At 41.1% G+C, this 69246-nt stretch overlaps 1 protein-coding gene across 2 annotated transcripts; it reads right to left on the bottom strand.

The window, feature by feature from the left end:
• Nucleotides 1-25183: 25183 nt before the first annotated feature.
• Nucleotides 25184-68830, bottom strand: LOC306704811 (SPRY domain-containing protein 3-like). 2 transcript variants are annotated; one of them, XR_013767321.1, is made up of 12 exons: nt 68738-68830; nt 66877-67004; nt 65560-65635; nt 61596-61720; nt 60353-60488; nt 60060-60248; nt 47961-48110; nt 37368-37425; nt 31052-31171; nt 30499-30650; nt 26480-28119; nt 25184-25517 (listed from the first exon to the last, which is right to left on the bottom strand). XR_013767321.1 is itself a non-coding variant. In XM_079171335.1 (11 exons), the coding sequence occupies exons 2-11, from the start codon at nt 67002-67004 to the stop codon at nt 27985-27987; spliced, it is 1269 nt and encodes a 422-aa protein (XP_079027461.1). In that variant the 5' UTR covers nt 68738-68830; the 3' UTR covers nt 26111-27984. The 2 variants fall into 2 exon arrangements, 1 of the variants encoding a protein (XP_079027461.1); XM_079171335.1 differs by lacking the exon at nt 25184-25517 and having other exon boundaries at nt 26111-28119.
• Between the last annotated feature and the right edge of the window lie 416 nt (nt 68831-69246).

Below are 69246 nucleotides of genomic sequence, written 5' to 3'. Positions count from 1 at the left end.
ATCTAATAACTTCTACTGTGATGTAGGCAACATCTAATAACTTCTACTGTGATGTAGGCAACATCTGATAACTTCTACTGTGATGTAGGCAACATCTAATAACTTCTACTGTGATGTAGGCAACATCTGATAACTTCTACTGTGATGTAGGCAACATCTAATAACTTCTACTGTGTTGTAGGCAACATCTAATAACTTCTACTGTGTTGTAGGCAACATCTGATAACTTCTACTGTGATGTAGGCAACATCTAATAACTTCTACTGTGTTGTAGGCAACATCTAATAACTTCTACTGTGTTGTAGGCAACATCTGATAACTTCTACTGTGATGTAGGCAACATCTAATAACTTCTACTGTGATGTAGGCAACATCTGATAACTTCTACTGTGATGTAGGCAACATCTAATAACTTCTACTGTGATGTAGGCAACATCTGATAACTTCTACTGTGATGTAGGCAACATCTGATAACTTCTACTGTGTTGTAGGCAACATCTGATAACTTCTACTGTGATGTAGGCAACATCTAATAACTTCTACTGTGATGTAGGCAACATCTAATAACTTCTACTGTGATGTTAGGCAACATCTGATAACTTCTACTGTGATAGTATAAATTATCAGATGTTCTAATAACTTCTACTGTGATGTTAGGCAACATCTAATAACTTCTACTGTGATGGTATAAATTATCAGATGTTCTAATACTTTTGAGTATTTTGTAATTTGTATTTGATAGGGCCGATTAAAAGTCGAACGTAATTTGTAACAAAATACTTCAGAGTGGAGTAATTTTGTATTTAAAATACTCAAAATACTTTCTCCACAAATCAAAAAACAGTTCACGAGTTCAGTCTTCAGATCTTCAAGTTCAACGGATTGTCTGCCGAGGTAAATATTTTATCTGAGTGTGACAGATGTCAACTAGCTTGATGTATAATTTATGTCTGGGTCTGGCTACATAGCCTATTGTATATACATGGTGATGGTTATAATATCAAGCTAGCCATCGATGCCAACATGCTAATGACGCTAGCATGCGGTCTAGGCTAGTGTATAGCCAGTGTTTAGCAAGTTAACTTATCAGTTGAGTAGCTAGCTATAGGAAGAGGGAGATTGGGAGCTTGTATGTCATATGTGATGAATATTTTCTTGTTGATACAAAGCCAAAGTTTATGGGCTGTTAAGTCCCATTAATAAAAAAATATATATATATACATAATCAAGTTGTTGTCTTTTAATAGCTTTGCTTAGTTACACTGACATTCTGTGACTGTTCTTCCTGTTTGTGGGGTTCACCAGAGCTTTGTGTACATTATATAAACCTGAATGCTCTGCTATACCACATTGTGAGAAAACAGAAAATCCAGAAAAAAGTATTTCCTATATTTTAAATACAAAATACATGTATTTTGTTACATTTCCTTGCACCAGTATTTTGTATTTTTTATTTTGTTGTAATACATTTATTTGGGGGTATTTTGTATTTTGTATCAAAATACATTTTGATGTATTTTTGCCCATCTCTGCTCCTGTTGAAGGTTTTCCAAGCATATTGGACTTGTCAGACTAGGGGATGTCTCCGGATCCCCTGGAAGAACTGGACAACATGGCTGAGGAATAACATTATTATATTATATTGACTGATGCATTGAGTCATAATTAATGTTATGGCATCCTCCTGTGCTTTTCCTGCAGTGAGGATGCAAAATGTCTTCTATGAAGAAACAAGAGCGCTCTGATGTCATCAAGGCTATCAACATGTTGGATAAACACTCGGTTCATGTTCAATGTGATATTTCACATGTTCAGCCTTTGAATAGAGACAAAACGATTGAGAATCATAATTTGTATACAAAAATATGGGCAAACTGAAACGTATTTCCTTAGTTTATATCCTCTCAGACTATTGTGAATTCCCGGGTTACATTAATGACTATTCTGTTTTGGTCTCCCCAGCGGTTTTGTTCGAGGTTTTGGCTTCTTGTCGTGAATCTTCAGATACTTTCGATAACCTTGAGAGTAATAGAAGCACTTGCCACACTTCTCACAAGTATACGGTTTCTCTCCGGTGTGAACTCGCAGGTGAACTTTCAGAACGGATGCTTTGGAGTAGCTCTTACCGCAGATTGAGCAGAGGTGAGGCCGCTCTCCGGTGTGAGTCTTGAGGTGCACGTTGAGGTGGGAGGATTGTGAAAACGCACTCCCGCACTGATCGCAGCGGAAGTTCTTTTCTCCAGTGTGCGTCAACTCGTGTTTTTTAAGCGAGTCTGCCGCGACACAACTCTTCCCGCACTCCGACCAGAAGAAAGGTGACTCTCCAGAGTGAATGCGCTTATGTATTTTTAAATAATATTCGTTTTTGAAGGTCTTGCCACAGTCGGGACACGCGTGAGGCTTTTTGTGACTCTGGTGGTGTTTCTCCAGCTGTTGTTTCTGAGGGAAGTCCATGCCACACTCTCCACACACATGAACCGTTGCAGGAGACTCTTTAGGCGGACTCTTCTCTTGAACTAATGTCCAATTTGGTAACTCTCCTGTGAGACAAACAAAGACAATTATAGTCACTTATAGTTTGCATTTATAAAGTTAGGTCATGGATTTGCTTGAGTCAAAGCACGTATATTCGTTTGCCTTTAGGCCGTGTTGCACCATCACTTTCATTAAACAACTGGCAGACAGTTATGAGAAAGGAATAAATGGTATATATATTCATTATTATTATTAATAAATATTTCTCAAACACATGGGGATTCATTTTGCTTTGTCACTTTTTTGGTGTGAGCAGGCCTTCAGGACAAAGCCTACACTAGTTCCACAATAATAACCACTTATTGTTTTTACACACAAATGTAAAACACTTTGCAGCATAAGAAGACCTGGAGGCACAGGATCAGAACTACATGACTTATCCGTCATTTAATTCAAGAAATAACAATTTAACCAGTTAAGATTAGTAAATTAAAAGGTTTTCTACACAACAATCAGAGTATTGAAATAGCAGCAAACAACTACTATTAATGTAGAGATATGGTGGAGTGAAGTCTACCTGAGCAGAGAATGAAGTCGCCCTCCCTCTGCGTGTGGTGTAATCCGAGCTTCTTTGTGCTTTGTTTACATAGCCGGGGCTTTTAGTGCCTGTTAGCGTGCATGTTAGCGTGCCCCACTAGCTAGCTCATGGCCGCTGCTATGCACTGCGCTCTGAATAACCGAATTTAGCGCCTTTAAGATTTCAATGAAGGAGGACCTTTGACCAACAAAAGCAAATAAGTTCATCTCCAGGCGTTCACGAGACATCACGTTCACTAGAGTCGTACGGACAACCTAAAAAACGTAATGCGGCGCGGAGGCATAAAAACAACATTGAAGTAAAGACAAAGGAGCTTGTTGTTGCCTCTGACCTTTGTGAACTTTCATGTGCGTTTTGAGGTTTCCATGCTGCGTGAATCCTCTCCCACATATGAAGCACTTAAACGGTGTTGTTAGAGAAAACTCTCCCGCAGGTTGGACAGTCGTAGTTCTTCTTGAGTCTGCGAGGCCCCTGGCATTGTTTCGACGGCTTCTTCCGAGGCTGTTCATGGGAGCTGCTGTGTTTCGGTTCTGGCCGTCTTAAAGTTTCTTCTAAAAAGAGAGAAAACACACACACAAGGTAGTGAACATGTGATATTTATTATCTAAGGAACAATTATAAAGCTTCTCAAATAGTAGCAGTCTGATTTGTCACATTGGGGCAACGAAAAACTCTGCACTGTCACCAATTACTTCCTGGTGAGGAAACCTGTTTCGACCCCATCTAAGAGGTCTTATCATGACATACGAACTTGTGGTTTGAGGAAGACTACGAGCAGATATGCTGATTTTAATGTGTGACCATTATTGTGTGTTTTAATGTTTTTAGTGTATAGCTTTTATATATGATGATTTTAATGTAAAGTGTCTGAGTACTCTGAAAAGAGCTGTATAAATAAAATGTATGTTTCTTTTATTTTGTGTTTATGCCAAGGAACTATGATTTCCCCATCATGCTTAATCCATCATGCAACTGTCAGGGGCCCAAATATGAGCGCAAAGATGGTGCTAAGTGTGCGTAAAGTAGTGGCGGAAAACCGCGGACAGTGGCTAAATCCCATCCATCGGAGGAATAATCCAAGAGATCAGAGATTAGAGAGTGAAGAGGCGTCATCAACAGATGCCATACGTCCCCTGCAGCGCACACCTGACGGAGCCGCGCAGCCGCGATGCGCTGGCAGAAAGTGACGATTCAGTTACGAGTTACTGGAAAGAAAGTATTTGTTTAGAGATTATATGAGTCAAGATGCTTTTTTAACAGCGGACAAAGACATTTGCTCTTGTTAGAGTCTACAGAGGCTTTCCCCGTGGTGGTGGAGGTAAACCTGTGACCGTAAAACGGAAATCGCCCTTATCCGTCCTCTATTTCTGTCTCCACTGGATATCAATAAAAGGACGGTCGCGTAAAAGGGGATTTAACGGTTCATGAAATATGAGCTCAGGCTTATTTGCATTTATCTATTAAAAAAGAAGATTCTAAACGTAAACAAGTCCTCTATTATCGTCGGGACATCGCATGAAGTGTTTTTGGCGTTATTGAGTGTTTTGGCGGCACCCAGCGGTGAAAAGCGGGAACGACCACCGTCATTATAAAATGGAAATAAAGATAAAGGCAAAATGAAACAATCATGTTTACGTTTTTATTTATTAATATTTGAATGTCTGGGGATTACTTTTGAATAACCACGTTTATCCATTTATTCATTGTTCAGTTAGTTATATGCTATCTATCTTTGTTATACCTTAAACCTTTTGTTTACCTTTACAAAGCTCCTTAAAAACGTCCTTTTTCACCAGAAAGTCACATATATACACACAGGGGTGGAATGTAACTAAGTAAATAACTCAAGTACAGATTTGAGGTACTTGTACTTTGTTTGAGTGTAGATTATACTGTCCAGCAGTATAATAGGCTAACTACATCAATACAACTACACTTACACATCAGTGATGATAATCTAGTAATACAGTATATCATTGTGTACTACTTACAGGGTGCATTTTCCTGCATTGTGTACTTTTATTTGAGATATTGTAAAAACGTTTCACTAATAACTGTACTGCATGTTTCTTTGTAATTCATATTTATAATTTCCAACTCATGCAGTGCACTTTTTTCTTATTTAAGCTGCACACCACGTATTCTTTGCACAACATGTTTGGCTTCCTCACTCATTGTCCTTCGCTGAAATATCATAAAGTATTTTTACCACACAAAAGCGTAGCTCGAGCGTACATAATTGAACATTTCATGTGACGCGTTTGTTTTGTTCTGAACCGGCTGGAGATTTATGTCAAAACATGTCTGCTTTTCTATCTCACAGAGACCCAGATCCAGTGCTGCTGTTCAATCAACAGGCTCGTGATTGACATATTCTGCGTTATCTTTTTATATATAGAGAGAGAGGGATGGAGGGAAGCGTGGAAGAGGGTGTGGTTTCACCCCGGCACATGTGCTCCTCCTGCTTCTTGCCCAGCTCCCCCTTCAGAATAGGGAAAAATTCCCAACACAGGTTACAAGGTGATGCCTTAAATTGTCTGAAGAGGTCTTTGAGTCCAAGGAGGAGTGCACGCACTGTGGCTGATTCTCCCTCAGAGTGCTGCGCTCTCTTAAAAGCCAGAAATGACATTAAAAAAAGTAAAGAGGAAGAGGTCGTGTATTGACCACTGAGCCTCTGACTGGAGGCCAACAGCTATTAAACAGATCTTTTTTTACATTTTGTTGTTTGGTTTATTGTCAGCATATTGTTGGTTTAAGTGAGACCAATGTACTGAAGTATAATACTGACAAGAAGACAATATCAAGAAGAGTGCTGCTGCGTCTTTAACAGCCGAATAGACAAACTAAGCATAGAACTAAGAGGTCCAAATGTGAGGATTTTATGCTTTTGTTTATCAGATATGATTGAAAATGTAATTTCTCCAAGTGTTGGACCGCTTGTCGGACCAAACCAGGGATCTAAAGATTGTTCACATCTGATACATTATGATGGATATAATAATAGTGATTTTTCCCCATTAATAAAACATTAGATTAATCAATGTTAGAAATGATTGTCAACTGCAGCTCTATAGCCAGCTAGCTGCTTAAGTAAAGTACCAAACGTTGAAATAACAACTTGCAAATGAACACAAATCTAGCTGGCTAAAATGACAAGCTAATTCCTTCGTTTTGTGGGGATTTTTGTTGACGGTTACATTTCTGCGGGAGGTGAAAACATGTAAATACTGTATAATCTACTTGTCAAGACAGTACAGTAGACAACAAACAACTGCATATTTTTTATTTTTTTATTTTGTATACGTCTAAGGTTTATTATTAGTTTATTCAGCGGTGGGTTTTTTATTCAAACTTTGTGTAATCAATAACATATCATATATTAAGACTGGCCTAAAAACCTTTTTATTCAGGAAGGCGTTTCTGACCTTGTGATAAATCAGGGTCAGCTATTTCTTTTGTGTTTCTGTTCTTTCACTGTTCTCTATTGTGCTTATTAGTTTTTTTTATTACAATATGTTTCTACTATGTTTTAACTATGTACTGGCTCTGTGGCACTCTGAGATTCTCTGAATGAAAAGTGCGCTACAAATAAAATGCATTATTATTATTTATTTATTATTATTATTTATGTGTTTATCGCTGGTTAAAACATGTCAACAGTACACAAATCAGCAATTAGCCTGATTAGCATCAGCATTGATTATGAACGGTTTCGTTAGCCACCAGCTAAAACAGTAAAGTGGCCGCACTAGCGGGCTAAATAATAAGCAAACGGTTCATGTTTCAAATATAGTGAAATGTAATTTACCAGTCCGTGACAGTGGGCTGCAAATTCCCGCTTCACGAGACTTGACAGGATTCTTCTTTGTGAGTCTTTTGAAGACTGAAGTTTCTTTTTAATTTTTACAACATTTGATTGCGCCAGTGGGGATGCAGTAATCAACACTGAACTATAGGGGGCAGTATAGCGTCTCACGGCAACCAATCTACCGGGATATCAAAAGAAGAAGAAGAAGAAGACGCAAAAAACTAACGAAGAAGAATTGCGTTCGGCTTCGAGCCTTTGTGACGTCACGTCTTGTGGTGTCTTTTAATTTTTACATTTGATTGCACCAGTGGGGATGCAGTAATCAACACTGAACTATAGGGGGCAGTATAGCGTCTCACGGCAACCAATCTACCGGGATATCAAAAGAAGAAGAAGAAGACGCAAAAAACTAACGAAGAAGAATTGCGTTCGGCTTCGAGCCTTTGTGACGTCACGTCTTGTGGTGTCTTTGATCCTTTCATGTCTTTCATAGACAGTGACGCGTTATTGTACCTATCCTAACACGAGTAGACATCGAAGATCAGAATAAAACCATGGATAGACTAGAAAGATCACAGATGGAGATGCTGACTATAGAGGAAATGCTGATGGGCAAATCACATATGGAGGAGACTGCCTCAGTATTTGAGGACACACTTGCTGAACCTTTGCCAAGCTTTGCAAGCTTTTTAGAGCCAAACCAAACTCTGTCTCTAGACAGATCCCCACTGGGCCACGTCAAACAGCCTGATCTCACAGACTATGATGATTTGAGAGGCAAATGTCGTACTTTTAGGGACATGATGAAGTACTGGCTGAAAAATCCGGATAAGCCAAGTAAATTCAAAGGCATAAGAGATAAATACGCCGGAGGTCTTTTCGATAGATATTCGACTTCACCACGCATGGTGTGGGAGGTTGAACATCTTGAAATTATCGTTGAGGAGATTAGAGATTCAATAATCAAGATCATTGAGGCATTGACAGGCATTAAGCGTGATCTGTCAAAAAAGGAAATCTCTCCGGAGGTTGAAGGTCTTGCTAAATACTTTCTTTGGCTAATTCTGAAAGACCAGAAGAGATATAAAAAGATATTTCCAACAGGAATGTTTTCCTTTGATCGCTACGGTATTGAAATCATGTCATACATCGATCAAGATGAGAGTGATTATTGCCCGAACATCGTCAGATGTACAATCACAAGTTCAGTTAGGGATTACCTCCTCAGTTACTTAGGAAATGGGGGGATGAAGCCTGTGATCATCTCAGACAGAATCAGATACAGGGAATTGTGCAGTCAGTCACGCTGTGACACGTACGCTGGGATACTGAACAGAATGTGGTCTTTCATGAGAGAGATGAATGATAAGATCGTCTCACACAAAATTTACCCTAAGTATCATCCGTTCTACTGGTTCAATGACGAACGTTCAACAACTGGCTCATCATATGAGGACGCAGTCAATGAACCTGCGCCAGATGCAACAGCACAGCAAGAACCAAAGGCAAGGTCAGTTCAGGTATTCGTGGAGGCACTGGTTTCGCGGATATTCAAAAAAACAGATCTGACCTGGACGACTGCGGACATCGAGGACATCACTATGCGTCTGTTTAAAAGAACGTGGATCGAAGTTCAGGATGTCGATTTGGATCCCAAAACATTAAAAAAACTTGACAAGGCCATTTTCGAAGACCTGTATGTGATATGGGGCGGTTTAAAAAAGGTGCGGTTGGCCATGAAATTAGAGCAACGAGAATTTGGAAACTGTTTGGCCACCATTGTCGAATGGAGACTGACACGACTACCCAAAAAGCCCAGCACCATCAGCAAGTTCTTCTCGTCTGTGGGCAAAGGCATCTCCAACATTTTCATATGTGGAAAGGAGGATCAGGAAATCTCCATGGAGAGTTCAGAAACCTCACAGACAGAGAAGAGTTCTGTCAGCCCTCTCAAAGGAAGCAATGAGAACCAGGTGAAGTCCAGTCCTCACAGGAGTCCAACTTCCCCCCAAGAACCACTACAGACAGAGGGGGAGTGTTCAACTGATGAAGGCTCATCCGCTCATCCGTTCTTCTGTTTCGATGACGAACATTCAATTTCTGCCACAGTATATGAGGAAGCACTTGATGAACCTTGGCCAGGTGCAAAAGCACAGAAAGAATTCTTTATTGCTCCAAGTGAAGAGCCTGTAATTAATCCGGACATCACTCCCGATGAAGGCTCTGAGTCACATTTAAAACTTCATCCTGTGAATGAAGAACTTGAAATGCTGAGTGAGTACTTCAAATCTCAGGGTCAACTATGTAAGTTTGAGTATGAACTCAAACATTACCAGACCTATCGCGAGCTGGAAGCAAGGACTGAAATCCTTTTTAAACCAATGTTATATCATGAAAGCCTTGTAGAGCCAAAACAAACTCTGTCTCTAGACAGATCCCCACTGGACCGCGAACTGGAGATAATTTCCCAACGGCCTAATCTCCCAGAAATTGAGATGTATTATGATTTGAAAGGCAAATGTCGTACTTTTAGGGACATGATGAAGTACTGGCTGAAAAAACCGGGTAAGCCAAGTAAATTCAAAGGCATGAAAGATATACACGCTGGACATCTTTACGATAGATATTCGGCCTCACCACGCATGGTGTGGGAGGTTGAACATCTTGAAATTATCATTGAGGAGATTAAAGATTCAATAATCGAGATCATTGAGGCATTGACAGGCATTGAGCGTGATCTGTCAAAAAAGGAAATCTCTCCGGAGGTTGAAGGACTTGCTAAATACTTTCTTTGGCTAATTCTGAAAGACCAAAAGAGATATAAAAAGATATTTCCAACAGGAATGGATATCTCAGATCGCCACTGTGTTGAAATCATGTCATACATCGATCAAGAGGAGAGTGATTATTGCTCAAACATCGTCAGATGTACAATCAAAAATTCAGTTAGGGATTACCTCCTCAGTTACTTAACATATGGGATGAAGCCCGTGATCATTCCAGAAGAAATCAGAAACAGGACATTTTGCAGTCAGTCACGCTGTGACACGTACGCTGAGATAATGAACAAAATGTGGTCTTTCATGAGAGAGATGAATGATAAGATCGACTCACACAAAATGTACCCTAAGTATCATCCGTTCTACTGGTTCAATAATGAACTTCCAACAACTGACTCAGCATATGAGGACGCAGCTGAACTTGCGCCAAGTGCAACAGCACAGCAAGAACTAAAGGAAAGGTCAGTTCAGGTATTCGTGGAGGCGCTGGTTTCGCAGATATTCAAAAAAACAGATCTGACCTGGACGACTGCAGAAATCAAGCTCATCACTATGCGTCTGTTTGAAAGAACGTGGATCGACGTCAAGGATGTCGATTTTGATCCGAAAACATTAGAAAAAGTTGACAAGGCCATTTTCAATGACCTGTGTGTGATGTGGGGCGGTTTAAAAAAGGTGGTGTTGGCCATGAAATTAGAGGAACGAGAACTTGGGAACTGCATTGCCTCCCGTGTCGAATGGAAACTGACACGACGACCAAAAAAGCCCAGCAGCATCAGCAAGTCCCTCTCGTCTGTAGGCGAAGGCATCTCCAACATCTGCATGTGTGGAAAGGAGGTTCAGGAAATCTCCATGGAGAGTTCAGAAACATCACAGTCAGAGGAGAGTTCTGTCAGCCCTCTCAGGAGAAGCAATGAGAACCAGGTGAAGTCCAGTCCTCACAGGAGTCCAACTTCCCCCCAAGAACCACTACAGACAGAGGGGGAGTGTTCAACTGATGAAGGCTCATCCGCTCTCCTGTTTCGATGACGAACATTCAATTCCTGCCACAGTATATGAGGACGCACTTGCTGAACCTTGGCCAGGTGCAACAGCACAGGAATAACTTCTACTGTGATGTTAGGCAACATCTGATAACTTCTACTGTGATAGTATAAATTATCAGATGTTCTAATAATCTAATAACTTCTACTGTGACGAAGGCAACATCTGATAACTTCTACTGTGATGTAGGCAACATCTAATAACTTCTACTGTGATGTAGGCAACATCTAATAACTTCTACTGTGATGTAGGCAACATCTAATAACTTCTACTGTGATGTAGGCAACATCTGATAACTTCTACTGTGATGTAGGCAACATCTAATAACTTCTACTGTGATGTAGGCAACATCTGATAACTTCTACTGTGATGTAGGCAACATCTAATAACTTCTACTGTGTTGTAGGCAACATCTAATAACTTCTACTGTGTTGTAGGCAACATCTGATAACTTCTACTGTGATGTAGGCAACATCTAATAACTTCTACTGTGTTGTAGGCAACATCTAATAACTTCTACTGTGTTGTAGGCAACATCTGATAACTTCTACTGTGATGTAGGCAACATCTAATAACTTCTACTGTGATGTAGGCAACATCTGATAACTTCTACTGTGATGTAGGCAACATCTAATAACTTCTACTGTGATGTAGGCAACATCTGATAACTTCTACTGTGATGTAGGCAACATCTGATAACTTCTACTGTGTTGTAGGCAACATCTGATAACTTCTACTGTGATGTAGGCAACATCTAATAACTTCTACTGTGATGTAGGCAACATCTAATAACTTCTACTGTGATGTTAGGCAACATCTGATAACTTCTACTGTGATAGTATAAATTATCAGATGTTCTAATAACTTCTACTGTGATGTTAGGCAACATCTAATAACTTCTACTGTGATGGTATAAATTATCAGATGTTCTAATACTTTTGAGTATTTTGTAATTTGTATTTGATAGGGCCGATTAAAAGTCGAACGTAATTTGTAACAAAATACTTCAGAGTGGAGTAATTTTGTATTTAAAATACTCAAAATACTTTCTCCACAAATCAAAAAACAGTTCACGAGTTCAGTCTTCAGATCTTCAAGTTCAACGGATTGTCTGCCGAGGTAAATATTTTATCTGAGTGTGACAGATGTCAACTAGCTTGATGTATAATTTATGTCTGGGTCTGGCTACATAGCCTATTGTATATACATGGTGATGGTTATAATATCAAGCTAGCCATCGATGCCAACATGCTAATGACGCTAGCATGCGGTCTAGGCTAGTGTATAGCCAGTGTTTAGCAAGTTAACTTATCAGTTGAGTAGCTAGCTATAGGAAGAGGGAGATTGGGAGCTTGTATGTCATATGTGATGAATATTTTCTTGTTGATACAAAGCCAAAGTTTATGGGCTGTTAAGTCCCATTAATAAAAAAATATATATATATACATAATCAAGTTGTTGTCTTTTAATAGCTTTGCTTAGTTACACTGACATTCTGTGACTGTTCTTCCTGTTTGTGGGGTTCACCAGAGCTTTGTGTACATTATATAAACCTGAATGCTCTGCTATACCACATTGTGAGAAAACAGAAAATCCAGAAAAAAGTATTTCCTATATTTTAAATACAAAATACATGTATTTTGTTACATTTCCTTGCACCAGTATTTTGTATTTTTTATTTTGTTGTAATACATTTATTTGGGGGTATTTTGTATTTTGTATCAAAATACATTTTGATGTATTTTTGCCCATCTCTGCTCCTGTTGAAGGTTTTCCAAGCATATTGGACTTGTCAGACTAGGGGATGTCTCCGGATCCCCTGGAAGAACTGGACAACATGGCTGAGGAATAACATTATTATATTATATTGACTGATGCATTGAGTCATAATTAATGTTATGGCATCCTCCTGTGCTTTTCCTGCAGTGAGGATGCAAAATGTCTTCTATGAAGAAACAAGAGCGCTCTGATGTCATCAAGGCTATCAACATGTTGGATAAACACTCGGTTCATGTTCAATGTGATATTTCACATGTTCAGCCTTTGAATAGAGACAAAACGATTGAGAATCATAATTTGTATACAAAAATATGGGCAAACTGAAACGTATTTCCTTAGTTTATATCCTCTCAGACTATTGTGAATTCCCGGGTTACATTAATGACTATTCTGTTTTGGTCTCCCCAGCGGTTTTGTTCGAGGTTTTGGCTTCTTGTCGTGAATCTTCAGATACTTTCGATAACCTTGAGAGTAATAGAAGCACTTGCCACACTTCTCACAAGTATACGGTTTCTCTCCGGTGTGAACTCGCAGGTGAACTTTCAGAACGGATGCTTTGGAGTAGCTCTTACCGCAGATTGAGCAGAGGTGAGGCCGCTCTCCGGTGTGAGTCTTGAGGTGCACGTTGAGGTGGGAGGATTGTGAAAACGCACTCCCGCACTGATCGCAGCGGAAGTTCTTTTCTCCAGTGTGCGTCAACTCGTGTTTTTTAAGCGAGTCTGCCGCGACACAACTCTTCCCGCACTCCGACCAGAAGAAAGGTGACTCTCCAGAGTGAATGCGCTTATGTATTTTTAAATAATATTCGTTTTTGAAGGTCTTGCCACAGTCGGGACACGCGTGAGGCTTTTTGTGACTCTGGTGGTGTTTCTCCAGCTGTTGTTTCTGAGGGAAGTCCATGCCACACTCTCCACACACATGAACCGTTGCAGGAGACTCTTTAGGCGGACTCTTCTCTTGAACTAATGTCCAATTTGGTAACTCTCCTGTGAGACAAACAAAGACAATTATAGTCACTTATAGTTTGCATTTATAAAGTTAGGTCATGGATTTGCTTGAGTCAAAGCACGTATATTCGTTTGCCTTTAGGCCGTGTTGCACCATCACTTTCATTAAACAACTGGCAGACAGTTATGAGAAAGGAATAAATGGTATATATATTCATTATTATTATTAATAAATATTTCTCAAACACATGGGGATTCATTTTGCTTTGTCACTTTTTTGGTGTGAGCAGGCCTTCAGGACAAAGCCTACACTAGTTCCACAATAATAACCACTTATTGTTTTTACACACAAATGTAAAACACTTTGCAGCATAAGAAGACCTGGAGGCACAGGATCAGAACTACATGACTTATCCGTCATTTAATTCAAGAAATAACAATTTAACCAGTTAAGATTAGTAAATTAAAAGGTTTTCTACACAACAATCAGAGTATTGAAATAGCAGCAAACAACTACTATTAATGTAGAGATATGGTGGAGTGAAGTCTACCTGAGCAGAGAATGAAGTCGCCCTCCCTCTGCGTGTGGTGTAATCCGAGCTTCTTTGTGCTTTGTTTACATAGCCGGGGCTTTTAGTGCCTGTTAGCGTGCATGTTAGCGTGCCCCACTAGCTAGCTCATGGCCGCTGCTATGCACTGCGCTCTGAATAACCGAATTTAGCGCCTTTAAGATTTCAATGAAGGAGGACCTTTGACCAACAAAAGCAAATAAGTTCATCTCCAGGCGTTCACGAGACATCACGTTCACTAGAGTCGTACGGACAACCTAAAAAACGTAATGCGGCGCGGAGGCATAAAAACAACATTGAAGTAAAGACAAAGGAGCTTGTTGTTGCCTCTGACCTTTGTGAACTTTCATGTGCGTTTTGAGGTTTCCATGCTGCGTGAATCCTCTCCCACATATGAAGCACTTAAACGGTGTTGTTAGAGAAAACTCTCCCGCAGGTTGGACAGTCGTAGTTCTTCTTGAGTCTGCGAGGCCCCTGGCATTGTTTCGACGGCTTCTTCCGAGGCTGTTCATGGGAGCTGCTGTGTTTCGGTTCTGGCCGTCTTAAAGTTTCTTCTAAAAAGAGAGAAAACACACACACAAGGTAGTGAACATGTGATATTTATTATCTAAGGAACAATTATAAAGCTTCTCAAATAGTAGCAGTCTGATTTGTCACATTGGGGCAACGAAAAACTCTGCACTGTCACCAATTACTTCCTGGTGAGGAAACCTGTTTCGACCCCATCTAAGAGGTCTTATCATGACATACGAACTTGTGGTTTGAGGAAGACTACGAGCAGATATGCTGATTTTAATGTGTGACCATTATTGTGTGTTTTAATGTTTTTAGTGTATAGCTTTTATATATGATGATTTTAATGTAAAGTGTCTGAGTACTCTGAAAAGAGCTGTATAAATAAAATGTATGTTTCTTTTATTTTGTGTTTATGCCAAGGAACTATGATTTCCCCATCATGCTTAATCCATCATGCAACTGTCAGGGGCCCAAATATGAGCGCAAAGATGGTGCTAAGTGTTCGTAAAGTAGTGGCGGAAAACCGCGGACAGTGGCTAAATCCCATCCATCGGAGGAATAATCCAAGAGATCAGAGATTAGAGAGTGAAGAGGCGTCATCAACAGATGCCATACGTCCCCTGCAGCGCACACCTGACGGAGCCGCGCAGCCGCGATGCGCTGGCAGAAAGTGACGATTCAGTTACGAGTTACTGGAAAGAAAGTATTTGTTTAGAGATTATATGAGTCAAGATGCTTTTTTAACAGCGGACAAAGACATTTGCTCTTGTTAGAGTCTACAGAGGCTTTCCCCGTGGTGGTGGAGGTAAACCTGTGACCGTAAAACGGAAATCGCCCTTATCCGTCCTCTATTTCTGTCTCCACTGGATATCAATAAAAGGACGGTCGCGTAAAAGGGGATTTAACGGTTCATGAAATATGAGCTCAGGCTTATTTGCATTTATCTATTAAAAAAGAAGATTCTAAACGTAAACAAGTCCTCTATTATCGTCGGGACATCGCATGAAGTGTTTTTGGCGTTATTGAGTGTTTTGGCGGCACCCAGCGGTGAAAAGCGGGAACGACCACCGTCATTATAAAATGGAAATAAAGATAAAGGCAAAATGAAACAATCATGTTTACGTTTTTATTTATTAATATTTGAATGTCTGGGGATTACTTTTGAATAACCACGTTTATCCATTTATTCATTGTTCAGTTAGTTATATGCTATCTATCTTTGTTATACCTTAAACCTTTTGTTTACCTTTACAAAGCTCCTTAAAAACGTCCTTTTTCACCAGAAAGTCACATATATACACACAGGGGTGGAATGTAACTAAGTAAATAACTCAAGTACAGATTTGAGGTACTTGTACTTTGTTTGAGTGTAGATTATGCTGTCCAGCAGTATAATAGGCTAACTACATCAATACAACTACACTTACACATCAGTGATGATAATCTAGTAATACAGTATATCATTGTGTACTACTTACAGGGTGCATTTTCCTGCATTGTGTACTTTTATTTGAGATATTGTAAAAACGTTTCACTAATAACTGTACTGCATGTTTCTTTGTAATTCATATTTATAATTTCCAACTCATGCAGTGCACTTTTTTCTTATTTAAGCTGCACACCACGTATTCTTTGCACAACATGTTTGGCTTCCTCACTCATTGTCCTTCGCTGAAATATCATAAAGTATTTTTACCACACAAAAGCGTAGCTCGAGCGTACATAATTGAACATTTCATGTGACGTGTTTGTTTTGTTCTGAACCGGCTGGAGATTTATGTCAAAACATGTCTGCTTTTCTATCTCACAGAGACCCAGATCCAGTGCTGCTGTTCAATCAACAGGCTCGTGATTGACATATTCTGCGTTATCTTTTTATATATAGAGAGAGAGGGATGGAGGGAAGCGTGGAAGAGGGTGTGGTTTCACCCCGGCACATGTGCTCCTCCTGCTTCTTGCCCAGCTCCCCCTTCAGAATAGGGAAAAATTCCCAACACAGGTTACAAGGTGATGCCTTAAATTGTCTGAAGAGGTCTTTGAGTCCAAGGAGGAGTGCACGCACTGTGGCTGATTCTCCCTCAGAGTGCTGCGCTCTCTTAAAAGCCAGAAATGACATTAAAAAAAGTAAAGAGGAAGAGGTCGTGTATTGACCACTGAGCCTCTGACTGGAGGCCAACAGCTATTAAACAGATCTTTTTTTACATTTTGTTGTTTGGTTTATTGTCAGCATATTGTTGGTTTAAGTGAGACCAATGTACTGAAGTATAATACTGACAAGAAGACAATATCAAGAAGAGTGCTGCTGCGTCTTTAACAGCCGAATAGACAAACTAAGCATAGAACTAAGAGGTCCAAATGTGAGGATTTTATGCTTTTGTTTATCAGATATGATTGAAAATGTAATTTCTCCAAGTGTTGGACCGCTTGTCGGACCAAACCAGGGATCTAAAGATTGTTCACATCTGATACATTATGATGGATATAATAATAGTGATTTTTCCCCATTAATAAAACATTAGATTAATCAATGTTAGAAATGATTGTCAACTGCAGCTCTATAGCCAGCTAGCTGCTTAAGTAAAGTACCAAACGTTGAAATAACAACTTGCAAATGAACACAAATCTAGCTGGCTAAAATGACAAGCTAATTCCTTCGTTTTGTGGGGATTTTTGTTGACGGTTACATTTCTGCGGGAGGTGAAAACATGTAAATACTGTATAATCTACTTGTCAAGACAGTACAGTAGACAACAAACAACTGCATATTTTTTATTTTTTTATTTTGTATACGTCTAAGGTTTATTATTAGTTTATTCAGCGGTGGGTTTTTTATTCAAACTTTGTGTAATCAATAACATATCATATATTAAGACTGTTTCTGACCTTGTGATAAATCAGGGTCAGCTATTTCTTTTGTGTTTCTGTTCTTTCACTGTTCTCTATTGTGCTTATTAGTTTTTTTTATTACAATATGTTTCTACTATGTTTTAACTATGTACTGGCTCTGTGGCACTCTGAGATTCTCTGAATGAAAAGTGCGCTACAAATAAAATGCATTATTATTATTTATTTATTATTATTATTTATGTGTTTATCGCTGGTTAAAACATGTCAACAGTACACAAATCAGCAATTAGCCTGATTAGCATCAGCATTGATTATGAACGGTTTCGTTAGCCACCAGCTAAAACAGTAAAGTGGCCGCACTAGCGGGCTAAATAATAAGCAAACGGTTCATGTTTCAAATATAGTGAAATGTAATTTACCAGTCCGTGACAGTGGGCTGCAAATTCCCGCTTCACGAGACTTGACAGGATTCTTCTTTGTGAGTCTTTTGAAGACTGAAGTTTCTTTTTAATTTTTACAACATTTGATTGCACCAGTGGGGATGCAGTAATCAACACTGAACTATAGGGGGCAGTATAGCGTCTCACGGCAACCAATCTACCGGGATATCAAAAGAAGAAGAAGAAGAAGACGCAAAAAACTAACGAAGAAGAATTGCGTTCGGCTTCGAGCCTTTGTGACGTCACGTCTTGTGGTGTCTTTTAATTTTTACATTTGATTGCACCAGTGGGGATGCAGTAATCAACACTGAACTATAGGGGGCAGTATAGCGTCTCACGGCAACCAATCTACCGGGATATCAAAAGAAGAAGAAGAAGACGCAAAAAACTAACGAAGAAGAATTGCGTTCGGCTTCGAGCCTTTGTGACGTCACGTCTTGTGGTGTCTTTGATCCTTTCATGTCTTTCATAGACAGTGACGCGTTATTGTACCTATCCTAACACGAGTAGACATCGAAGATCAGAATAAAACCATGGATAGACTAGAAAGATCACAGATGGAGATGCTGACTATAGAGGAAATGCTGATGGGCAAATCACATATGGAGGAGACTGCCTCAGTATTTGAGGACACACTTGCTGAACCTTTGCCAAGCTTTGCAAGCTTTTTAGAGCCAAACCAAACTCTGTCTCTAGACAGATCCCCACTGGGCCACGTCAAACAGCCTGATCTCACAGACTATGATGATTTGAGAGGCAAATGTCGTACTTTTAGGGACATGATGAAGTACTGGCTGAAAAATCCGGATAAGCCAAGTAAATTCAAAGGCATAAGAGATAAATACGCCGGAGGTCTTTTCGATAGATATTCGACTTCACCACGCATGGTGTGGGAGGTTGAACATCTTGAAATTATCGTTGAGGAGATTAGAGATTCAATAATCAAGATCATTGAGGCATTGACAGGCATTAAGCGTGATCTGTCAAAAAAGGAAATCTCTCCGGAGGTTGAAGGTCTTGCTAAATACTTTCTTTGGCTAATTCTGAAAGACCAGAAGAGATATAAAAAGATATTTCCAACAGGAATGTTTTCCTTTGATCGCTACGGTATTGAAATCATGTCATACATCGATCAAGATGAGAGTGATTATTGCCCGAACATCGTCAGATGTACAATCACAAGTTCAGTTAGGGATTACCTCCTCAGTTACTTAGGAAATGGGGGGATGAAGCCTGTGATCATCTCAGACAGAATCAGATACAGGGAATTGTGCAGTCAGTCACGCTGTGACACGTACGCTGGGATACTGAACAGAATGTGGTCTTTCATGAGAGAGATGAATGATAAGATCGTCTCACACAAAATTTACCCTAAGTATCATCCGTTCTACTGGTTCAATGACGAACGTTCAACAACTGGCTCATCATATGAGGACGCAGTCAATGAACCTGCGCCAGATGCAACAGCACAGCAAGAACCAAAGGCAAGGTCAGTTCAGGTATTCGTGGAGGCACTGGTTTCGCGGATATTCAAAAAAACAGATCTGACCTGGACGACTGCGGACATCGAGGACATCACTATGCGTCTGTTTAAAAGAACGTGGATCGAAGTTCAGGATGTCGATTTGGATCCCAAAACATTAAAAAAACTTGACAAGGCCATTTTCGAAGACCTGTATGTGATATGGGGCGGTTTAAAAAAGGTGCGGTTGGCCATGAAATTAGAGCAACGAGAATTTGGAAACTGTTTGGCCACCATTGTCGAATGGAGACTGACACGACTACCCAAAAAGCCCAGCACCATCAGCAAGTTCTTCTCGTCTGTGGGCAAAGGCATCTCCAACATTTTCATATGTGGAAAGGAGGATCAGGAAATCTCCATGGAGAGTTCAGAAACCTCACAGACAGAGAAGAGTTCTGTCAGCCCTCTCAAAGGAAGCAATGAGAACCAGGTGAAGTCCAGTCCTCACAGGAGTCCAACTTCCCCCCAAGAACCACTACAGACAGAGGGGGAGTGTTCAACTGATGAAGGCTCATCCGCTCATCCGTTCTTCTGTTTCGATGACGAACATTCAATTTCTGCCACAGTATATGAGGAAGCACTTGATGAACCTTGGCCAGGTGCAAAAGCACAGAAAGAATTCTTTATTGCTCCAAGTGAAGAGCCTGTAATTAATCCGGACATCACTCCCGATGAAGGCTCTGAGTCACATTTAAAACTTCATCCTGTGAATGAAGAACTTGAAATGCTGAGTGAGTACTTCAAATCTCAGGGTCAACTATGTAAGTTTGAGTATGAACTCAAACATTACCAGACCTATCGCGAGCTGGAAGCAAGGACTGAAATCCTTTTTAAACCAATGTTATATCATGAAAGCCTTGTAGAGCCAAAACAAACTCTGTCTCTAGACAGATCCCCACTGGACCGCGAACTGGAGATAATTTCCCAACGGCCTAATCTCCCAGAAATTGAGATGTATTATGATTTGAAAGGCAAATGTCGTACTTTTAGGGACATGATGAAGTACTGGCTGAAAAAACCGGGTAAGCCAAGTAAATTCAAAGGCATGAAAGATATACACGCTGGACATCTTTACGATAGATATTCGGCCTCACCACGCATGGTGTGGGAGGTTGAACATCTTGAAATTATCATTGAGGAGATTAAAGATTCAATAATCGAGATCATTGAGGCATTGACAGGCATTGAGCGTGATCTGTCAAAAAAGGAAATCTCTCCGGAGGTTGAAGGACTTGCTAAATACTTTCTTTGGCTAATTCTGAAAGACCAAAAGAGATATAAAAAGATATTTCCAACAGGAATGGATATCTCAGATCGCCACTGTGTTGAAATCATGTCATACATCGATCAAGAGGAGAGTGATTATTGCTCAAACATCGTCAGATGTACAATCAAAAATTCAGTTAGGGATTACCTCCTCAGTTACATAACATATGGGATGAAGCCCGTGATCATTCCAGAAGAAATCAGAAACAGGACATTTTGCAGTCAGTCACGCTGTGACACGTACGCTGAGATAATGAACAAAATGTGGTCTTTCATGAGAGAGATGAATGATAAGATCGACTCACACAAAATGTACCCTAAGTATCATCCGTTCTACTGGTTCAATAATGAACTTCCAACAACTGACTCAGCATATGAGGACGCAGCTGAACTTGCGCCAAGTGCAACAGCACAGCAAGAACTAAAGGAAAGGTCAGTTCAGGTATTCGTGGAGGCGCTGGTTTCGCAGATATTCAAAAAAACAGATCTGACCTGGACGACTGCAGAAATCAAGCTCATCACTATGCGTCTGTTTGAAAGAACGTGGATCGACGTCAAGGATGTCGATTTTGATCCGAAAACATTAGAAAAAGTTGACAAGGCCATTTTCAATGACCTGTGTGTGATGTGGGGCGGTTTAAAAAAGGTGGTGTTGGCCATGAAATTAGAGGAACGAGAACTTGGGAACTGCATTGCCTCCCGTGTCGAATGGAAACTGACACGACGACCAAAAAAGCCCAGCAGCATCAGCAAGTCCCTCTCGTCTGTGGGCGAAGGCATCTCCAACGTCTGCATGTGTGGAAAGGAGGTTCAGGAAATCTCCATGGAGAGTTCAGAAACATCACAGTCAGAGGAGAGTTCTGTCAGCCCTCTCAGGAGAAGCAATGAGAACCAGGTGAAGTCCAGTCCTCACAGGAGTCCAACTTCCCCCCAAGAACCACTACAGACAGAGGGGGAGTGTTCAACTGATGAAGGCTCATCCGCTCTCCTGTTTCGATGACGAACATTCAATTCCTGCCACAGTATATGAGGACGCACTTGCTGAACCTTGGCCAGGTGCAACAGCACAGGAATAACTTCTACTGTGATGTAGGCAACATCTGATAACTTCTACTGTGTTGTAGGCAACATCTAATAACGTCTACTGTGATGTAGGCAACATCTGATAACTTCTACTGTGTTGTAGGCAACATCTGATAACTTCTACTGTGATGTAGGCAACATCTGATAACTTCTACTGTGATGTAGGCAACATCTGATAACTTCTACTGTGATGTAGGCAACATCTAATAACTTCTACTGTGATGTAGGCAACATCTGATAACTTCTACTGTGATGTAGGCAACGTCTAATAACTTCTACTGTGATGTAGGCAACATCTGATAACTTCTACTGTGATGTAGGCAACATCTAATAACTTCTACTGTGATGTAGGCAACATCTGATAACTTCTACTGTGTTGTAGGCAACATCTGATAACTTCTACTGTGATGTAGGCAACATCTGATAACTTCTACTGTGTTGTAGGCAACATCTGATAACTTCTACTGTGATGTAGGCAACATCTAATAACTTCTACTGTGTTGTAGGCAACATCTGATAACTTCTACTGTGATGTAGGCAACATCTAATAACTTCTACTGTGATGTAGGCAACATCTGATAACTTCTACTGTGATGTAGGCAACATCTGATAACTTCTACTGTGATGTAGGCAACATCTAATAACTTCTACTGTGATGTAGGCAACATCTGATAACTTCTACTGTGATGTAGGCAACATCTGATAACTTCTACTGTGATGTAGGCAACATCTAATAACTTCTACTGTGTTGTAGGCAACATCTGATAACTTCTACTGTGATGTAGGCAACATCTGATAACTTCTACTGTGATGTAGGCAACATCTAATAACTTCTACTGTGATGTAGGCAACATCTGATAACTTCTACTGTGATGTAGGCAACATCTAATAACTTCTACTGTGATGTAGGCAACATCTGATAACTTCTACTGTGATGTAGGCAACATCTAATAACTTCTACTGTGATGTAGGCAACATCTGATAACTTCTACTGTGTTGTAGGCAACATCTGATAACTTCTACTGTGTTGTAGGCAACATCTGATAACTTCTACTGTGATGGTATAAATTATCAGATGTTCTAATACTTTTGAGTATTTTGTAATTTGTATTTGATAGGGCCGATTAAAAGTCGAACGTAATTTGTAACAAAATACTTCAGAGTGGAGTAATTTTGTATTTAAAATACTCAAAATACTTTCTGCACAAATCAAAAAACAGTTCACGAGTTCAGTCTTCAGATCTTCAAGTTCAACGGATTGTCTGCCGAGGTAAATATTTTATCTGAGTGTGACAGATGTCAACTAGCTTGATGTATAATTTATGTCTGGGTCTGGCTACATAGCCTATTGTATATACATGGTGATGGTTATAATATCAAGCTAGCCATCGATGCCAACATGCTAATGACGCTAGCATGCGGTCTAGGCTAGTGTATAGCCAGTGTTTAGCAAGTTAACTTATCAGTTGAGTAGCTAGCTATAGGAAGAGGGAGATTGGGAGCTTGTATGTCATATGTGATGAATATTTTCTTGTTGATACAAAGCCAAAGTTTATGGGCTGTTAAGTCCCATTAATAAAAAAATATATATATATACATAATCAAGTTGTTGTCTTTTAATAGCTTTGCTTAGTTACACTGACATTCTGTGACTGTTCTTCCTGTTTGTGGGGTTCACCAGAGCTTTGTGTACATTATATAAACCTGAATGCTCTGCTATACCACATTGTGAGAAAACAGAAAATCCAGAAAAAAGTATTTCCTATATTTTAGATACAAAATACATGTATTTTGTTACATTTTCTGGCACCAGTATTTTGTATTTTGTATTTTGTTGTAATACATTTATTTGGGGGTATTTTGTATTTTGTATCAAAATACATTTTGATGTATTTTTGCCCATCTCTGGGTTCAATCAATGTCTATAAATAGTCGGCTAAAAAACGTTCACTTTTGAACCATTTAACGGTGGGCATAGACGTCTTTTCAACGGAAAAATGCTCACTGGGAAAGGACAAACCTGTTGAACAAACGTTTCATATCATCATGAAGCTGAAGCACTATAACCACTGAATTAGTATCAGTAAGTAAATGTTTAATAGTGTGACGTGACTGTAAGTTAACACTTGATAATAAACATGAAAAAGTATCTCGCAGTGCAGCCATTTAAAAACAGCCGCAGAAACACACGCACACACACACACACGACCCAAGTAGGGCCAAAGTGAGATTACACACACCGCCCAGCCCTTCCTGTGCCAGTGACACTGCAAAAAAGAAAGAACTCATTCCCCAACCGAGCAAACAGTGCAAGAGAAAGAAGGACAGAGCAAATGCAATATGCAGGCATGACTAGATGTTGTAGTTTGAGCATTGAGAAGCATTAATATAACATGTGACAACGGTTTATGTCGCCGTCTGGTGGATGAATTGTGGTACTGCACCCGTCCTAAAGGCGTTAAGACTACAATACGTCAAACAGACCAATGGCAGGGTTTTCCCATTGGTTTTAGGAAGCTTAGGTGCTGTGTTATTTGGAATTTGGTCATAAAACAAAGTGTTTGACAAATACCAAAAATGACCAGAAGGTGGCGCTAGAGGAAAAGCCATAAGGATTCATGGATGTCTGAACCAAATTTCATGGCAATCCATCAAATAGTTGAGATATTTCCCGCAATGATCGAGGTACACACTGAACATATTACTCCCTTCCCTTTTAAAAGACATCTCAATGATATGTTTATACAGACTGACGGCTGAACTGAAGACTGAATCAGCGCTGATGTGTTCACTTAACCTGTTGGAAGTAATGAAGTGCCTTTGAATGGTGATACAACCTCTTATGTTAATTTAAAGTCAGTGAGTCTTTAAATTGAATAATTGTAATCAGTTGAATTGCAATTTTACCAGTTATCAGGACACATTGTCATGAATGTTTGAACAAAACTTCACGACTATCCATCCAATAGTTTATGAGATGTTGGATTGAAGTGGTGGACCGACCAGCCAACACTGACATCTGTAGCGGTGCGGCTAAAAAGTCAGGGTACAAACTTTCTAATAAGTCATTATACTGGTTATTATAAAATGGGTTGTAAATTGCTATTAATTGATTAATTCATGCTAATAGTGCATTTACTATTGCATTAAAAATAAATAATATAAGCCATTAATAAGAACATCTTTTGGGGTTACCAGATTGAGAGAATATTTCATAATTTATGAAAAAAAACAAGCATAAAATCTACCACATTAATGTATTAATATCTAATCACAGAACTAATTTTAACAGAAAAATTTTGTATTTATTAATAGATTACCAACCTTATTAACTACTGAGAATATAACTAGTCAGAGGGATTTCTCACAATCTTGTCAACAAAACAGCAGAACTTATACAACTTTTATACTGGCCGACTTATCAGAAAGTGGTCCCAAAGTCAGACCGCTGCTCGCTCTTTAAAAGAACATTTCAAAGAAATCAATCCAGCACTTTGTTACATTACTGAACCCTTTATTGATGATCTTACATGTACTGAACAAGGCCGTTATAGTGCAAGTCAACAAGGCGAGGAGTTATTACAGAAGTCCTCGGTGAGGAAAGTCAAGAGACGCTATGAAAAATTAAAACCAGATATTTAACTCTAATTTGGTTGAACAATATTTATTATTTTTGTAAACTGAGATTTTGAGTAAACTTTAATACAAGTGACTTTAATACCCTGAACTTAGACGTGGCCTGAAACGTCCACGTCCGTGTCTCATTAATATCTTTGCACCGTCTAGCATAATAAGTTTAACAGTTCCGGCTGTAACAGCCTTAACGTCAGTCTCTATCCAGCCCTGCAGGAGAAGAAAAACATGACAGATTTACAGATTATTTCACGTCAACGGCTCTAAAACAAGATGCATGACAACAGCTAAAAACAAAGAATCTCCAGCAGATGTGTGATTTAATAGGTAACCCTGTGTACGATATACGTCGAGCATCACTGTCTGCAGTATGAATGATGAAAGAGTACAGACACCCGGGGTACGCACCTCACATGAATGTACATTATATTTTATGTTGCAGGGCTGCTGATGTTGTACTACACAAATACAGATGTGGGAAGATGCAGAGGAAGTTGATGATTTTAGCTGATACAATATAATGATGATAATATATGTTCACATTATTCTGAATAATTTGAGTGGAAACCAGCTCCCACTGACACGATACAATGAACTCGACAGTATTTCTCATTCACATGAACAGATTGCTTTAGCTCTGAGGTCTGTGTCATAAAGTTTAACGGAGCAGAACATCGGTGATCCAGCAGAACCGGTGTTTACAAGGAATGAGTCCTTAAACCCAGAAACAAGTTTGTATTTTTGCACTTCCCTCCTCTCTAAATTAATGGTTTAACCCCCCCCCCCCCAGCATTTGGTTTGGCTGCACTTCACAGCAGATTTAAAACGACCACAGCTCTCCATCGACAGGCCACACCTTATTGTTCTTTTAGTATTTAGCAGCGCTGCCAACATGTAAACAAAACATGTTCTGCTCTCAATCCTTTGGATCATTGTAACTGATAATAAATCCTCATCATCGTCATAATGATATATAATAAGAACCAGAAAATATTTGGCTTTTTCTTCACTATTTTTGTGTGAAAATTGCTGAAACGATTAATCAATTATCAATCAACTAATTGACTCATCGATTAATCATTAAATTGTCAATGTTAGGCCTTTCTAAACATGGTTAGTATTCTCAACATGTGATTTTATAGACTAAACGATTAATGAAATCAGGGCCTGACCTGGTTGAAGGTGAGCCAGCATTCAGATAACCAGAGAGCCAGAGTGAAGCCCAAAGCTAAATCACTTATCTGGCTTTGTGAAACAGACCCGTGGTGCTGCTGTGCAGACACACAAACAGCAACCAAACATCATCGTCTTTATCTTAAAATCAAACAAACATCCAGCAGTTAGTTCTACATCACATCCATCAACACGGAGAGGAAGTTATTTACTGACTACCAAAGCAATAAATCACTTTTGAGTGTCTTCTTATTCTCTTCTTTTAAAAATATCATATTGTTCTCACGTAATGGTTAGAAATTAGGAGGAAAAAATAAAAGATGTGAAATAATCCTCTGTATCGAGGGCAAACCTGCAGAGTGAGTAAAACAAGATATTGAAACGCAGTACAATGCATTACAGTCTGATGCAATCCAACACAACAGCCTGCATCGGATCCTTCTGTGTGAGTTACACTTTACTTACTTACTGTTTATGGCTGATGATGGTGCTGCTGCATTGGACTGCATTATATTGGAACCCACCGACTGTAATCACGTCTGCCCTAAATGTCTCCTCAGCCCCCAAAGTGCAAAAACAAAACACATTCCCTGAACTTTCACTGTAGAAGATAACGTGAAACGCGTACTTTGCAGATCCCCTTGAAGAAAATGTACCTGACATGTTTTCATTTGTAGTCTGGCTCCAACAGAAAACTACAAAAACTCATAAAATCTATTCACTCTGGTGCGACGCTGCTCAGTAACAGCATCTTATGTGAGGTTGTGATTGCCAAACCTGCAATAATCTCACAGAAAATGAGCGTTTCGGAAATATTGCAACAGATCCACAGTTCACTTCCAGCCAGCGAGGTGAGGCAATAGCAGGTCCCTGATCGCTCACAGGAGGGCAGCCTCACCCAGAGAGAGGACAGCGAGAGGGAGGTTGAGAGAGAGGGTGTGAGAGAGTGAGAGAGAGAGAGAGAGAGAGAGAGAGAGAGAGAGAGAGAGAGAGAGAGGATCTATTCCCTGAAACATAAACCACCAACGAGCTGACTGTTGGCCTCGCTCTGCTTTGCTTGGGGTCGTGACAAATGAAATAAACAAAGTGTGCCAGACCTCATGAGAGGGATTTAACAGCTCAGTGTTTCAGACACACACTGCATGCAGAGGGAGGTTAGATGTGAGGATGATAGCAGTACAGATTGCATAGAGTTAAATATCTTTTGTTTTTTTTTGTAGCTACAAGGTGCAGCTGTCTATTCCTGCATGCTGTAACTTACACAGCTCCTGCACGACCTCTCTGCTACTGTACAAGCAGGAGGACAATCCGTCTGTGAACATGTGAAAATATACGGGTCTTATAAATAAAAGCAGAGGCGGCGTCGAGGATGTCGACAGCGAGACGTGCATGTGAGCGGCTGTTCTGGCTGAGTGCTAGCGGCACGCCGGGCCGTCGCGGGGTGAGCTCCACAGTGCAGCCAGCTGTTTGCAGGGCATCACGAGTTCCAGTTCCCGGGCTCAACTCATCCACTGAGGGGATGCAAATCCACTTTGACCTTCTCCCCGCTGCTCAGCATCCCCACCGTGGGGTAGAGGCCACCGGGTGGGACCCCCATCTCCCTCCGGCCCATCAGCTTTCCGTTCCTCGTGAAGAACACCTGGAGGACCACAGGGCGGCGACAGAGAGTTACAACACACACACACACACACACACACACACACACACACACACACACACACACACACACACACACACACACACACACACACACACACACACACACACACGCGCGCATACCTTTCACGGATGGTAATCCACCGACCGGAGCATTGAAACAATTACTCATGAAAGAAACGTCTTTTTCACAATGACTGATGGTTGAACAAACTTAATTTGAGAGCACACCGTGTGCCAGTTGTAAACAGGAATTATGTGCAGTTAGGAAATATCGTTAAACAAATAGGTGACAGTGTAATGTCTGTGTTCTTGGAGGGGAAAAAAAAGTCAATGTTTATAGTACAAGTCTCCACTAAATCAGCCAGTGATCAAACATTATCCAGCTGTTCCCAAAGGAACATCAACACGCTTTTCAATGCTAATACCAAGGGCCTCTTTCCAAGTCTGAGAGCAAATACCGACACACTAAAACAACAAATGAAGTACTGTGCAGTGTGTGTGTGTGTGTGTGTGTGTGTGTGTGTGTGTGTGTCGGTGTTTGTGTCAGTGTGTGTGTTTGTGTGTGTGTTCGATTAATCAGGCTGAGTCACTTATCAAACATTTTCTGTGCCACCCACTCGGTGTGGTTGAATGAGGTACTTTGCCATCCACTGCAGGTAAAACTCTCACTATAGGTGTCAGCACGCCCTGAATATAGTCAGCACACCAGCTGTGTCACACAAAGCCCGGTGTAACGTTGACGAGTATCCAGACGAGAGAGCGAGAGCGTATGTGATGATGAGTATGAAGGTAACATTTGACCTGTGAACGTAGCACTGCAGTGAGTGTACAGTTTAGGCTATTTGTCGGTGAATAAAAGCTACGACTCGTCAAGACTCAAGGCAAGTTCCCGTGTCTTCCTTGCCACCTGATTAAAAGTGAAGGTTAGTCCCAAAATAAGCGACAACCGTCAGGCTCTCACTCAAGTGACAAGCCACTGCTCTGAGTTTTGCATGTGCTTTTTGCCATTTTATATATGAAAAAAGGTGCATCCCGAAAACACAGTATTTATATCCTGCTGTGCATTTGTCCATGTATGGAGAGCCATATAGGCTGGAAAATAATTAGAAAGTGATCGAGGTTCGACTAGGAATGTGAAAGGAGACAAATGTCACCCAACTCTGCAACTCATCAGTTTTGTTCATTCTCTCTGTTCTCATCAACGCAGCTGTAACCCAGCGATCACCTGCTAGTTAAGATAAACGGTTTATGCCGACTCACGACTTTATCTTACTGAGTTTGAGGCTTTCTGTAAAATGTCACAACATTTGAGTAGCAATTGATTCTTGATCTCTTTTTTGCTACAGATGAATTGAGCTGTGGCCTCTCTGTTATCGGCTATTTCTCCAGCCAGACTTTCTGAACAGAAGAGCTTAAGTGTGGTTAGCGTGAAACATTCATGATGGATATAAAGTCATGTTTTGGAAGGAGGAAGGCTTGCTTCAGCCTTCGTTCAAAGCATCTATATTCAATATGGTTTATAACTATAATGCATCAAATGGCGTAATGTGAAAGGGCTAATCATCGCCTCGCATCAAACCCTTACTGAAGCCAGAAAAAACATCTGTTCCATCGAGGAAAGCCTTCAGGGCCGTTCTTTGCTCTTCTTCCAAAGAAGAAATACTCTCCACTTCTGATATAACTGATGCCAATTGGAGCATTGACGCTAATGTCTTTAGGAACCGCCATTGTTGTTTTGAACAAACAATTGCCTCTCCGTGTCGCGTCACACCTAAACCACACCCGGAGCTGCCAGTAGCTTCTTTAGAGGACGTGATATCGAGAGAATCCAACTGACCAGTAAGGTAAGCTTCACGGAGCTGTTTTGGTTCGCTCTCACTGTTCTCGTATTGTTGTTTTCGGCCTTAAAAACCGTCCGTACGCCACCAAACGTCTGGCAGACACTGTTAGAAAATAGTGAGCACAATGGAGCAGCTAAAGAGCTCAGAGTTAGTGGAGCTAAAGTGAGAGTAAATAGTGTCACATTCATCAGGTGGACATAAACATGACTGCTAATGAAAGCTAATGGTGCTCTGTCTCTGTGTCAATAAGTAACTGTTTGTGTTCACCACAATAAATGTAAAAGGTGATGACGTCTCAGTAATTACAGCTTGTTATGCTGCCCTCTAGTGGCTTCAAGAAACTGTTCATTGCAGGTTGATGTTATTTCCTGTTCACCTCATAAATGCTCATGAATCTCTAACATGCTTACGTGTGTGTGTGTATGTGTGTGTGTGTGTGTGTGTGTGTGTGTGTGTGTGTGTGTGTGTGTGTGTGTGTGTAGCAAATGGTTAACCCAGCTGTGTTGTGTTTTCCTCACCGTGACGTTCCTGCCCTCCTGTCCCTGCTCTACCTCTTCCCCATCTTCCTCCTCCTCCTCCTCCTCCTCTTCGTCATCGTTGAGGTACAGGACGTTCTGCACGCCCGCGTGACCCGGACGGACCTCCAGGCGATCCCAGTCGTCCACGTCACCTGAGGACGAGACAGAGTTCACCGTGTTAATAAAGGCTTTTATGTGCAGACAGCACGTCTGCAGAACAAGTTAATAATTGCCACAACCTGAAATGTTTCGTTTCGTTCCAAGGACACTGTTAATGTTAGATAACTTTATCGGTCTATTTATCTATCTCTCATTGAAAGCGGTGGGGGAAGAGAATTTCCCCTTTTCGGTGTCTGTTCGGCTTTGGGTGCGGGGGATCTTGGTTTGCATCCAGTTTCTTTCCCAACGTGCAACACAATGAACTCCGCTAAGACAGAACGTCGCCTTACGCTAAACCACGATAAGCAGGTTTAAGAGCAAAACCTCCCACGGACACGCCAGCCCCTTTAATGAGTGACGGTGTAATTGCAGCACCCGAACCCTTCGCCCTCACCTTCTCCGTCCAGGATGTAGTCTCGTGGGAACATGATGCCGCAGCCCATGATGTCCCCTTTCAAGCAGCGAGGACCAAACGCGTCTCCAACGCCGCTGCCGTGAAAGATCTTGCCATCATCTGTCAGAAGAGGAGGAAACTGTTAATTCTGCAGCTATTAGTTTATTTATTAGTTAACATAACCAAGTACACTTACTCATTACTGTACATAAGCACATGTGAGGTACTTCAACTTTACTTTTCTTTCTTTATGCGTCTACTCTACTACATCTCACGGAGAAATATTGTTGGCAAAAAATTAATTGGCGACTATTTTGCTGATGATCTAAATCCTTTTTCACGGCTCCAGTTTCACAAATGAGGGTTTACTGCTTCTTATTACAACATTTTTTTATATTTTAATTATTTTTTATATAACGTTGAGGTTATGGCTGTTGGTTGAACCAAACAAACATTGTGAAGGTGTCACATTGGCTTCTGGGTAATTGTGACGGCATTTCTCACCATTTTCTGAATTTTAACAAACAGAACAATCAATCAATTAATGGAGAAAATGATCTGCAGATTAATCCATAATGAAAATAATCCCTAGTAGAGTAATAATAATCTAATGATAATAAAACAGTCAACTCTGACATTTTTCTGCATTGAACACCTTTGCTTTTAGTAATTTAAGTACATTTTCCTGATTATATTTATGTGCTTTTACTTAAGGATCAGAATTAGTATTTGTTAACCTGTGAGCAGGGTTAGGTTTCCAATGATATAATTGATTAAATGAATATGACCGGGACCAGACAAGCAGCCGATAATGGATGGGTGGATTACAAAATTAAAAATGTTAAATTCTTTTAACTTTTGCTAAAGTCGACACTTCTTCAGGCTCAGCGATGAGCCTCCGCGCTGCTGCAGCTAGCAGGAGTGACGGTGTTTACTGCAAGCCGGATGTCACTGACAGAAACTCAGACTGCTGCAGAACAACTTTCAGTTTATTGGAGTTTGATGTCTCCTGACAGCCAACAAAACAGATGGAAAACATTTTAAAACTAAAATAAATGCAAGAGAATATATTTGAGACTTTCGTAGAACAAATTTCAGAATTTTGAAACCTTCTAAAGTCTTTTATAAGGAAACCGCACAACTTAAATTCTTTAAAAGCCTTCACAATAGATACTCTGTCTGAGGACATCTTTGTCTGTTATGTGTCCCGTTACTGAACTTGACTGGACTTCACTGCGTCTTTTAATGTGTTTACCACAGCGTGCACCATGTGTACCCTAAATACAATGTGTTGTTAATATACAGGACATCCTGACATTCCTTTCGGATGATGATGCGTAGAAAAGGTGAAAGCAGCGATCGTAAAAACACTTCTCTTCCAAAAAAAAAAAAACCTCATCAACAACATCCAAAAGGAAATCATCAAAACAACACATACAACAGTTGTGCGAGACAACAAAGGAAGGAAAAATAAAAAAGGGGCAAAAGAAAAACATTGCAGAGGTAGCCTGCAGACGAGCTCTCCTCAAGCGAAGCAACGTGGCTGCTGCTGGTAAATATTTATGGAGTTGTCATGGGACCCGTCCAAGGCTCAGGATACTGTTTAAACAATCTCTATCTGAGCACCGGGAGGGAGACGGAGACACTGTATCATTACGGCTCCCATGCGGGCCCTTGTCACAACACCACACACTAGGCAAACAGTGGAGCCACGCCGGCGCAGAGCCGCTAAATATAGCAGAGCAAAGGCGGCCTTGGAGAGTGACATGGGCTGGCGCTGGAGGTGAGCCGGGGAGCGGGGGGGGGGGGGGGGGGGGGGGGTGGGGGTGGGGGGAGTCCAGGTTTGGGTCTGAGGATGGAGCCGGTTCACTGGGACTGGAAAGGTAGGAGAAGCCTGGCAGAGACACCAGAGCACCGAGAGGCTGTGGCCGGAGGGATGGTCGCCGGAGTTCATCTTCAGAGTTCTCACACAGCTCGCTTGCAGATTTATGAAGGTTATATTTATGGACCGATCGGAGCAATTGTAAATACCTTACGACTAAATCAATGGTATAAGCCTGTAAATAATCCTTAAAAACACACATAAACACATTCTCCATTTCCAGCTTCTAAGAAGTGAGGATTTGCGGTTTCTATCTGTTTTATATTTCCCTTTATAGTCTTCATACAGTAAATATAATGTCTTTAGAGTTTGGACTGTTGGTTAGACAATCAAAAGCAACCTGCACACATCGCCAGGAGCTCTGGGAACATAGAACAGGCATTTCTCACTATTCCAGGAAGCTAGTATTGCACTTCCAAGTTGGTGGACTCACAAGAGACAGATTTAAAAAAACAAGAAAACTAAATCCAAGCAGTAAAGACTTCGTCGTTTGTACCGGTCAAGCTCCATAAATGCTGGATTCCACATTTGCCACAATGCAACCAGTAGTGTTCCATCTCCATTAAACCCTCTTCTCATGACGAGTAAACTGAAGTTTTTAAGTTTGATGAATAATTGGTGCCAGCACTGAATAAACTTCATATAACATAAACAAGATATAGTAAAATGAGTTCTGGCTGACACTTACATACAATTATATGTTCTGTTGCTTTTCTTAAGTGTGCTTTGGTGCTTAAAAAGGTTGGAAATCAAGAAAGCCGGCTCAACTTGGAAATCAGCTGTGGCGGAAAAAATGTCAAAATTTGTGTTGGAGACCCCGAGAGTTTAAAATTAGCAGAGAGGTGTTGACCAAAGTTTGGCTCTGAGGCTGCTGAGAGTGCAAGGAGCAGAACATACCGGGGACGGTGTTAATGTGAAAAGTCAAGATCATAAACCGAGGAAGTCGTTTGTAAAGCTAACAATGTTAGCGACCAGGTGCTGGATGTAAGGGAGATCCAGAAGGTGAATGCTGGAGTTTCAGGGTTTGGAGCCGGGCCTAGCGGAGGAGAGGGCCCGGCTCTGACTGAGGACCGACACCAGCTGGGAAAAAGAAAACAGACATTCTCGTAACATGAGAGTTTGTCTGGAAAAAGGCTTCCCTGCCCAGGGAACAATGACTTCACAGACTCCTAAAACATGACAATATAAAACAAAATATTGATATTCTTCATGTGAGTTGTCACATGTTTATAAGGATTGACTGTACATTACAGCAGAGAGGAGCAGGTTTGCTGGGCGATGAGGCTGCTAAGGTTACCCTCATCTGTAGTTTGAGGATTTGCTGCTTTTCTTTGCCTTTTGTGATAATAAATACGGAAATTATTTGACATCATCCGGTGGGCATCCTTTACAATTTCTTCCCCCTTTTTAACTGTTGTTACTCTGACATTTTATAGACAAAATTAGTAATTGAGAAAATAATTGACAGTTGTAACCCTAACCACCAAACATGTCAATGTAGATACATCACACGTTCAAACATACTGGCAGGGAGAGTGAATGATTTATTCCCTTTAGAGATGAAAATATTAGTCAATTGGCAATAAAATTAACCCCAACGATTTTGATAATCGACTGCTTGTTTATGTCATTTTTTTAAACAATGCCACATAGTCTCTGGTTCCAGCTTCTCTATTGTCCATAGTTGCGGCTCTTCTTTGTTTTCTATGATAGTTAACGGAATAACTTTGGGAAATTGTAATGTACTCGTAATGGACCCACATGGCCTACATGCTCCTCTTAGATGTGTTTTTAGTGTCACAGAGATGTTGTCATCCAAATCCATTTTTGTCCCATTAGGTAAGAAGGTAACACAATCCCCCCTACGCAACATGTTGGTGTTGAATAATTGTTTTCGCAGAAACCTGAGCTGGAATCAGATTAGACCCCGTCGAGGAAGTTAGACTGAACCCTATTATGCGAGGTTGGCTTGGTGGTGAGGGATGGAGGACGGCGGCGGTGGTAAGGCACAACCTTCGGCTGCGGGTGTTGAGTCACAGCACGTGTGACTCACTGATGGGGGGGTTTGGAGGGGGTGACAGGGTTAATGAGGCTTGCTGAGGAGCACTCGCTGGTTGGATGGCTGGTTGCTCCTGATAGGGCCCGCAGGGGCCCACAGCGCCCCACGGCCCATTAACTTGCGGAGGCAAGCCGAGCCAACACACAGGATGGAGGTCCGCACTGGGCCGGCTCCCAACACAAACACTCGTGGTAACACCAGCGCGGGCCAGGCAACTCTCAAACTATACAAGCTATACAAAGGAGCAGCGATATGGTTGGCAGCCGTTTGTGTATATAACTGGAATATATCTGGAGTAAAAATCACAACCTTTAAAGTCAATAATACACATCACATGTGATCCAGGTCAACACTGGTCGCGTGCCCATTACAACGGACCATACATCAGCGTTACAGAAATAGTAGTTAGAAGTCAAGCTGTACGTGCAAAGTATAAATAAGAAAAAGGAGGAATGTTGAATTGAATCATTATGGATTTATGTATTTATGTATTTGATTTATGTATTTGCCACCAGGCTGCATAATATAAGACTATCTACAGCCGCTGTTTTCTTGAAAGCTAGCAGTAAAAACATTACAAACACTCACGGTGCACTAAGGGCCAGCCTGAGGTCTTTAACAATAACAGTGAGTCCATGCAAAGCTCAGGCCTGCCAAGAATGTACTGGAAGATATTTGCCCCTTTAAAAGATACTGAGGTCAAATACAAAAAAACGAGCCATAAAAGTTAATAAACATGGGTACCATGTGTCACAGAAGCACCTCTTCACACCATTCTTGCCTCGCACTGAGCAGGAAAACCGAGGTAACAAAGTCATTCCTTCTGTAAGCAATTTCTGCTGCGGTCGTATGAACTAGTGCATACAATACTGTGTATACATTAAGCTTCTGTCACTCTGCCAAAAGAGCGTCTGCGTGCAATTCTTGAGGTTCCTGAGCTGTTGGGTGAAAAAGTCTCGAGGAGCGCGGGGAGACGTGAAGAAGAAGAAGAAGAAGAAGAAGAAGAAGAGGCCCCCGGCTGTTGATATTAAGTAGCTGGATCAGAGCCTGCACCTTAACCCAAGCATGGGGAAGGCAAACCTCATACAACACAGCGTGGAAAACCACATACATCATTTTAGTCTCTAACAAATAAGATTAATGGGAGCTGTGCTGGGGCGTGCACATTTCTGTGGTGTCCAACGCGCAGCGGCCAAACCAGGCCGACCGCAGCGCTAGACCTCTGGTGACTGGCCGCGTCCGTCACTCAGCGGTGAGGTATCATCCGCAGACCCGGCAGGACGCGCAGCATCAACTGTTATTACTATTAATGCATCCTAAGTATAAATGGAATCTGCAAAGGGATATGTGGATTTAGTATTATAGTATTTAGACTATAAACATCCACTCGAAATATGAATGGAATGTGCAGAGTGAAGAAGAAAATGTGTTTTGATAGCTGATTTGGAGGTCGGCTGGAAGGAAGTATATGAACCTCCCTCGAAGAATAAAAATCATACTCACTGCCTGATGGAAGAACAGAGAGTGAGATTTGTGGTGTGTGTGTGTGTGTGTGTGTGTGTGTGTGAATCATTCAGAGTAAGAGCATCACAAATCCCCTGTGAGAAAAAATTAACAGTGGTTTCTGCTTCAGACCAAAACAACGCTGATAGAAAGCCGGATAACTTGATAAGGACGAACAGAATCTCGACTGTGACAAGGTGGATTGTCAGATAAAGAGCCGGCTACCAACTGTAGCTCGTACGGTGTAATAACAACCACCTACCCAGCATGCCACTGTTCTCATATCACTTCAGCCGCGTTTGATAGCTAATGTCTTAGCACTGATAATGACGGGTGCTCAGGCCTGGAATGGGAGCTTTGTGCAGATGCCTGTACAGATATTGTTCCCAGGCCTGTCATCACAAACAACCAAGACTTTACATGTGTGTGTGTGTGGAAGCATTGAAAGATAAAGATAACAACTTTTTGTGTCACATTTTTTTCCTTTGGGGTGTGGGGGAGTTGTTGCTTAGAGAGATATCAACATGACCAAACTCCCACAGAAAGAGAGCGAGATAAGATCCTTCTTCTTCTTCAGATGCTGTCACCGTCTGCTTTTATCTGCTTTTCTGGGCTTTTTATCCGCCTGCAATCCTCCTTGATCTCTCTTTCGTGCTAGGCACCATAACATCCAGCTGAGGCGGTGCCCTGTGATGTTTGCATCTAAAAGCAACAGATGCTTTAAAAAGAAGTAGATCAGATTTATGGACGTCATCAGAACAACACTACCGGGGGAATTCCACACTCGTAAAAGTTAATAGCAAACAACCTTCTTTCTGTGGAACGAAAAGAGAAGAAGAAGAGAGAGAGAGAACGTGGGCTTGAAAACTCACCAGCGTGGTACGCCACCGACCCTCGGCTCCATCCCGGGTGTCGGTTCCTGGGGTAATCCTGCACAGACACAAACCGTTACACGGGTCACAAATACATGTTTCCACAGTTATGAATATGATTGATTGATGAGGTTTTTGGAGAGTGTGCAGGTTATATTTGGCAAAAAGCTGAATCAAGATCATTTCACTGACCACCAAGTCAGGTCGATCTCTATTTGTATGGTTTAATATCACAAATTTGCAATCTTTACAAAAGTCAGTATCTTTAGAGCCTCAATTTGCTGTTGTCTGCTCCCGCCAACCAGTCAAGTTGCAATGTGTGAGGTCACAGTTACCTTTGACAACCAAAATATAAATTGGTTCATCCCAGTGGACGCTCGTGCTAAATTTGAAGAATTCCCTCAGATTAATGAGATTAATAAAGTTTAACAGGGAGAGGAGGAAGTAATCAAGACAACACACACCTCTTTAAATTAGTCTATTTACAAAAAGGGTTTCATGTAAAGACCAGTAGTGGAAAGTAACAAAGTACATTTACTCATGTACTGTACTTCAGTACAATTTTGAGGTACTTGTACGGGCGGATCTGGTCACTCTTCACATGTTGATAACCCGTTTGAAATAAAAGAAAATGAGCGGAGGATCGAGGCTCACTCACGGTTTGGTCTGGCGATGTCGGGCTACTCTCAATCAACGCTAACTTGATAAGAAGCCGGTTCAATGTGTTGTGACCAGTGCAGTTTTAAATCATGTTACGAATGTTAACATGTTCTTAAGTGTGAGCATTCCTTTCCCACTCTATTTTAGATGTTGGTCAGTCGCCAGCTTTCCATCCAAATGCAAATAATAACCAAATATTGAGAATATCGATATGAATGCTGTTTCCATCCACTACCGTTATGTTATTAGCAGTAGGTGACGCCAACTCTGCTGTTAAAAAAAACGTATAACATTGCAGAAGAAGAGGGTGCAAGAAGATGACGTAATTAAAAGAGCACAAGTCCGAACCTCAGTGAAAAACAACGTAGAAAACTGGATGGAAATATGACATTTCTGTTTGTTTAATGTATTAATGTGAGGAAGGTTACATCGGATCTGTGTGGAGCGATGTAGGGACAGCTTTGATCTGACGCTAGTTTGTATTTGTAGCTTCAATGGGTGTTGAAGTCACGTTTCATGTACATCATCATTAATTTGCTAAATCAGTTTCGATTGCAACATTTTCATTCCAAATGCATTTCACTTTTATCAATACACAAACCTTTCCACCTCAGCCAGGCATACAAACTTGTTTGCCAAATTTAAAACTTTTTGGACGTTTTTTTAATGCGCAGATTTGCAGGAAAACAGGTGGAGACACACCTGGTGCTTAACGGTGTGTTTGTCTCTCTCTCTCTCTCTCTCTCTCTCTCTCTCTCTCTCTCTCTCTCTCTCTCTCTCTCCATTTGTCTGTCTGCATGTACAGTATGCATGCATTTCTCCAGGTTTCACCGTGCCAAAAAAAATAACTAGTGGGCCAAGCTTCAGATAAGATCATAGTATGACTCAGAGGTAATTACCTGAGATTTCTATCTGTCGTCTGGGCTGCACCTACATAACTGTAGAAACACATTACTGAACAAGAAAGGAAGGAGGAGGAGGAGGAGGAGGAGGAGAAGGGCAATGACATTACGCTCTTCTTTCATCTCTCAGTGGGCTAAATCTTCTATGTGCTCTCTTGTTCACATTCTCTCTCAGGTGAACTCTCCCAACTGCATTTATTTTTAGCTAGTAATACCAGACAAAAAAAAAGGGCAACGTTTCATATTCATCTTGTCTCAAGAATCCAAAATATGACCAGGAGGATGTCCAAAGAAAAAAGAAAAAGTCAGCCTGGGAAAAGTGCTATAATCCAAATAAAGAAACATCCAGTGCTGACATTACTCAAAAACGAAACAGGGCCGCTGAAATGATCACTATTAGCATCTGTGCGCAGGAATAACACTGCAGACAGACAGCTTGGTCGAGCCAGGAAGACAAGAGTGCAGCATTTGAGGACAGGACATCAGGGAAACATCAACGATCCTGTCTGACAAGCCCAATGGGTCTTGAGGAACAGGAAATGGAGATGGATGGATGGAGAGAGAGAGAGAGAGAGAGAGAGAGAGATGGACAGAGTGAGACATCAGCAGAGAAAGACAGAGAGACATGGAGGAATGCAGCTACTCCTCCAAGCCTGAAACCCCTTGATCCGCCAAGTCTGCTCCTCTTCCCCCTCGTCTCAACCACAAGCCGGAGGATTCCTCTGGCTGACTGACATGTGGGCTGAATCTCCACGAGGAGGAGAGGAACGTCTGGCTATTCTGCTCTCTGATTGATGATCCACGGATGATCAGGGCCCTGTTTTAGAAAGCAGGTTTAGTGAAACGTTATTTAGTTAACCCTGAGATGGGGGAAACTCTGGGATTTCAGTATCCGAAAGAGAGTTAACTTAAACTTTGGGTTCAGCTACCACGCTGTGAACAAATCCTGAGTTTCTCTCTGTCTCCTACAGAGCCAGAAACGCTGTTTTATTACCTGATTCATTCCGTATCAAAGCGCATTGATTAGCGGAGGTTTACTGTATGTCAGAGTCTACATCCTGGTTGGATATTAGTTTGTTACACAGGAAAACCTGTTGAGCTCCATTGATGATGGCCACGCACAAGCTGAACTCAGAGTGAACAAACTCTGATCAGCTGTTCTAGAAACAAAAACTTTTCCATCTCAGTTTTGTTAAACTCAGAGTTCAGGGTTAGGCTCAACGTTTTTTAAACCTGCTTTCTGAAACAGGGCCCAGATCTGTGATTTGGAGGAACACTCGCGATATGACGATGTCAGTCAGTCGACCACTTTGGCCCCAACTGAAATCCCTCAACAACTGTTGGACGGATTGCAATAAAAGTTTGTACAGATGTTCATGGTCACCAGAAGATGAAACTTTTGTGATCCTCCAACTTATCCTCTGACACATCTATGTACAGAGTAAAACTGTTGGGTGGATTGTTATATAAGCACCATTATCACAACCACATCTTAATTTAGTTATTTAGTCCTCATTGAAGGAACCTTTTCTCTATAATGTTGAATGTAAAAACGAACCAATTCGAAAATACAAACTAGTATCTTAGAAAAGAGGCCTTGTTCCTTTAAGTTACTTGTCTAGCTACAAACAAATCACAAATCTGCTGGTGACCGTCCTCATTTTAGCCCATCTTACCTCTTAAGTCAAGGATCCATTGTTTTTACTAATTAATTACTACACATTGTAAGTCATAGATCTGGCAGCGCCATCACTGTAAACTGCATAAGTGCCATGCTGGACAGCTTGACAGGTGCAGAAACAGTAACTAAAGCGGACAGGGAACAGTCAACTGGCAACAAACTACACATTTTTGTCTTAAAATGAATTTGACAAACTGCAGCTGCTACATTGTAATTCGAGAGTAGAAGAGAAACATCCAAAACATAACCACGATATCTTTCCTGTGTTTTTAACCAAATAGTTAGCATTCATTGTGGTACAGAGGGGCTGAATATTTTCATACAGGATGTCTTAATACCTGAAGAACAATTTGATGGTGTAAAAATAAGATTTCTATCTTCAAACTCTTCTCAGTGTGAATAATATTATTTTTTTCAGCCATAAATTCTGTAAAGCACAGATCATATTGTTTTGTGGGATTTGGAATTGGCTTTCACTCTGATAAAAGAAACATTCCAACCTATTGTGGTTTCGAAATTACAACAGTTAATGCTGTGATTTCTGTTTTTCAATCAGTGGTGGCGCCACTAAATTACACCTACACTCCTTCTCTATCAACATATGATGGAATGTATCTTAGAGAGGGAGCACCGTGTTCACCATCTGGTCCACTATCATGTACTGTAAAACTCTCGAAACATGGTCTTTACACCCCCCCCCCCCCCACACACACACACACACACACACACACACCCCTCCCGTTGGCCTGCAGAAGCCTTCACTGAAACGCAAGCTGCTTCTAAGAACAACAAAACACTGGCGTCGAGTCGGTGCGGCGGAGCAAAGCCCTGCAGTATCAGATCCACAGCTACTACAGCGGTGTCAACAGAGCAGCCTGCATTTCCACACGGTGGCAGAGTAAACAAGTCTGGGAAGAAAACGAGCGGAAAGGTGCGGGCCGAGTGGGGAGCCGTGTGGAAGCAGATACCCATCATCTACAGCAGCTATCACATACAAATATGAAGTACCACAGATGTGAGTGTATGTGTGTGTGTGTGTTGAAGGTAGAGTTGGTGAGGAGGGAAAGTAGTGGGTTTCTGTTTGTACGTGCCCACACAACCTCAGCTATAGGGGTTAGGCAGAAACTGTGTAGGGAACTAATGCAGGTCTGTTTGTATAACCTCGCGTCATCACACTAAATCCTCCAGCTCCTCACACGATGACAGAAAGAGTCTGAGTGAAGACAACAACACGCCATCTATGTGCATGTGTTTAGGCATGCTCATCGCTTTTGAATGGATGCAAGTGCATATGGAAATGTTGTCTTGATACAGACACAGATACAACTGGAGTGATCAGTGAGCTCTCTAAAGGCTCTCCAAAGATCAGAAGAGTTGATCAGATGACACCAAACCTGCAACATATAGGGGGCAAAATTTAAAGCAATTACAGCAAGTGCAACTCCAAATTATTTTCACGATCAATAAATACACCAATTACTTTCTCTATAAATACATTAAACATTCCATTTAGATCAGTCTAATTCCATGTATGCCAAAGAAAATTAGAGAGGACGGGAACAGCAAATGTTTAGCAACAAAAAGACTAAAAACATAAATCATTCAATACTGAAAGTAGTAATTCTGTCGATTGACTAAATCTTGCCGTTCTGAATAAAAGTTACACCTCGTACATTATTACTGGGCTGCTGGTTGCTGTGTGTTCTGCAGCTTCCAGATCACACTTTGGCACAGTGACCGGTCTTTGGTTTTTATCCTAAAGTGACCCCGTTAGAATATACAGGTTCACAGGAGTAGCACTGAAAAAGCTGTTAATAGGACCGCTGTATCACAGGAGGAAGAGGAAAAGAGCTGTTCCCAGGACCGGGTCACACCAGGACACAGGAAACAGCGGCGATTTCAGTCTCCTGAGCGGTTACATGTCTCGTTTGTGTGTAAGTGTGTGCTTGGCTTCATGAATGTATGTTTGTACATGAACAGAGTGTGAATGCATACAGTCATCAGAGACGGAGGTGACAATAGTCATTGGTGACTATGACACATCCATCAACTACCCCCAACAGGTTTATGATCCTTTTCTTTTTGTTTGTTTTTCAGGACACGAGGGTTTTCCAGCTTTTTTTCCTGTGTGTTACAAGTTATGAACAGCTTCCCTTTTTTTCTACCCCCCCCTACACTCCCATGTACCCTCTACACTCCACTTCCACTCCATAACGGAGTCTAGATCTCTCTTTGTCCCACAGCCTGGCAACCGCTTGTGTACCGGATGAAAAACAACCGTGCTACCAAGCGTATGCATGCTGTACATTCACGGACACCCTTATCTTCAGAGGAATGAGAGACGAGAGGGGGTCACGTCAGGTCTGGGACTTGCAGTGGGGTCAAAACAGATCTTAGATTACTAAACACACTGTTGGAGCCATAATGTAGAACAACACATTCACCCCACATACAAAACATTCACACTTATCACATAGCACAAATTCCTCTGACTTTCCTGTTGGACAGGAAAATGTCAACAGCGGCTTGGGGGATTCAAAAATGTCCTTCCACCTTTTTTTTAAACAGCCAATTTGATTTTAACGTCTCAAACCTCACATTTCACTTTATTTTCTCTGTTGAATATCTGTACAATGGGACAATGTTTGGGCATGCAATTCAAACCAACACTGAGTTCCAAATCGCACACTTTTCGGACTTACTCCTTTGTCATAACATTGCACTTTGAGCCTTTTGTTCATGTATCTGCTGCACAGAGGATTGTGGGTCATGATACTGCAAAATGCGACCAGATGCAGGAGGACATCCAGGTATATCTAGCATAATGCATTTGACATACTATGGTTCCGGCATACTAACTAGTGTGGTAGTAAGGGTAGCATGCTAGTGGCTCTGTAGGCACATTGTTGGTTTGAGACTTAAGTTACCAATCCACGAAGTAGATGTTGAGAAATTTCACTGGATAATTAAAAACTTTGTACTGCTGGATGTAAAGTCTGGGATAACCAAAGCAAGCGTTGCCATCTGGGGACCATGAACACACCATATTTCACGTCAATCCATCCGATATTTGGTGAACCAAATGAGCATCATTGTCATCGCGGGAGCCATGTTGCCAATTTTGGTAAAACCTGTTACTTTTCTTGCGAGGTGAGTAGCTACTGTGGATGTTTAGATGGGTGCAGAGAGTGAGTTGGCAGAAAAAGATGTAAAGTGAAGAAAATTGACTACAAAGTTGAGCCTGAAGTCATGAACCACAACAAGAGACAGACAGACAGAATCTGGCACTCTGTGGGGCATTAATGAGCGGATTTGTGTTCGTACTTACCGTGGGATACTACGTCCAAAGAGCAGCATGCAAACTTGCGAATGCTGCTGAGTAAACAGTCATTAGCCAAGCCCTTCACTTTGCTGCTTTATCACCTCTCTTGGACTTAAGCTTAATGTCTTTATAATAAAAGCCAGATGCCGAGAGAAAAGAAGCTGAGCAAAAAGAAAGGAGAGAGGAACTCTGAGGAGGTAATGCAACTGGAGTTATCACCACTCAACTTCTTTCTCACCCATGGGAGCCTCGTCTGTGTGTGTTTAACTGTGTGTACACATTGTTCTCTCAGGTCCATCAGAGGATATTCTGCCATTTCTTTCTCTTAATTCACAGAAAATAATTCGGTGAATATAACAGATAAAGATTAGGAGTACAATGAGATTAAATTCCTTATAAATTAATTCATTTTAAACATTCTTAGTGTTTGTTTTGAATTGTGTACTTAAAACTGTACTGCTGCTGCTATTAAACTACTGTGATTTAATTGGTGCATCATCTGCGTTGGCTAGTTTTTGATATTTCTTGTTCCATCTGTGATTTGAAGACTCCATTAGTTTCTCTGTGTCATGGCTTGAATCACAGAGTAACGCACAGAGTGCTGTTGTTACCTGCTGCTGGTGGTTTGTGTTCATTTGCAGTCACCACAACTAGACTTCCTGTGCTGTTTGCACGTATTTAAACTCGGTAATATGCATTTATTTCGTTCAGAATTAGCCCCTTTCTATTCAAATGTGCCTCACTGCAAAAACAGTGCAATTCAAAAATATCAGAGTGAAAAACCACACACAGTTACAGTGAACTTATTAGCGTCTTCAGAGAGTTGGTAGTAACTGAAGCAAGACCAGACTTTAGGGGTGTCCCCAGCTAGGAATGTACATAGTAGAATCTGATTGGTCAAGTCTCGCCTAATGCCAACTGAGCGTTTCATTTTTTTGCTCATTAATAAATAATAATAATCAGATTAATAAATCGTTCTTTGATATTTAAAACAGCAGCCGTATGCTGTTATTTTGCCAAGATGATGTTCTGATGGTCACGCAAATTTTATTTCTATTTTTTTATCCACGCACACAAAGGAGATTAGTTGAGATGAGTTACTTTGTTGTTACTTTATTAACAGTATAATAAATAGGCTGATATTTATACCAAAATAAAACCAAGCCCTTCTATGTAAAATCAAGCGTTCAGCACCCACATATAGCCCCGATTGGAATGATCCTTTGTTTCATAACCACATTTTTCTGCTACTGCGATGCTTCTACTATGATATTGGCAGTCGAATCGGCCTCTTCAGATCGAATCGTTGACTAGTTGACTATTTGGGATCACCCCTACATGGCATATTAAATCCCAAATATGGTTTCTCTCTGTCACGTTCAAGTTGCTTGCCGAAAGGACCTGAAGCTCACAGTCTCTGCCACTGAGTTCTTGGTGCAAAAGCAACATTCATTCTTTGCCACATGGTGAACTGCAATCAGACACAAAGAAAAGGGCAAAATGCACTCGCTGTAATATCATTAGCGCAATATCGTTTGTAAAGTTTGAGACAGGGCAGATATGTAAGTGATGTGTAATTTGCCCGTGAGTGTGAAGGAGCGTGTTGAAATAACATGAACTAAAAGTAAAGTCTGGTGGGAATCAGTGGGAATCTTAACAAGCTAGGTGAACTAGCATCAACTTAGTTATCCTTCACTTGCTAGCTTCTTTTTGTGCAAATATAACCACAACAGCCTGACGGTTCTCCCAGATGTTTCATGTTGTTATCACTAAAGATCCATAATAAACGTTGTGTGGGTTTGTTGAAAAAGGGTACCTTTTGTATCAACATTGGCAGGATGTACAATATGATGTGCTCCTGTCAGTAGAGCACCACAGGTATTGATAGTGTGTCTTCTAACAACAAGGGAAATGCCCACCCAGAAGCCTGAAGCCGAGAAGCTTTTTCCACAAATATGTCCAAAACTGTTTTATCGTCTTTTAAAAAAAACTGAAAAATATGCACGGTAGCTCAATCATTCGGGTTTATTTTTCCTGAGGCAAAAAGTTTGACTTTAAGAGTGAATTATGGGAAATATTCGCCAGGTGGTTTAGCAAGCTATGAAGATGGCAATACTACTGGCATTATTGATTTTCAAGTTATTGTTTCAATGTCGAGTGGTAGACATCAATGACTTTGAAGAGCCAACAACGCTAACGAGACCATCCACAAACAGGATGTTCAGATTTACCCATTCTCCAAAAATGCCAGGGTTTGGATGGAAACATGTAGGTAGAGCGCAGACATACAGCCTGAGTCTATTTCTCTCTTATCGCCATTTAAAGCACATCCCTCTCTCCTAGTTTTGTATAAATTGCCTAAGACCTTGAGAGATGCGATCAAAGTTTCATCTGTTATTTTTGTTATTAAAAGGAGCGGAGCGCTGACCCTGGGAGAGACAGTGCTGGCAGCTCTCCACAGGCCTTGGCTTTGGCAGTCGCTAATATTTCACATTCACAACACTTTCGAGGCTAAACTTTCAGGGAGTAATAAACTCACAAATCATGACTCCATGCTGTTGAAGAAATGGTTCCTGAGTCAGAAGAAGCATATTAGGTCAAATGTAACGCAAATAGGTTTTATGAGAGAATCTATCAATCAGAAAGCAGACATTCATACAAGTTTAATCTTACCCTTTATAAGCTTAGTGAGGAGGATTCAAAGCAGCCCTGCAAGAGTTTAACTATTACTGCTTGTACTTTACATCCTTGCAGTCTTGAGACATTAATCCTTGTTGTAATCGCTCTCTGCATCTCTGAAAAGGAAAACTTCACCCCCAATGGTTTACAAACCATTGGTAAATAAATAACTCACCCCTGTCTTACTTTGAATTCTTAAAGAATGCTTGTGCAGCATAATCCCAAGTCTCATTTATCCGTTCGTATGCTCACTACTATTTTAAACACTTATGCATAAACAGCACTCGCATGGACACCTGCGCAAGCGTGAGACTGTTTATGCGGAAGTGTTTTAAATAGTAAGGTGTTTGCAAAGATGCCTGTGTTTGGGAAGTTCCGAGCATACGACTGGATAAATGAGACTTTGATTATACTGTATGAGTTTGTAAATGCAGCCCCCTATTTACTTTAGTTCTTCAAGACTTTTCTCTGTCTTGGTATTCTTCGTTCACCGTAGAGGCACGCAAGAAAAACTAAGTTTTCTTCAAGAATTTAAGGTCACACGAGGTGGGTAAATTGATACAAATGGTCATTTTGTGGGTGAAATACTCCTTTACTGTGCATCAGTCTCTCTCAGTTCCCAAACATCTAAAGGTTTGTCTGTTTAATTCTTCAAACGGTAATAGTCACTTGCAGAGCTGCAGTGCTAATGCTGAAATGGGAACCGTATGTGCATTCTTTGGAAAAAGAAATAAGGTGTTAAAATTTCTCTAATTGTATTTTCCTCTTGGAAGGTGTTTAATCTACCAAAAGTAGGCCATTATATCCAAAGCGAATGGCTGAGCTGCTGGATAATGGGGGGAAAAAAATAAAGCTTTTGACAGTACCACTATGTTTACCACTAGTAGACTCTAATAGACTCTAAAAATGGTTTTACTGGTTAAGCCACTCATCAACTTTACTCCATACACTGAGATTTACATGTATTCAATGTAAAAAGACAAGAGCGCTGCTTCTCCTCCATTAGTACAAGTTTAAAACATTCCCATGCCAGCGCCTGAAGAACATTTTGCACTAGCTAATTACCCGACATATTCCCAATTCAGGTTTTTGTCAAAGTTTTCCATCATTAGCATGTTGTGAGATCACAGACTTGTTGACATACGAGGACCAGAGGGGAAGAATCAGCGAATGGGCGGCGTATTCCTGCAGTCCACATCCCTCGAGTTCATTGAGCTACACTGCCTAATGTATAATAGTGTGGTGAAATGGGGGAAAGGGCCAAAAGCCAAAAAAAATTGCTTCTCTGTTGAATGTAAGTGTGTGTGTATGTAGTTGACAAAAGTTGTTATTTTTCTTAGAAAGCTCACCCTTCTCGCCAGGCCCAGGGCGATGTAGCACTTCTCCCCAGCATCAACAATCTCCACTTCGTAGTAGTGGCAGCGGGTGGTGAGTGGCTGGCGGGCCTGGGCCAAACCCACGTCCATGATGCTCTTTCCTTTGCCAACATACTCCAAGAGCTGGAGAGGAGGTGTACAAACAGAGGGGGAGAGAAAGAAGGACGGGGGTTAATATGTTACCAAATAATACCATATGAACCATATAAAAAGGGGCTGAATAATACATTAAGATACAGAATCACTCTCCAACGATACAGCTATAAATACCATTACCGCAGACGTTGTGGTATGACACGTCATAAAAAATGTTCGTCTCAATCATAGCTCAGCCTAAGGTTTCTCTGTATCCCAGTTACTGCGGTTATTCAATGCTCCTGACCTTCTTTATTAACTGTATTTGGTTACTCAGGCGACCAGGCCCAAAGGGCAGTAGTGACGTAAGTCTTTGTCAGTGGGGAAAGTTGAAATAGAGACAAAAGATTGACGACATAGCAGATCAAGCTTGGGCAGGATCCTCGAACCCAATGTTGTTCCAGATGCAAGAGACTTAACCACGCAACCTGCTTTTGCAACTGTGTCCTAAGTGAGTGGGCACCATGACAGATTGACACTTCCAAACCCCGTCAAACCCTCACTGAACCGCCCACAGTGGCTCTTCTGCAAGTATCAACAGCCACTTGAGATTGCGTGTACAGTATGCGACGACAATGCAATTACTTTCGGGTCTATTTTGGTCTTGATGGGTGGGTACAGGTGAGAAGGTGGGCAGCTAGGCAACCACAAAGCCTTTAGGCTGAGCAGTGTTTTCGTGCACGAATGTGACTGTGTGAGCATGTACGTAAGAAAGAATACGCCCCCAGTGTGAAAGGCTAGTCTGACAGACAAGGTGGGGCTGGACAACATCACTTGTGTATTAATCTTTTGTGTTAAAGTGTGTGTTTCATGTACCAGCTACTTGAAGGAAACACCTGGTGGGAACAGCTATTCAACATCTACATACAAAAAGTCAAGTGTGTCAATTAAGTTATTGCCATTTTCCCTTTTTGTTATTTTCCCTGTTGCTTAGTGATACATCAAACTTTAAAAAAAACAACTCAGAAACGAAGCTGAGGCTGTCAAAAAGTTCCATTTCAGTCTCTGAGCTCGATAAAAGTTCAAACGGGTTGCTGAACACAGAGAACAGTACTTGTATAGTCATATATGTGGCTATATGTATATATATATATACACAAGATTACGTTCTGTATTGTTTTTTACCTGTTTTCCCATGTTTTTGTGTCTTAAGTCACTAATAGGGACAATGAAATTGGTCCAGTATTGAGCTACATCGCCAAACAGGCCATAATGTAGTCGCTTCGGGAAATTGCAGAAATACTGCTGTTAAAATAGTCACAAATGGGCCTTGACCACAGAATAAACACAATGAAAATGCCGGTAGACCTCTGCAGCAATAATTTCACACTTAACTTTAAGTTACATTACAATCATTTAGCAGACGCTTTTATCCAAAGCGACTTACAATTCAGATTCTATCTATACACCTTAGGCACAGCTACGGGAGCTGGGGATAAATGTCTTGCTCAAGGACACAGCTACATGTCGTAGCTAAGTGGACAAAGTAATTCTGTACAGTTTGTACACGAAAAAACGTGTAATTAAAAGAACAACATTCTGTTTTTGACCCTTCACTAAGTCACGCCCCTGGAACGCAGACTGGCCAATCACAGCGTAGCCTTGGTCAGCTCCGACAGGGTCAAACAACTGTACAGCTGTGCTCCGTAGACTCTCATGCAATCATTTCAGGTATTCTTCAATAGAAGCTGGTTTTGTGGATTTCCAGCTAGTCATGGTCAAACGTTGCGTAATAGTGATACTCGTTACCCGGAGAGGTAAGACGGATGTACCATGACCATTCAGTGGAGCTAACATTAGCAGAGTATGTTAGCACATTATTAACTAGCATTAGCACATCTATGCTACACTAGCTACTGAAGGTATAGTGAATGCATACACACACAATCACTAAAAATCAAAAGCAGTAACAGGTGGTTCACTTTTAAACTAGGATCTGTAGGCTTCAGCTTTTTTATCCTGCTACTGGATCAGTTTGACATCTGGATTTATCCATCAGACACATATTGTAGATACCTTTTGTCTGTTTCTCTGTTAAAAGTGCTTTTCCTCATTTCCAAAATGAGATCATAATTATTCAGGGTTTGCAGCTAGCTCTGACGGCTTGACGGAGTAGCAGCGTCAGCCTCCACCTTCTTTATTACAGACTGCCCTTTCATGTGTACCCTTGAGTCTGCTGCACTACCTCGCCTGGACATCAATAGTTCTATTGGGAGACGAGGAACAGAGTTTCGGTGCGATGAGCATTCAATCACACCGTCTTTTTCTTGTTGTTGCTTTTTTTGCTGCTAAGTAATGGAAGGAGGAGAGACGAGAGGGCAGGAACAAGAGAGACATAGCCTTGAGCAAAGCATGCCTCATTGAGATAGCTGACAATCTCCCTCTTTCTCTCTCTCTCACTCCTATAATTCTGAGTGTCTAGAATGGTAATGGTGGTGTGCAAGGCCGTGTTGTGTTGAGCTGCTGCCTGGGAAACAGATGTAACACCCAGAGAGTGGACCTGCCAATTTCCTGTCACATCTAATGGGGGAACTTAAAGAAAGGTGAAACTGAAATTAGGAGCCCTCCTCTTTATGTGCTAAAACACTTGTCAACCAAACTGTGATCTGATTAGACATCACGCAACAGCTGTCGAGTCCATATAACTCAGCTACTAACTTTTGTCTTTATTGCATTTCTATTTAGTTTTTTCTTGGATTTGCTTATCTGTGTAATTCTAATTATTTGCACTTGTGGTCCTTGTATAAGTGCTTCTTTTTTATCCCCTTCTCTTTCATTTCCTGGTCCTGCACATTTCTTCTTCACTGTTATTTATTTTTTCCAAATGCATCCTTAAATTTATGTACTTAAAAAACTGAAACATGGACATTGAAATGTGAATGATGTGGGCCAAACGTGCCACTTTAACTTTAGAAAGTATATGAGCTGGCCTTGTCCAGAGGCTTCTCTGCTCCAAGTCATCTCTCAATTGGGTTGGATGCCCTCCAGTAGCTAAATCTGACTTGTTTTGTGCATAAAGCTACCGAGATGAATATCCAGACTTTCCACCATAATGTCGCGGCTGGTTTCAGCCACTCTGCCATTGCTGCTTTTGTAATGGGCCAGCAGCAAACTGGTGATGTTTGTACAAACATTTAGTTTGTACAAAATGAGTCTACCTAAACCATGTCATGACTTTGTTTGTATTACCATGAAACACGTTAAATTAGCTTGTTCTTTTGAGCAATATATCACCTAAACCAAACCGCTGCAACTCACTGCTGTGTATGCATTAAAAGTTCTGATATCTTGAAACTGCTCATGTGTTTAAAACGCCACTAAAACGCCTCGAATGCATTTCATTTTAATATGTGAACAAACGTGGGTGTCATTTTAAAAATAGTTCATCCAAAACAAATCTTTCACTATTAACAAAGCTTTAATTAACTTTTTCGATCACGCGTGTAACGTCTCTGGTGATTTCCCGTATGCTGTGCTGTGGGACTGACCTTGTTTTACTACCTTATGGCAATATCCTCAACTTCAGCAACACTGTGTTTAAAATCCTGCAAGACAGCAAAGGACTACCTTTACGTTGTGACAGTGATCAGGTATGACACGCTGGTAATAACATATGAAAACTACGAAACAAAGACCTAAAACAATAAACACTCGTTGTCACTCTGCAGGTTTAATCAATCAATTATCCCTCTGAGATTTAAAAACCAAGGCCCCACATTGTTGACACCACATCACTCACTGGCCATGTGGAGCTTTTCCTCACCTTTTAATACACTTCATGTATTGTCACCATTACCGCTGTTGGCCAAAGTAACTTGCGGCTCAAACGTCAGCACATATACTGCCACTGGTGCTGAAGTATTTGGACAAAGTCGTAAAAAAGCTACAGGTTTAAGGTTGCCACTTTCAGGAAAAATACATTTTACTCTTGGGGGGGGGGCTAAATAACACCAGAGAGGGAACGCCAGGTAAAGATGGCAAGCCATATAGATAAAGAACAATAAATTCACAGTAGCTTTTGTACAATATGTATCACATCAAAATGTATGTATTTTAAGTGCAGTATTCGGGGAGATGAGGAATGTGTTTTATAACAATCATAGGATCCAAGACAATACTATGTCCAGAGACAACACCTTGTAAAAGAAATCTTTTACCTGAGCCAAAGTTGCAATATGCCAATATGCCAAACCTCAGAGGTCCAGAATTACTAACAGGAAGGCAAGGGTAAATATTCTGCACTAACAATCTGTGAGTGTTTACCGCCTGGTTTACTATGGCAGTAGCTTGTGATGTATTCAGTTCTATGTGAAATATTCAGGAATATGTAAAGTGAGCAAGTGAAGAACATGTCAGGAAGTGAAAATGTCACCAAGTTCAAGAAAAACGGGTGATGCAGGTTTGTGAAATAGATCTTAAAAACGTGCCCACAGGCGTATTCTTTACATTTAGTGTTACTCGCCAGCGCAGATTGTGTGCATCCTCTAACAAACATGTTGAATGCATTTCCTTTCACAGAAAACATTTGCAAACCCACGAGATTTCAATTCAGCATTGTTTGTTTCAATGTTCACTTGCTAGCAGTCGTCTTCTTCCCCTTGCCTCCACCTGTAGATCAGTGCAATAGTGTGACCCCATTGGTAGGACGGTTTATTGCTTCAACAGCAGGCGCACACATGCATGTGCCTCTTCATGCATGAGATAAACAAAATGGTGACCCATTCATAGAGAATCTGTCAAGGTCAAAAATGTTCACAGGGAGCTGTTCAGTCAAGAGAATCAAAAACACGAGTATGAGTCTGAGAAAATGAGTACAGTATATTCTCAGGTTTGATGAATAACATGCACGACTCCAGGTGCAGAATAAGCCAGGTACAAATGATATATTATTATATTTTCCATGTCCAGTAGCAGCAGTAGCTCAAAGAGAGGCTAAATCTAGCAAGAAAGTCCACAACAGCGCCCGCTCATCCCTTCAGGCCTCCCTCCAAAGCCTCTTCCCCCAAATTACCACTATGAACGTTAACAACGAACACGGCTATTATTAGCATTCAGAGCTATCAAGGTAGCAGCTTGTGGAAGACTGACTGGTGACGAGCAATGAGTGCACAAGCTAAATATGCACCAGTAGACAGGCAGGTAGCCGGTCCAATCATTACATTTGGGGCCAATGCGCCTCCTAAAAACTTTAAACACTACAGCAGTGATAAAACATTAAACACAGAAAAACATTAAAAAGTGTAAGAAAGATTCAGTAGTCTTCTCTTTTCCAGAAACACACATCCAGCAAAGCCATTACTTTGCAGACCTTCTGTTCACCGCGATTACAGAGCTGCAGGAATGATGTAACATGATTACAGCAATTGCACAGTGGTGGTCTCCTTTTTAGAAAAGACACAAGGTGAAATGTGATGAGTTATTAAATATAATTCTTGTTATACAAGTATTGGTGGCTAGGGACTCAACGAACTCAACTCAAAAAGACAGGAGGAAAACCAACACACCAGGTTTTACAATCGTTGATGATTTATCTCTACTTTATGTTAAAATTAAGCAGACAAACAATGTCTTTTAAGATTTCTTTGCTTTACTCCGGTCATCTTGTGCGAAGCAGGACCACTCTGACCCATCAGCCAGCCGGCCTCCCCTCAGTCCGTCCACTGACTTTCCTTCGGATTAAGTTATTCGTAGTTTCCTCCTTTCTCACGCTGCTCAGTTCAGAGAACTGGACGCAAACGCGACGGTGCCGCCGCTAGGCCTGGGAGGCTGCAACCATAACAACTTAATGGGAAAGTTGTGAACTTTCATCCAAGAGCAGTGTCATGTTGGGATTCTTGACTATTGTTTCCAGAGGAAGGAAGGAAGGACGCAGGCAACCTTAGAGGGGCGTTGGTACAACAGCTGGCTCTGGCAACTGGAAGAGGCACAATTACTTGACAATGATTTGTGCGGTTCAAAGGAGATGCTCTGGTGAGGATACAGCAATGTGGAGCCAATTTAAAAAAAGAAACAACAAGTTTTGTGCACCTCTACAGCCCCAAAACAAATGTGTTTAAAATACATACACCTTGAAGAGTTGGGGGAGGGGTGGAGGAGGGAGTGAACGTGAGATATGTGGCTGTGAGGGAGCTCCGGTACACTTGGGAGCACTGATAACTGCAGACTCAGGTGCTGTCCACTTACTTGTCGGCTCGCTCATCCGCAGCTGAGGGGATTAAGTTGGTGGGCAACTGCTGTGACAACAGGAGGCAGAGGATTGGATGCTCGTGTTCGCACTGAGCCGCACGTACGCAGTGGAAAGCCAGCCAAAAAACAGCAGAGGAGGAGAACGGTGGCATGGGGATTTTTATCAAACGTGTTGTTTGCCTAAGACACGTTCAGCTGACAGTAATGACAAAGGTAGCGGTGGGAAAGAAATCCCTCAATGTGTGCGCATGAGGTAATCTTATTCAAATCAGTAAGTCAGATCACTTATAAAGGAACATTTAATGTATTGGTTTTAAACAAAAGCCTTCAAAACTATAGCCAACATATCAATCACATCTTTCTGTTAGTGTTCGAGGTGTTTGTTAATGTCATGTATTCAAAATCATTTTCTCTCGTCCATTAAACGAGTACATTACAAACCAAAATAACTAAAAAATCTCTTGGTTGAAAGGTAAACGTCTGTTGTTGGTCGTTGTGATCACATTCAGCCTTGAGGTACCATTTAAAGCTCTACTTTCTCTAGTTTGGGTTACTGTTGGGGGAATAAACTGTATAAAATATGGACACAGTCTCAGTGAGGTCACCCGTAGGTTTCTAAAGTCCCGTTGTGAAGCTTAAAGTGGGGGGCTCTGCCCGCCGCCGTCTTGGAAGTGACGACACAAATCTGTTCTCTGATTCACTAAAACTAAAAAACCTCAATCTGACTGACCAAGTGCAACATGATCAGCATTACATTTCACTTTCATCTTGTTACTGTAAAGGCTCTGACAGATTAGGGCAATCATTTATTATTGTTAACTTGCATGAGACCATTTGTGGTTGAAAGATTGTAACGTCCATAAAGAAAAACGAGGAACGAAGTAGGAGTGTCTTTGTGTTTTTCATATCTTTATGAGGCTCTGTCAGATTAGTAGATTTGTCAAATCTGATTATATAATTTAAAAAAATATATTTTTAAAATCCCCAGAGCTGGATGAAAAAACAAAAGTTCATCCATCTTCACATTGTTAGAAACAGTGGTTCTCCTGTATTTTGTAGTAGCTGTAAATATTTGACCCTCTAATCTTAATTACCATCAATGAATTATTAAATATATTAGAGGCTGAATTAACAATGAGTGCAGTGTCATTACACTGCAGAGAGATAAACCTAAATGTCAAGTGGCGTTGCAATTTAGGAGAGTTAATAAATTGAGAATATCTGCTGCTTTGGCAGGCATCACAAGTTCATGTTACATTTTGCATAATGGCGGACCGGCTTTCATCACTTATCAAGCTGCAAGTGAAACTCTTTACAGGCAACACGGAGCCAACAAAGGCACAGCCATCAAATTAAAATTCACTCCATTTACTTCAGTTTTCCACTCAGAGCCATGAGGCCAGAGTATTCATTGCCCTGAACAAATGGCCTTCAGATGAGTGATTAAAAAGTTGAAAAGGAACTAAGAGCGTAACAAAATAAAATGAAGGAGACCAGAGTAAAAAAAACACCAACCTCCCTGAAGGGGAACATTTTCCTTTTATACAAACTTTATCAGAGCGCTTTCAAGGACAACCACGATTAAATGATGCAAATGCACTATTTGGTGAAAGAGAAATAGAAAGAGAAAGTTATAAAAACAGATAAACACTTGAGTAGATTGAATACAGGGGGGATTATTTGGCAAGGTAGGTGTGATCATAGCGGCAAGAAATCTAGGATCAGTTACCCACCTATCTAAACAGGAGTGCCACCCCACCCCCCCGACTGTAATGTAAGCAGTTCACAAAGGCAAAGACCAGTCACTACCATCACCATTGTGCGCTGTGTGTACTGCGGCTAAGCACTTCTCAGAACTGCCTCATCAAAAGCATACCAGTCAGAAAAGCCATTTATCTTGCAGTAATCTTTTCCGTCATCGTTAACAATCAGTAAAGGGGGGAGAGCTTTAATCCGGAACAGTTATTATCCACACTTATCAAATAGCAACGTGTGAAAACGACTTCCCTGTTTGGACCAAATGTTTCGTGAGGTGAGGGGAGTCGAAAACAAACTGCCGAGCAGCCGGAGACATGCAATTCATCTACGGCAGCTGAATGATGGATCCGTAAATCACTGAGAAACCACCAACACTGGAAATATCTGAGGAGTAGCCGCACATTTGAGAAAGCAGGAGAACTATTTCCATGCTCCTTAAAGTACAGCTCACAGCTATGAGCGTGACAAAGTAAAATGATGTTGAAATCCAAAAAGAGTTGTTGGGATGAAGCAAACGGTAAGAGGTTCAGAGGAGGAAACAAGGAGAGGAGAGAGGAAAGGAGTACAGAGGAGAGAGGGATAGCGGGGTAGAGCAGAAACAAGGATAGAGCAGACAAGGCGAGGGGAGAGGAGGATAAAGAAAAGGGGACAAGAGGAGAGGAAACAAGGATAGAAGAGGCAAAACAAGGAGAGGAGAGGAGACAATGACCAAAGGGAAGAGAATAGAGGAAGGCAGACACGTATAGAGGAGGAGAGAGGACACAGTGATAGAAGGAGAGAAACTAGGAGATGAAAGGAGAGGAGAAACAAGGAGAAAAGAGGGGAAACGAGGATAGAAGAGGAGAAATGAGGAGAAGAGAGAGGACACAATGATAGAAGGAGATGAACTAGGATAGAAGAGGAGAAACAAGAATAGGAGAGGAGAATAGGAGGGGAGACAAGATAGAAGAAGAGAACTGAGGGGAGAAGAGAGGAGAGGAGACAATGAAAGAAGGGTAGAAACAAGGAGAGAAGAGGAGAAACAAGGATAGGAGAGGAGAATAGGAGGGGAAACAAGATAGAAGAAGAGAACTGAGGGGAGAAGAGAGGAGAGGAGACAATGGGGTAGAAACAAGGAGAAGAGGGGACAGGAGAAAAATGAGAGAAGTGAAGAGAGGAGAGGAGAGACAAGGAGAGAAGAGAGGAGACGAGGATAGAGGAGGAGAAACAAGGAAAGGAGAGTGCTGTGTTCAAAGATCCAAAGTAGACACTTGGAAAACTTGAGACAGTTTTTGGTTCAAACCACAAAATGAAATGAATTAGAAGTCAAAACCCCAAAAGAGATTAAGTGAGACCACCTTGAGCCTGACATGTTCTGCCCTTAAAGCACAATCTTACCTCATATTAATCCTGCTACTCAAAGGCTCCTAGCCTTCAAAAAAAACCTTTTCTTTCCCTTTACTTCTCCTCCTCCCTTCTTTTCATTTCCTCTGCCACAGTTTGATTTTCTATCTGTTGTTGCTCAAACTTTCTCTGTCGTTCCAGGAAGCAGCTACTGTTACTGTTGTCCCACACCCTTCCCCCGTCTTCAGTGTCTACACTAAATCCTTGTACTTGTCATAACTTGACAGCCTTATCAGTTGGACTATTATCTCCCGCTTAAACCCTGACAATATACGACCGCATATTGGATGGTAGCATGAGAGAAAACTCAAATGAAAGGGAGAGGAAATAAATCACTGCTGAGCAGAGCATGCTGCCCGGCACCCCAGCTGTGAAAACCTCCAATAACATGAGAAAGAGTAAAAGATTCCTCAGAGTCCCGTTACTCCACTTATTGAATTTTTACAACCTGGTGGACCGCCAGGCACTTGGCTCCACCAACACAGTTTGTGCCATTGCCACTCCTCGGTCCAGAAAAACAGAAGAAGGGAGAGACAGACAGACAGACGGAGAGCGAGACAGCTGGTTGAATCATCCTTCTCACCCACAGCTCTCTGCTTTTATGATCTCTGTCTGCTTTCAGGAAAGATGATGGTCTCTCTCTCTCTCTATGTATGTGTATGTGTGTGTGTGTGTGTGTGTGTGTGTGTGTGTGTGTGTGTGTGTGTGTGTGTGTGTGTGTGTGTCAGATGATTGTGTACCACCGCGGACGGACATGTTTATCACATAACCGCATACGGGAACCACACATAATCTGTCCTCGATCGCTCCGGTGTCAATGAGAGACCTGCCTGTAGTTTTGTGGTTTTGAAGTTGGGGGGAGGGTGGTGGGGGGGGGGAGCTCACACCTTCACACAGAACAAAGGTGCCACAGTTTCACTACTGTAAAGTGGTGGGAATACAGTATTGTGATACCACTGATGACACAGTTGTTGCCAACAGTGAATTCCATTCGAGTGGCTCACAACAGCGTCCGAGCAAACAGCCATGAACCTGAACTCTCCCCGTCTGGCCCAAAACACCGACAAGGCCAAATATCAGTCAACAGGGTTCAGAAATACGGGGGAGTTACGAGGAGCTCCACTGAATGAGACACGAGCTCTCCAGAAAGCCAAATTTGAGGAATTAAGGGGGGAGCTCTACAATACTGTCATTTCTGGTGCCAAAAAAAGGATATACAAGCCAATAGTAAAGCACTCGTCAACGTGTGTGTTTACTCACATATTCCAATGCTGCGGAGCCACATTCAACGCACATTATTCATTAAAAGTAATAGTCAAAGGGTGAAGTTAACGACGCAGTTAGAACAATTCTGTTGTGAGTGAAACGTGAAGCCGAAACATTATCAGTGTGTGATAACCAATAACGACATGTTGTGAAACACATTCTCAGCCTGGATGCATAAACACATAGTTCAAGTTGATGCTAACGCCTCATTGGAAGGTTTACAGCCAGGAGAAATATCCTTCAGCAAAATCCACAACAGGTTTGTGAAACTATCTGAGAAAATTATAACAAAAACATGAACTAGAATAAGACTGGAACAGAAACCGCTGACTAAATCTTGACTAAAGCAAAATAAAACAAAAAGACTAAAATGTTACTTTAAACGAACTTGAGTTAACTAGACCTTCAAGTGATGCACATTTTCCAGGCAAAACATTTTTTTTTTTTTTTTTCATAAATCATTGTTCTCATAAAGAAGGTGACCGTGAACATTTGCCACTGGTTCATAGGTTTATAGTTCAGCCTTCGATAGCACCACTGTACATTATCTTGCTTTAATTATATACCCGAACATTTTTACATTCTTTAATTCGCTCTGCGAGAGAGAGAGCGAGCAGCAATAGCAGCTCACGGCCTTTCTGGCATCAAGTACAGTTGTCAACAAAGAGGGATTTGCTGAAGAACAGGCAGTTGAAGGATCTTCTAAAAGCACAAAACAAACACGGGGAACTGGCAGCAACCACGCAAGAGAGCCAATCTGTAATCTTTCCCATTCAAAAGACAACGCACTATGTATATATATATATATATATGTATGTATATATATATGTATATATATGCGAGATGTGTTAGGTTTCATGTACAGGGTCTCTGTGCTAAACACAACAGAGAACGCACATAACCACTTATATACTAGTGTGCTAAACCATTATTTCTGAAAATAGTGTTTAAGTGATAAATCATGAAGTGAACTGATAATATTACAAAGATTATATACAATACTTGATATTAAAGTGGTAGCCTGAAAAATTAATAAAACATGAATGAAAGGTTTGTAGTTTGTTTGGCTACTGGTCAGAATTGAGTTCACTTTAAGCTCTGGTAATGTAATCAAGCCCTAAAAAAACTTTGATGATTGAAATAACTGTTACTTGCAATCCTACCTGGAACAGCCAGCTCACTTTGGCAATTTAAAACTTGTGGCTGCTGAGTGATGTGAGCAATACTCTGAATACTCGAAACGCTTGCAATATTTGCACTTAACTCAACTAGACAAGTATCTCTGTTCCTTTAACCATGAGAAAAACAACAGGGGCCTTTTCTTTTTTTTTTTTTACTTCTTACCGTGCCACTAACCCTGACGTCAAAAAGCCGACCCCAGTCATCTTCATGGCTGTCCACCATCATCATACTTTCATCTTCCTCCAGGAACCACTCTGCCTGCAGGTCAACCTTCACCTCCTCCCCCATGGAGTGCATCCCCACAGCGGGGAACAGCCCCTCTGCAGAAACAGGAACCTCCACTGAGCCCACCTGCACGAGAGAGGGACGTGAGGAGACGACATTATGCGTACAGACAGTTGCTGCTGCATGCTTGAAACAAAGCACGATAGAATTCGGATTAAAAAAACACCTACCTTATTGCCATTTTTGGTGAAAAAGACTATCGTAAATCCTGCTTCAATATTTTCTGAGTGTATTCCACAGCCGATGCGGTCGCCACGAGCACACTTTGGCCCAAATTGCTGTCCAACAGGGTTGCCATTGTATAACCTAGGAAGAGGGAAGAGATAGAAATCTTCATAACATTAAAGCTAGTTAAGGCAAAAAGAAGAACCATGCGATCATTATCATTTTCATAACAGACAGCAATAACTCATTCGGTCACTTCTGTGTTCTCTCCTGCAAGTTTCTTTTGGCCGTGTCATCACCATTCACATTTATTCACACAACAAATGTGTTTGAGATTAAACTGTTTATTAGCACCATGTAAAGATACTCTGTTACAAGTAATAAACTGCATTCAAAATGTTACTTTAGTACCAAAGTATTGGCATCAAAATGAACTTAAGAGTGGCCTCCATCATTGGATTATTGTTATTGATGCATTAATGTGTTCGTCACTTTGTGTTGCAGCTGGTAAATGTGGAGCTAATTCGGAAAATTACTTTACATACTTAATAATTAGACTATATATACTACTTAATAAAACATGATGGTTTATTAGCGGATGAATATTTTATATCAATTGGAGAATCTGAATCTGCAAAGTAGCCCATCTAGTAACTAATATTATCAAGTAAATATAGTGAAGTTAAAGGTTTAATATTTACCTCTGAGGTCTAGTGGAGTACAAGTATTTTTTTATTTAAAAAACTAAATGGAAATACTGAAGTTAAGTACTTCAAAAACAGTATTTGAGAAGCCTAAATGTAACAAGAGCAAAATAATGTTGTTCTTCATAGATCTAGTCCATTCATTCTGCTCTCAAAGTGCACTAATTTCATGCATTTAACTTTAAAATGTAAAAGATGATCTTCTGGGGGAGCATGCCCCACGGAGACCCCTAGACGGTCTGATGTCAACCCATCATAGTCTCGCAAAATCCTGTGGGAAACACTGATATTTATGAACTAAATAATTACTCAAAATGAATCTGTATAGAAAGTACTTGAAAGTCAAAGCCCTACAAATAATTATGCATATCATTTGGCCAAAAGTTCTATTTCTGTGACCAACCAGCTTTATGCTGGGGAAAAATGCAAAGAGACGGCAGTTATGTGTGGACGGAGCCTCGACTGACCACAATCCATTTTCTCAAAGCATGCAAGAAACCAGCGCTGCACCGTAGCGAATAGATAAAAGTGTGGTTTGACTTACTTGCCGTTGTCAGCATGGTAAGCTACAGAGTATGGCAGCCAGCCAGGCTGGTGGTCCAGCCTGTAGAATTTAGGCACCAGGCCCACAGCAATGGTACCCCTCACCCCTGTGTCCGCTATTGTCACCTAGAGAGAGAGAGAAAGAGAGAGAGAGAGAGAGAACGAGAGAGAGACAGAGAGACAGAACACTTTAACTACAACTGAGGCACAAATTAGTGAGTTGAAATGACTGCCACACTTGGAGCAGACCTTTATAGATCTTACTCACCTATGTGGGTTACATGACAAGCTTTTTACAACAACAAAAAAAGCATGAATTTACAGCCGAGAGCCAAAGCACAGGTCATATATTGTGGGAAACTTCACCTTTAATGAAAAGCTAGACTCAGGAAAATAAGCCCCCCAACTAGAAAATGCCTTTCTTTGACCTCAGTCTGTGTGGTCGTCTCTCCCAAATCCACAGAGTCTGACCCCCTTTGCGGGTATACAGAGTAAAGTGCTGATACCAGGGCTCCACGGTAGGGCTTGCCAGATTCCCCTGGGCAAGTAAAATGCCATGTCGGGCTAGTAAATCTAGCAACACTGTATTTTGTCCGGGTGATGGAAGTAGCTAAGGAGTGGGCCTTCTTATGTATTGTATTTGTGTTATAACATTGTACAGAACTTTGTTGAACTTGTGTTCTATTTGAATGTTCTCTCTAAATAAAATAAACTTGACCCATTTCATTTTCTTCGTGCACTCACGAGAACAAACAAAGTTTATAAGCTGAAGAGCAATCAATCATTCCAATTATCCTGAAAACGGGAGTTTAGTTGGCCGGCGTTAAGAGAGGACAAAGCGCTAACGTATCGCGCAGTTTGCCGCACGTTTGACAGCAAGGCGGATAAAACATGACGAGTAATGTTCTTTGTTAGATAAAAGACAGATAAAACTGTTTGTACAGGGGCAAGTAAACATGTATGTCAAACTACATTCAAATCAGTGTTGCAAAGCTCACAAAGAAATAGCAAATTATAAGCATTATTAATATTATAAGAGTGCAAATTGGCCGCATGTTGTGATGAATAATGACTAACAGGTAGAGACAGGACTGTACAAAAGCCCCTTTGTGCACTCAGGGATGAGAACATCGGAGAGACCAAGAGGCACATTGCTACGGGATCACTGACACACACGTTTTAATGGACTTAATGAACAGACGACGTAGACTACACGGAGGATACGAGCAGAGCAGCTTTTGACCTATCGATCAGGGAAAATACCTGCGCTGACGTGTTGATTTGCATAAATAGGTTATATTCATGGCCTTGTATGGATCAATTATAGGATTGCTTTCACATGGATTTATTAGTAGTTTAGTAGTTAAGATGTTGAAATGCTAAAATCACATATCTGCTATCATAAAAACCTGTGGTCTTGGTTCTTTTCAGTTCATTTTTAACCGAACCAAACTAAAGGGTTAGCTGTGAAAGTCCACTGACACTGTGATGTACTTAAAGTCATTTACATGCAGCTGTCTTAAGTTGAAAAACAAGCGATCTGGTGATTTTTTTTGTGTCCGACAAAGCGGCAGTACACGGTTCACTGTTCAGCTTGTTGTGTTTAATTAAATCCAAGAGAACCATGGTGTGGAGTAACTGCAGGAGAGTTTGATGATTATGGTGATAATACTGTTTCCTGTGATACTAGCCACAGTAACAACAATAACCTCCTCTCCTCTGACATAACACCAGCCTGCCAGTGAAGCCCAATCAGAGCTAAACGACACACACTACCGAGCAGAATTAGGTGAGAGGTGAAGCAGGCAAACACAGGACAACAGCCCCGCCCGGTGTGAGTCTGCCTTTGTTATCGCTGAAGTAAAATCTAGTTTTTCTTACTCTTCATCGCTCCTTGGATTTCTTTCTCCTCTTCCCCCACGTATCTGCCTCCCTCCTTCTCTACCTCCCTCTTCAGCCCAGACCCCCAAATCGCTGCTCCTGCATGACGACACATGTGAAACCAAACTTTTCAGTCCGGCACTTAAAGATTAACTGCACACACAAACGTGTTTTTTTTTTTTTAGCTCTAAACTAAATGACATGACTGTACTTTTGATGAAACACATCAGTGCTGGCTTTAATATCGCTGGTGTTACCAAATTCATAATGGTTGAAAATAGCTTTTGTAGCATTTAAAAATCCCAGCACAGCACAAGCCTGTTCTCTCCTTTCTGTTGTTGTGAAATCATCAGCACATTACAAAATCTGCTGAATCAGTGTGAATGATTACCTGGCGATAGCAATGTTCTTTCCTACACTGACAAGAGAGTGTAGATGAAGTATTAAGTAGTTAAATTGTTCTCTAACAGCTGGCTAGTCAGCCGTTATTGGCCTTGGCAAGTCCTCACTGCAACATGTAAACTGTTAACAAACCTTGTGTGTCTGAAGGATTTGGATGAAAGTCACAAAAACATGTGAGACGAGGAAAGAGCAGGAATGTGCCGTTAAGTTATGTCGATAGGATTTATTTCTCAAATCAATCTATTAATGCTGCAGATGTTCAGCTCGAACAGATGATAAACCTGGAGATGTGCAGCAGTAGTGACAGAGCTGAAATGGATTCCTTATGGGAGCAGAACAAGAAAAAACACGAGGATAGAGCCTGACCTTTATCAGCATAAACGCTCCAAAAGTTTTTATGGATATCTGGGAAAACTGACAGCATGTGCGTCACACGGTGGAGAATAATATAGAATATAAAAACTCTGGGTGATGACCACAGCAAAATATATATCAGGCTCCAAATGTGATTCTCATTTAAACGTGAACGCTGTTATCGTTAAGAGTTGCTTGCTGGAGAAGGAGAGGGAGTGATCTGGAGGTCAGATGAGAATTTGACATCACATTTAATGAAAACGGTCACATCTGGCACACCTCACATCAGCCACGATAAATAATGTCAAAGCACATTGTCAACCTGTTTATAATCTCGCTGAAGCAGATCTGAAATGTTTGAACATACGTCTAAAGTGATGCTTCTCGTCTCAAAAAAAAAGGAAAAAAAAAAATCTGAAAAGAACAGTGGAAGAAGTAAATCATTTACGCCGATGCTGCAGAGTCCCGTCTGGCTCTATTTGCAGCTCAGCAGAATGACGCAGGTTTCGCCGGATAATGCACAGCCCTAACGTTTCCTTCTGACGCCTAAAAAAAAAAAAACCCAGACGAGGAAGTACGTCCGCCTCACCTGTCGTCTCATAAACACACGTCACAAGGCCTGCTCTGACGCGCACCATCGACAAACACGCTGGCTCATAAATAACACACTGCAGCCCTCGACGCCTTATTTATGACTAACTCTTGAAACTTTCCTGTGCTAAATCACCCCAAAAAATAAAAGTTTTGCCTCACACTCTTCTGTAAAAGAACCATTATAACGGTCTGATACAGATTTGCTTCATAAATGTCCGATAGTTTCTCCTGCTGCCAGTCTGCTCGCCCGTCTGCAGAAAAACAGTGTGTGCTAGAGTAATCTCTGTGCTCAAAGATACCACCTAACCCACACACCCTCTCCCTCATTCCAATGCAGCTCGGACATTCTTGAGGTAGTGGTGAACTGGGACTGTAGGGGGGGGGGGGGCACTCAGAATTTAATATGAAGTTGAGAAAAATTGTCAGCAATGGGATTCCAGGGGATACAATTGCTGGCTGGATGGTAAAGCGATCTTGGGCACACACACACACACACACACAGGGACGATGGTATGTGGTAAGCCTATCACATTGTGAATAATCCCCCACCCCAGCATTTCAAAATGAAGGATGAAAACAGTTATTTTCTAAATGACTACCACATATCCAAAAGAAAGTGGATAAACAAAAAGCAACAGTTGTAAACAACATATTTCAGACGGTCTGGTCTTGCAGATCAGCTACAATAACAACGTTAGACGCTAACTTACAGCATCAGCATCAATGAGCCTTACCTCAAAGTAGCAGTTTCCCTTTGATAAAGGATGGCCTGCCACATAGCAACCCACCTCCTCAGAGTTCCCTTGGTAACTAAAGAGAAGAAACGACAGGTTGACAATAGGTGACTTCTAATAGGTCCAAATTCTCAGAAACACATGTTGAAGAACAACCTCATCTTCTCATCGGAAGATTGTCGAGGCACCATCTGTATAACCAAATGCAGCAGACGTGCAACAGAAACGAGAATATGTTCCCGTTATCAACAGTTACAATTAAATGATGTAGAGCTGCTCTTTAGCATGAAGATTAGAAGATGTATCAAATGACATGCACATGGTTATTGTGTTATTACTGTTTTATAACATATGATGTCCACCAGCTTTATATAAGGGAAGGGATGTTTTGTGCAAGGACAAAAAGATTTTCCTGAAGCTTCTGAAGCTTTGAGGAATGAAATGTATTGAGTGTTTCACACAGTATTAAGCAGCTAGATCAAATGCCACCTTCAGAATAAGAAATCACATTCACACTTTTAGAAATAGTTGCATGGTATGTAGGTACAGTGTGGATCTCTGAGGCTTTACAGTCAAACAAGAAACTAAGCTCACCTCAAACTAATTACATTTTTTTGCAGTTGGGATAGTGTAGATGTTTGAGAAGAATACTGTGCCTGTCATGTTATGCTGACCTAGAAACAAGCCTCCACTGACAGTGTTTCTGTGGTCGGCAGTAGACTTGTTTAGGTTTATTAATGCGGAAGACAAAACAAATGCGAACACAAACTATGCCCCTCAAGCTATCGGTCTTCCGTCCACCACCGTTGTTAGTCAGTCATACTAACACCCTATTCTTTCACCCAAACACACACATTCAAAGTTTTGAGATGGGTACTACGAACAAAATATCTCCTAGCTAGGAATACAGGTCTGATCTGTTGTAGCAAAGCAGATACAGACCTTGTTAAGTTAATCACATATAGATTTTTACTTCAGGGCGTCTGTTCACCTCTCTACTATACTTCTATAGTACGGTGTGGTCAGCATGTTGATGCATAGCAACATGCTAAAACGTCACTTCATTCTGAGCCCTTTAAATGAACAGAAACACACGGTCCATACGAATGATTATAAAAGAAGAAAACATGTCCGTCTAATATCTTGTTAGGCAAGATCTACACAAGAGAGAAAACATTCTGAAATGTGTAATAAACCCAAAATACCACAAACAAGTTTTGCCACTCCAAAATTAAAAAGGCCGCCAATGAGTCGGCAGAGGAAGTCAAACACAGTATAACACAGAAGCATCGGACAGCCGTGCATTGTAAGGCGGACCTGAGCGTGTCTCCATCCTTCTGCAGCCTCATGTATCGTTCCTGTGCAGGGCGCCCATCCCCAATGTCTCTGATTCGACGTCTCAGATTCAGGAGGCATCTGTGGTGTAGTACGTTGATGTCATCCATCTGAATGAAGAAGAAAAAATGGGACAATAGGAGGGGGGGGGGGGGCAATGGCACATTACCACAAGTTCAGCAGCAATGTTTGCTGTTTGTTGACTGAGGGAAGAAAAGCACAACAATGTATTTTAGATCAATAAACGCAAAGGACAGAGAAGCATTCAACAAAAGGAAAAGGCTTCTCATGCTGTTAAATTCAGCATTTGAATACTGCCAATACACAGCGGAGTACTATGGTCAGCTTCAGAACTGGTGGGTCTGAAACTAAAATAGTTTGAGGGGACATTTACATGTAAGATGTCTACGTGTCTGTTGAAAGTTACAACATGATTATATTTGTTTACCAACTTACCTAAATGGGCTTTTGTTAAAGCAAACTAACAGGGATTTCCTCAATGAAGGGATTCATTATTTGTTCTATAAAATGTCAGAAAATTGGCCATCAGTGTTTCCTGGCCTAGTGTGACATGTGACAAAATCTAGACAAAGAAAATGAGCAAATCCTCACAATCGAGAAGCTGAAACTAGGGAATGTTTGGCGATATTTTTCCATCGATCAACTAACCCGACAAAACAACAAATGGTTTCTTCTGAACATATACATTATTTAAAAAAGGTACAACTAACTTTGCACAATCAACAAGCTAACAAGACTACTAACAAGCTATACATTTATACTGCATTTATGTATTTGTACAGCTTCATTTTCACTCTATCCATATATGTTAATGTCTACAGTGCATTATGAGGTTTACCGCTATTATTGTACATTTTCATTCACAATCATTAATAATGAATTTATCAGCACTGCATGTTTATAACCCCGATGTGAGGTAATTATATGCGACGTTGTTCTTTGCTGCATTTCTTTAAGAAAAGCTATTAAAACCTTCAATCTTTGTACCTTGTCTGACATTTGTATTAACTGATTTATGATTTATGTCCGTACTCTGTTCCCCTGACATTATCCGTGTAAGTGTTTGTTTCATGTTTGACATGCTGTTTGCCAAATAAAACATCAAAACACAGAATTAATAAAAAGATAAGAGGATGAGGTCAACTCATGTGCCAGTGAAACATGTATTTGCAAGACGAAACAGATGACCAACCCCAGAACACACACTCTCTCTCTCTCTCACACACACACACTCAATGCATTGATTGTAACGACCCCTCTATGCATTGATTGTAACGATCAATGTATCCGGTTGCTTCTGATTAGGGACGTCGTTCAGTGACGTTGGATGATGGAGTGAGGGCAAAGTAAAACACGTCCAACTTCCACACCATGTCCCACTTTCTCTTAAAACCACATTCAGTTATCTTTTTAATTATCTCAAGGAATAAATCAAAACACGTCAAAAGTGCCGCAGCGAGAGGAAGGTGGGCGTGCCAGTGTTTACATCTAAGGAAACCGTGCTAACGATGAAGCTAACTGAAATGAAGCTAGCATGAATGCTCGGGCAGTTAACCGCCGTTATTTCAGCTGAAAACGGGCTCGTGGCTTAATGTTAATCAAATAATATATATAAAAGGTGTTTATCCACTCCGTCAGCTGGTGACGAGAGGTTACTTTAGCCTCGAGGCTACACATGGGCTAGCAACAGTAGCGCCTGAAGTGATGTGTTCTCTGAAGCTGAGAAGCTGAGGTGCTTAGCAAAGAGGGTGACTGTTCCTAAAAATGGAGCGCAGAACAATGATTTATTACCGGTGTCATCATCGATGAGTCCATCGCTTACCTGTTATTTTGGCGGCTAATACGACAGAAACTCACTTTTTTGCCTATCAGCTGTCCATAGCGCCTCATAAAAAAAAAAAACTTTGGAAACTAGAGTTCGGCGCATCCAAGTGACGTCACACTCTCGATACTGATACAGCCAATCGTATCGCGTCCTGAGAAATGGTGACAAGCTTTCAGCCAATCCTGTCTCTCAGATTTTGTGCGCGCATGTGTGTGTCCTATATAACGAATTTACCCACAATTTTAGACAATGTAAATATTAAGTGGGTCTTAATAGGATGAATCCTTTCAAACCCCACTTGACGGACCACATAAAGCATTTCCCACTTCCTCTTTGCGATGTGTTTCAGGCAGTGGTGGAATAATTGGTCAGATCTTTAACTGAAGAAAAAGAAGCAATACCACAACTTAAAAAATGCTCTAAGAAGTGTCGCAATCAATTTGTTTACCAATATAAACGTAGACAGCATAAGTATTAACATACAAATATGCTAAAGTCCCAAAAGT

The sequence above is a fragment of the Pholis gunnellus genome (genome assembly GCF_910591455.1).
Source record: "Pholis gunnellus genome assembly, chromosome: 2".
NCBI lineage: Eukaryota > Metazoa > Chordata > Actinopteri > Perciformes > Pholidae > Pholis > Pholis gunnellus.
Note: the sequence above shows the minus strand (reverse complement) of the source record. Positions and strands in the feature narration are given on the sequence as shown.

What these genes read in the sequence shown, in the direction of transcription:
- LOC306704811 (XM_079171335.1), bottom strand. Translation starts at nt 67,004, where the DNA reads ATGGATGACATCAACGTACTACACCACAGATGCCTCCTGAATCTGAGA. An exon ending in TACCATGCTGACAACGGCAA is followed by an intron (nt 60,489 to 61,595) that starts GTAAGTCAAACC and finishes CCCTCTTCCTAG; the next exon opens with GTTATACAATGGCAACCCTG. An exon ending in AGGAGGGCAGGAACGTCACG is followed by an intron (nt 28,120 to 30,498) that starts GTGAGGAAAACA and finishes GTGGTCCTCCAG; the next exon opens with GTGTTCTTCACGAGGAACGG.